Source organism: Anomaloglossus baeobatrachus, chromosome 9, assembly GCF_048569485.1.
Source record: "Anomaloglossus baeobatrachus isolate aAnoBae1 chromosome 9, aAnoBae1.hap1, whole genome shotgun sequence".
NCBI lineage: Eukaryota > Metazoa > Chordata > Amphibia > Anura > Aromobatidae > Anomaloglossus > Anomaloglossus baeobatrachus.
In genome coordinates, this window is record NC_134361.1 from 49827149 (window position 1) to 49899237 (window position 72089).

At 46.7% G+C, this 72089-nt stretch overlaps 1 protein-coding gene across 1 annotated transcript; it reads left to right on the forward strand.

Annotated features, from left to right (window-relative positions):
• The first annotated feature begins 14348 nt into the window (after positions 1-14348).
• LOC142251159 (endothelin receptor type B-like) lies at positions 14349-60086 on the forward strand. The gene is made up of 8 exons (XM_075323691.1): positions 14349-14466; positions 41312-41823; positions 45501-45613; positions 48084-48288; positions 49499-49648; positions 51654-51787; positions 52289-52397; positions 55539-60086. The coding sequence occupies exons 2-8, from the start codon at positions 41383-41385 to the stop codon at positions 55686-55688; spliced, it is 1302 nt and encodes a 433-aa protein (XP_075179806.1). The 5' UTR covers positions 14349-14466; positions 41312-41382; the 3' UTR covers positions 55689-60086.
• The last annotated feature ends 12003 nt before the right edge of the window (positions 60087-72089 follow it).

Here is a 72089-nt window from a genome sequence, read left to right on the forward strand (position 1 = left end):
CCGGCCTACGGCTCGAGCCACCACTAAGCAGCCGGACCCGAGCAGAAGGGGTGAGCGCGGTGTGCTGACACCCTCCTCCCCGCCCGCGACATGAACACTTGAGGTGTCTGGGTTGGAGCCCAGGCACTGACAGCAAGGTTGGCAGACGGTGATGGCCGTCTGCAGGAGTTGGTGGAACTCCGCCGAGCCGTAAGGACCGGGGTCGGGTGTTGGCCCGCCGGTACCGGACCGGGGAACGGAGTGAAGCTAAGCACACAGGCAGGGCCATCGGACCCCAACCAGGCTTGGAGCCACCGTCAATAGTCAAATCCGAATGTGACAGGAACCCCAGGGGTTTCCCAACTACTAAGTCCCGATTGAAGGCAACCGTCCACCCAGAGAGGATACACAGCCACCGCCACAGGCTAGAGATCCAAGGGCCAGCGCCTGCAGGCAAAACGGGCTCCTACAGCACCTATACGCCGGGGAGCGGACTACCGGTGGGCAACCACAGGAGTCAAGAATATTCTCGAAGTGCAGGGAAAGACAGCCACCATCAGCCGTCCGGGGAGAGCACAACAACACTGCAGCCAGCTGCGGGACCCGTCTATCCGGCCGTTTGGTTTACCAGAGACTCTGTCATTGACTGTCTGAGTGAGTACACCAGTTCCATCCGGCACCGCGCCACGCTGCCCCTGCAACCCTGCACCCCAGCCATCCAGCCTCCCCATTACACCATCGGGCCCCGGGATCACCAACCCCTACCCATGGAGGGGACAACATCCTAGCTGCTCCCTTCCATCTCTCCCGGGATCCCCGTCACCAGCAGCGGTGGTGCCAACATCACCACGTCCCGTGGGTGGCGTCACGAACTCTCTCTCCAAACAAACCATCCCTTTTCGCTCATGGGTGAGGAGCGCTGCTCGAGTCCCCGGGTCCGGCCCACCGCTCGAGCCACCGAGCAGCAGCAGCAGAAGCCTCGGACTCGAGTGTGGCGAGCGCGTCCCCTCCACCCACGACAACTTGGCGTCACGAACAGGATAGAACCGATCTACCTACCGGTAGAAGTGTGCCTTGCAGTCCCCGCCGGCGGCATCCGGCCGAAAAATTGGAAGTTCCGCCATGTATTGGTGCGAAGATTTCCCGCTCGAGCGTCTTCCCCGAGTTGGGAAGGTGCGAAAGTGAGGCCCCGCCCCCAAAGAGGAAGTGCTAGAAAGAACAAAGGGGGGACGGGAAAAAGATGTCTGCGTCCAACTGAGCCGTTGGAGGAGTGGCGGCGCAGCCGCAACGGCGCCTGCAGATGGAAACGGGGTAGCCCGTGCTCCGGCCGCAAGAGCGGGGGAGGCCACAGGCCCAGCGGTGGCCCAGGAAATGCCGTTCTCCCTGCCCTATGTGCCTGGTGCTACCTGGCTGCCGCAGTACGATGGGAAACCTGATGCTTTGCAGGTGTTCCGGAAAAAGATTAGCCTGGTCCTCGATTTATATCCCTTGACTGACAGGCAACGGGCAGCGGTAGTGGTAGGGCAGCTAACCGGCGCGGCTGAGCAGGAGACGGAGACCTGGACCGACGCGGACCGGGCCTCAGTGACTACCATTTTTGAGAAACTCCAAATCGCTATTGAGACCCGCACGGAGGCAGAATTGCGGATGCAGTTTTATCAGTGTCGACAGCGGCCTGCGGATAATATGAGACTATGCCCTGCGCCTGCAAACACCCGTACGCTGAAGCAGGTGGACACTATTAACGATGCGGACAGCAATAAGATGCTAGTGGAACAATCCTTGCGAGGGCTGGGGTCTGCGGAAAACCGCAAGCAGCTACGGCTGTGGGCCCTGGAACACCCCAATCTGGACTTTGCAATATTGAAGGAGCAGGCCATCAAGGCCCTGCAGGCCCCAACGCCAGACGCTCCTGAGGCGGCCCCATGGCCGGCAGAAACTGCTCCCATCTCGGTGGCACCTCCTCTCCCGGCTCTCCCGGCCCCTGCAGCGCCTGTCGGGATGATGGAGGAGCTAGCTGCCCAGGTCCGCCGCATGGATGGAGACCTAGCCAAGATCCTCGCCGCACTCCAGCTTCCGACGAGAGTCAAGCCCCCAGGGAGGATCTGTGATGCCCTGGGCAAGCCAGGGGTCACAGGTCATCACACCACCACACCCTACACCCCAATTAGGAACACCAAGGCTACCAAAATCTTTGTTGCCTTCCTCCAGGGGCTGATGTTCACACCAGGGAGTGGGCCAGGCGGTTGGCTCCGCCCACCGAGGAGTACACAGCCCTGGAGGCGGGAGGAACCAGGCAGTTGAAGTCTAGCTGAGGGCTAGAGTGGAGTTAAGCAAGGGAAGTGAAAGTAGAAGGAAATGGTAGAGGAGCTAAGTGAAGTGGAAGTGAAGTAGTAGAGGAGCAGAAGAAAAGAGTAAAAGTGTCAGTAAGAAAGCCTGAAGTTGGTCCGGCTGTGTGCCTGGACAGTGTCAGCAAGGTCAGCAAACGGCGGTGACAGTCTGGAGGGGGACTGCTCGGAGGTTGCTGGAAGGACCGCAGACGGGTAGTGGCCCGGCGGTCTGGAGCAGTATACGAAGAACAGTCAGCACCAGGGCAGGGGCCTCTCGGACCCCGGCAAGGCTAGGAGTCGCCGTAAATTTGCCAAATCCGTCAGTGAAGGGGACGTCTGTCTCCAAACAACCAAGTATCGATTGAAGGCAACAGTCCAACCACTGAGGAGAGACACCGCCACCGCCAGGGCACCAGTTTCTCAGGGCCAGCGCCTGCGGGAAAAGTAGGGCTCCTCCGGCCCATATCCAAGCCGGGGAGCGGGTTACCGGTGGGAACCCATCGCAACCATTGTCAACTTAGGTGCAGGACATAGGGACCGTCACCTACTGGGGAAAGCAAGTGCAGCCGTCCGTGGGAACCGTCTTTCCAGCCGTGTGTTTTACCGAGAACTGTGTCATCGTCTCAGGCTGAGTGAGTACCACAGTGCCGCAAGGCACAGCGCTGCCCCCGCGTCCCTGCGCCCACCAAGCCCTGCATCTCCCAACTCATCACTGGGCCCCGGGATCACCAACCCCTACCCACGGAGGGGCAACACAACAACTGGCTGCTCCATACCATCCTTCCCGGGATCCCCATACAGAGCAGCGGTGGTGCCAACAAATCACCACAACCGTGGGTGGCGTCACGGACAATAAACAATCCCCACACCCAAAACCCCCCTTTCACTCACGGGCGAGGAGCGCCGCTCGAGTCCCCGGGATCCGGCCCATCGCTCGAGCCACCGAGCAGCGGCAGCAGCAGGCCGCAGTGCCCGCCGGACCCGAGCAGAGGGAGAGCGCGGCATCCCCTCCTCCGGCCGCGACAGATCCAGCTTGCCGACAGCCCGGAGGACGTCCCCTGGATGCAGCAGAGAAGGACCAATGACTCACGGTATGGGCCTCCTATTTGTTACAGGTGCAGCAAGCCTGGCCACTACTGTAGGCGATGCCCGTTAAACGAGCAAACCTTTGGGCCAAGGGACGATCCTCAGGAGTAGCCACCAATGGCCCCCTCGACTGGCGAGACCGGTACGTCGGAGCTCGCCGCATCATCCCTCTGGCAGTGGATGGCATCCCGCTCATGGCCCTATTGGACACAGGATCACAGGTAACCACTATACCCTGTACCAGCAGTATTGGGGTACTGACGAACTTGCCCCCTCTGATGATAGCCTGACCCTTGTCGCGGCCAATGGACTCCCCCTAACCCAAGTGGGATACAAACAAGTGACCCTGACTGTGGGACGTGCGGAGTTAAAGCACCAAGAAATGATTGTGGTGATTAATGAACCCAGTGACCATAACCCAAAAGTAATTCTAGGGACCAATGTGATGGAGCATTGTATAAGTGAGGTGCTGAGTTTGTTGCAACAGTTGGCCGCCACAGCAGGAGGAGGCCGACAGAGTGCTGTGCAGCGTGAGATCCGGGCCCTCCTATATCGGCAACAAGTGAATTCATCGGGTGGAGAGATTGGTGGAGTAAGGGTGATGGATGTGGCCCCCTTGGTAGTGCCACCCAGAAGCGAGATGATGATTTAGTGCAGGGCAGCAGTAGGCCCCCAGGGGTGCGACTATCCGGCGATGGTGGAACCCATGCCTTCTGAACACTGGCCCACGGTGATGGCGGTCAGAGGGGTGGTTGACGTCAAAAAGGGGAGAGTGCCTGTGAGAGTGCTGAATTGCGGAGAGGAGGAAGTTAGGCTTCCCCGTTACGCTACCCTTGCCAAGTTGCTTACCCTAGACCCTCACACCATTCACGAAGCCGCCCCTCCTACCTCAGCACCCCCTGCCAGTAACCATATACCCCCCGAACGGTTAGAGGAGTGGTGCCAGGAACTACATGTAGGCACTGAAGCCACACCCACACATCACAAGGAGGGGGTACACAAGGTAGTGCAGGAGTATGAACAGGTTTTCAGCAAGCACCCATTAGATTTCGGGAGGATTAAAGGGGTTCAACACCATATCCCTACAGGCACACATCCACCCATCAAAGAAAGGTATAGGCCCATCCCGCCATCACATTATTAATGCGCCAAAGACATGTTGAGGAACATGAAGGAGGCAGGGGTCATTCGGGATAGTTGTAGTCCCTGGGCAGCCCCATTAGTGCTGGTGAAGAAGAAGGACGGCACTATGAGAATGTGTGTGGACTACCGGAAGATCAACCAAATAACGCATAAAGATGCCTACCCTCTCCCCCGTATAGAAGAGTCACTGGCTGCGTTGAGAACTGCTAACTTCTTCTCTACCCTTGACCTTACCAGCGGATACTGGCAGGTGGCGGTCGCACCAGAAGACCGTGAGAAGACTGCATTCGCCACTCCTATGGGACTCTGCGAGTTCAACAGCATGCCGTTTGGGCTGTGAAATGCCCCTGGAACCTTCCAACGGCTCATGGAGTGTTGCCTGGGAGATCTCAATTTCGAAACTGTCCTGCTGTATCTAGATGATGTGATCGTGTACTCCCAGATGTACGAGGCCCATGGAGCACCTAGCTGAAGTGTTCGCGTCCCTAGCCAAGTATGGGATGAAGCTGAAGCCCTCCAAGTGCCATCTACTGAAGCCTAGGGTACAGTTCCTCGGACACGTGGTGAGCGCGAAGGTGTTGCCCCAGATCCCGAGAAGATCACTGGTATCCAGGACTGGCCGAGACCGACCACAGTGAGAGAGGTGAGACAGTTCCTGGGCCTAATGGGCTATTATTGCCGCTTCATCAAGGGGTATACGAAGATGGCTGCACCTATGCATGACCTCCTCGTGGGACAGACCAAGGGTGGCAGGGCCCCTGGGCCCCCGTTTGTGTGGGTGGAGAAGCATGAAGAGTCCTTTCACCAGCTAAAGACGGCCTTGACAGGAGAAGAAGTCCTGGCGTACCCCGACTACAGCCTCCCGTTCGTCCTCTACACTGACGCCAGGAATGTGGGCTTGGGAGCAGTTCTGTCCCAGGTCCAGGACGGGAGGGAAAAGGTGATCGCCTATGCCAGCAGAAAACTCTGGCCCACGGAAAGGAAACCCGAAAATTACAGCTCCTTCAAGCTTGAGTTACTGGCCCTGGTGTGGGCAATCACCGAGAGGTTTCGACATTACCTCGCGGTGGCAAAGTTCACTGCCTATACGGACAACAATCTGTTGACCCATCTGAACACGGCCAAGCTGGGCACTCTGAAACAACGGTGGGTAGCCAGGCTGTCTAACTACGAATTCACTATCAAATACAGAGCTGGCTGTAAGAACACCAACGCGGACGCATTATCTCGGATGCCCCACCTGCCGGATGAGGGGCCGGAAGACGATGACCTCGAAGAAATCGAGTTGCCCGCGTTCCATCGGCCACCGGTCGAAAAACTATATGTCAAACAGCAACAGGCGAACCTGGATCCGTTACCCAACCAGGGATGGCAGGAATCCCAAGAACAAGTGCCTGCCGTCCAGCTAGTCAAGACCATGATTGAGCAGGGCTCTTCCGGAATGGATCCTGCAGCTCCCTCTGAGGCCCAGCGGCTGTGGAAAGAACGAGCCCGGCTATACCTGCACGAAGGGAAGCTGTATCGAGGGCTGATCAACCCGAAGACTCACGAGAAGGTTCGTCAGCTGGTAGTCCCTCAGGCCAGCATGCCCAAAGTCCTACGGGCATATCACGATGGCGCCGGGCATTTCGGCTGGAAGAAGCTGGAGATGTTGTTGAGAGAGCGGTTCTATTGGAGTGGGATGTGAGAATCTGTGGAGGCCTGGTGCCGGGAGTGCGGCCCCTGTGCGCTGAGAAGGAAGGATGAAGTCAGCCAAAGAGCTCCTCTACAGCCGATCGTCACCCATCAACCACTGGAGTTGGTTGCCTTGGACCACTTCAAGCTCGCACCCAGCCGGAATGGATATACCTATGCCTTGACCATCGTGGACCACTACTCCAGATTCATGGTGGTTGTTCCAGTCAAAGATTTGACCGGCCGTACTGCAGCTAGGGCATTCCAGGCCTACTTCTGTCGACCGCACGGATACCCGGAGAGGGTGCTTACAGACCAAGGTTCAGCCTTTGAAGCAGAGGTGTTTCAAGAGTTCTGCCAATTGTACGGTTGTAAGAAGATCAGGACCACGCCATACCATTCCCAGACTATTGGGATGTATGAGAAGATGAACCACCTGGTCCTGGATCTCCTCAAGGTGATACCGTTGGAAGAGCGGAACCTGTGGCCAGAAAAGCTTCCTGACCTGGTAGACATGTACAATAACATCCCCTGTAGTTCTATCAAATGCATCCCGACGTATCTGATGAGAGCCCGACCGGGCTCAGACTATTGGGATGTATGAGAAGATGAACCACCTGGTCCTGGATCTCCTCAAGGTGATACCGTTGGAAGAGCGGAACCTGTGGCCAGAAAAGCTTCCTGACCTGGTAGACATGTACAATAACATCCCCTGTAGTTCTATCAAATGCATCCCGACGTATCTGATGAGAGCCCGACCGGGCCGGCTGCTGGTGGACCTAGAAATGGACTTGGAGGCTCCAGAGGCCCTTCCTTCGACTGCCGGCTGGGATACCTGGCGGCAAATCCAATACCGACAGGTCCAGGAGTATGTGGAGAAGAATCTCGGTCAGAGCCGAGAGAAACAAGCACAACGCTTCAACAAACGAGCGTCAGCCGTCCCCTTTGAGCCGGGAGATGTAGTGCTGAAGTGGAAGAGAAGGACCCATAAGCTTGATGACTAGTGGGAAAGGACCCCGTATGTCATCCAGCCAACTGAATGGGAGAATGAGAAGGCTTATCTGATCAGTCGCGACCAGGGAGGACTGCCATTACAGTTTCCAGGGACCACCTGAAGAAATGCCCTCACCCCTTGAGAGTGACAAATGAGGTTCCGGTTCCCACGTCGAGCGGGGAAAAGGAGAAGGAGGTGATCCACACAGTGATGGGTGACTGGCCTATGCAAAACGGTGCAGTGATTGTTCCGGTGATAATGTTAGCACAACACATGGAAGGAATGGAGACGGAAACACCCGCCAGTGAGCCACTCGAACAAGCGCCCAGGGATGCACCTATACCCCCTCCCCCTGGGTCTTCACTTGCCATATCTGACAGACGGGAAGAGGAAACGGTCATCTCCTCTATCCCCTTGCCCGCTACTAGCGACATTGTCCTCCGAAAGTCCACACGCCCAACCTAGGAAGGCCCCCTCTTAGGTAAAGGGAAACTACCATCTAGGGGTGCAGTATGGTGATTGTGTAAATATTGAATGAATGAACACCAATCAATCCGAAGTCTCACCTGATCATCAACCAGTTGATTACCGTCCGTTTTAAGACGAGTTGTCCCCATTGGGACCATCAGTGTGTTTACCCTAAACAGCCGACATGAGAAACTGCTCATGAACATGGCCGAGAACTTGCAGGCCACCCACGAACTTGTGGGCTTGTAAATAGTTTGTGAGCCGTTTTCCGTTCCGTGCCGCCACCGGAGAGGCAGATTGGAGGAGGGACCCGCAGCGGAGCAGGCTGGGGTCCGGTCACCACCGGGACCGGTGGCCATCCTCAGGGGGAGTCAGGGGTCCCCCTGGACGTGGGGTCCCCTGAAGTGACAGCCGGGTGCGAGATACCGTACCCATTCCCGCTCGGGTAACCTGGACCAGGACTGGGGAAGAGGGGTGCTGCCCATTTCTTAGGGGCAGCATCAAGGGTTAGGTTGCTTGGGTGGGGGAGCGGATGACCATGAACCCGTCCGTCAGTAATAAAAATGTTTTATATGTTTGAAACGTTAAAGTACCGAGCCTCCCGTAAGGGAAGAACTACAAGTATGCTTATGTTGAATGCTTACATGTTAATTTATCTTTTACAGAAAAATAAAACCGGTGATGGACGGGCAGCCCGCGGACGGTCTACATTTTACCAAGAGGGAGTGTGACGCTCTGGACTAGCCAGGTAGTCACAGACATAACAACATACACACCCCTTCCCTAGACAGTTACACCAGTCAGACAAAAACCCTTGTTGCCTCCCTCCAGGGTCTGATGTTCACACCAGGTGGGCGGAGCCAGGCGGTTGGCCCCACCCACCGAGGAGTTCAGAGGCCTGGAGGCGGGAAAAAGTAGTGAGTTGAGTGCAGAAGAGTTAGAGTTTGGAGGTGAAAGCGAGAGGACAGAAACTGCAGTGTCTGGGTCGGAGCCCAGGCACTGACAGCAAGGTTGGCAGACGGTGGTGGCCGTCTGCAGGAGGTAGTAAAGCTCTGCAGAACCGTAGGACCGGGGTCGGGTGGTGGCAATTCCTCTATGTCCCTCCTCCCTGCTGAGATCTCACACTGCTCAGTACAATCTGTCAGTCAGGCTGGGGTCTTCTTTCTCCAGTAGAGTGTAAGCTTTTATGGTCCGTGGGGTCCTCACTCTCTCTATTTCTCTCCTGTAGAGTGTAAGTTATTATAGACAGTTAGTCCTATCTCCCACTCCTGTAGATTATAAGCTCTTATGGTCAGTTAGCCCTCTCTCCCTCTTCTATAGATTGTAAGCTCTTATGGTCAGTTGGGTCCTCTCTCTCCTTTAGAGAGTAAGCTCTTATAGTCAGTTGGGTCCACTCTCTCTCCTGTAGAGTGTAAGCTCTTATGATCAACAGGGTCCTCTCTCTGCCATAGAGTGTGAGCTCTTATGCTCAGTTGGATTCTCTCTCTTCTATAGAGTGTAAGCTCTTATAGTCAGTTGGGTCCTCTCTCTTCCACAGAGTGTAAGCTCTTATGATCAGCAGTGACCTCTTTCTTCTATAGAGTGTAAAGCGGGCTTCACACGCAGTGACATCGCTAACGAGATGTCATTGGGGTCACGGAATTCGTGACGCATATCCGGCCTTGTTATCGACGTCATTGCGTGTGAAACGCAGGAACGACCGGTAACGATCAATATTACTCACCTAATCGTTGATCGTTGACACGTCGTTCCTTTCCCGATTATCGTTGCTGCTGCAGGTACGATGTTGTTCGTCGTTCCTGCGGCAGCACACATCGCTACATGTGACACTGCAGGAACGAGGAACCTCACCTTATCTGTGTGGCGCCCTGGACTAGCCAGGGGCCACAGGTAACAACACACACACACCCCCACCCCCAGCAGATCACAGCAGTCATCCCCAGTGAGGCCTGATTTCTTCCCTCGGGTTCAGACAGACACACCAGGTGGGCGGAGTTAAGCAGATAGGCATGCCCACCGAAGAGTCTAGCTGGCCTGAGGCAGGAAACTAGTTCAGACAAGTCCAGGCAGAGGAAGGGAGAGGAGGTGTGCAGAGTGGCAGAAGCAGACGGGGGCCTAGGTTGGAGCCTAGGGCCCTCGTGTAGCAGTCAGGCAGACGGCAGTAGCCGTCTGCGGGAGCCGGGAAGACAGGCTTGGTGGAACCGTAGGTAGCCGGGGCTGGGCGGTGGCCCACCGGTACCGAACCGGGGAGCCAGCTGGAAACCGGAGCACAGGAGGAGCGTACAAGAAGGTGCAGGAAAGGACTTACACTACCAACCAGGAGTCAGGGGAAGGACACCGCAGCCGTCTGTGGGACTCGTCCATCCAGCCGTTTGTTTTACCAGAGACTCCGTGTGCGTTACTGGCTGAGTAAGTACCACCGTGCCGTCTGGCACTGCGCTGCCCCGCGACCCTGCACCTGGCCAGGCCCCGCAATCCACCAAACAGATAAGAACTCCGGGCCCCGGGACTACCAAAATCCCCCTACCCACGGAGGGGAGAGAAACATCTCAGCTGCTCCCTGCCATCGCTCCCGGGATCCCCGTACAGAGCAGCGGTGGTGCCCCAACCTCACCACACACCTTGGGTGGTGTCACAAACCGACATCCCCAAACACCAACAAACCACCCCTTTCACTCACGGGCGAGGAGCGCCGCTCGAGTCCCCGGATCCGGCCCACCGCTCGAGCCACCGAGCAGCAGCAGCAGCAGTGCCGGACCCGAGCGGGGTGAGCACAGCGCCCCACCGCCCGCGACAACTTGGCGTCACGAACAGGATCTTACCGCTCTACCATCTGGTAGAGGTGCGCCTTGTGTCCCGCCGGAGGTGTCCGGCCGAAAATTTTCAGAAGCCGCCATCTTGGGCGCGAAAAGTTCCCCGCTCGAGCGTCTTCCCGAGCAGTGGAGGTGCGAAAACCGAAGCTCCGCCCCTGAAGAGGAGGTGCCGGAAAGAAACTAAGGGGGGACGGATGGCGTCCGGCCGCATGTGAACCGCGGCTGTGGAAGCAGGGACGCCAGGACTCTGCAAGTATTTGGTTCCTGGAGGACCACTGCACGAGATGTCCTGTCCATCCGGCACCGCTGAAACCTCAGTGCCCATGCCCACGGACAACGCTCCGACCGACCCGTTACCCATGTCATCGGTAGCGGAGCTCGCAGCGTCTGTGAGGGAGGGCCCAGACCTGGGGTCCCCAGGCTTTACCTTTGTCACCGCCCTGCCACCGGCCCCGGCTTCCATCCCGGCCGCACCGCTGATGACAACGGCCCCGGCAGTCTGCCCGGCCGCAATGGAGTTGACGACGGCTTCGGCAGTCCGCCCGGCCGCAACGGCAGCGGAGTACCCGTCCCGTTAACAAATCAGGGCCCGTTCCTGGACTGGGGTCAAGGGGTGCTGCCCACTTCTTAGGGGCAGCATCAGGGCCAGGTTGTTTGGGTGGATGACTGAAGGACCCGTTCCGTTGTTATTATTAAAAGTGTTTTATTGTTGTTGCAACGGTTGAAGTGATATGCCTCCCGTAAGGGAAGATTTCTGAACATGCTTGTTTATTTTCTTTTTCAGTTGTGAAAATAAAACCGGTGATGGACGGGCAGCCCGCGGACGGTCTGCATTTAACCAAGGGGGAATGTGGCGCCCTGGACTAGCCAGGGGCCACAGGTAACAACACACACACACACCCACCACCAGCAGTTCACAGCAGTCATCCCCAGTGAGACCTGATTTCTTCCCTCGGGTTCAGACAGACACACCAGGTGGTCGGAGTTAAGCAGATAGGCACGCCCACCGAAGAGTCTAGCTGGCCTGAGGCAGGAAACTAGTTCAGACAAGTCCAGGCAAAGGAAGGGAGAGGAGGTGTGCAGAGTGGCAGAAGCAGACGGGGGCCTAGGTTAGAGCCTAGGGTCCTCGTGTAGCAGTCAGGCAGACGGTAGTGGCCGTCTGCGGGAGCCGGGAAGACAAGCTTGGTGGAACCGTAGGTAGCCGGGGCTGGGCGGTGGCCCACCTGTACCGAACCGGGGAGCCAGCTGGAAACCGGAGCACAGGAGGAGCGTACAAGAAGGCGCAGGAAATGACTTACACTACCAACCAGGGGTCAGGGGAAGGACACCGCAGCCGTCTGTGGGACTCGTCCATCCAGCCGTTTGTTTTACCAGAGACTCCGTGTGCGTTACTGGCTGAGTAAGTACCACCGTGCCATCTGGCACTGCGCTGCCCCGCGACCCTGCACCTGGCCAGGCCCCGCAATCCACCAAACAGATAAGAACTCCGGGCCCCGGGACTATCAAAATCCCCCTACCCACGGAGGGGAGAGAAACATCTCAGCTGCTCCCTGCCATCACTCCCGGGATCCCCGTACAGAGCAGCGGTGGTGCCCCAACCTCACCACACACCGTGGGTGGCGTCACAAACCGACATCCCCAAACACCAACAAACCACCCCTTTCACTCACGGGCGAGGAGCGCCGCTTGAGTCCCCGGATCCGGCCCACCGCTCGAGCCACCGAGCAGCAGCAGCAGCAGCGCGCGGACCCGAGCGTGGTGAGCACAGCGCCCCGCCGCCCGCGACACCTGCGGCCGCCGGCAATGAGGAAGGAAGGAGGTGGGCGGGATGTTCGGTCCGCTCATCTCTGCCCCTCCGCTTCTATTGGGCGGCCACTTAGGGATGCCGCTGTGACACCGAACGAACCACCCCCTTAGAAAGCAGGCGGTTCGCCGGCCACAGCGATGTTGCTAGGCAGGTAAGTACGTGTGACGGGTGTACGTGATGTTGTGCGGCGCAGCGATTTGCCTGTGACGCACAACCGACAGGGGTGGGAGCTTTCACCAGCGACATCGCTAGCAATGTCCCTGCGTGTAAAACCTGCTTAAGCTCTTATGGTCAGCTGGGTCCTCTCTCACGCTCTCCTATAGAGTGTAAGCTCTTATGACTGAATGCCCCTGGACTCATGAACTCTCTCACTCTTTCGCTGGGCTCATAAAATGCTCATATTAATATAAGGCCCATCCCGCCATTTTTATATGATTTTTCAAAGTAAGTACACCAGCCTCATAAGGTCTAAACCATCTATTTAATAATGTACTCAGTTTGTATTGTTAAATCTGGTAACAGATTCATTTTAAAGTTAGCTATACACTATGGGTGGCTTTACATGCTACGATATAGGTACTGATATCGCTAGCATGAAACCCGCCCCCATCGTTTGTGCGAAACGGGCATATCGCTGCCCTGCGCACACAAAATCCGGCACCCCCGTCACACATACTTACCTGCATAGCGACATCGCTTTGACCGGCATACCGCGTCTTTGCTAAGGGGGCGGTTCGGCGTCACAGCGACGTCACTAAGCAGCCGCCCAATGAAAGCGGAGGGGCGAAGATGAGCGGGACGAACATCCCGCCCATCTCCTTCCTTTCGCATTGTGGCCGTCGGCAGGTAAGGAGATGTTCCTTGTTCCTACAGGGGTCACATACAGCGATGTGCACTGCCGCAGGAACGAGAAACAACTTTGGCGAAGCGATAGCATCGATACTTGAGAGCGGACCCCCATGTCAACGAGGAGCGATTTTGGATGTTTTTGCAATGATCCAAAATCGCTCCTAGTCGTCACACACAACGAGATCGCTACAGCGGCCAGATGTGCGTCACAAATTCCGTGACCCCAATGAGATCGCTGTAGCGAAATCGTAGTGTGTAAAGCCCGCTTAAGTCTTTATGATAATGGTCAATGGCTTTCCATCAGGATCTCATTCCATTTCCTTTTCTGTATTAATTGGGACGTTTCATATAATTTCAATTGGATTGTTCAACATGTTGGAAAATCTGATTGTGTAACATTAAGAATTTTGGCTTGACCCCAGAGCTGGTAATTTACAATGCATGGTCCAAATTGGGTCAATTAATGACAAGTTTAAGAGTTTCTCACATGTGCTACATTGTGGGAGGCTATGGAGTACTGTACAAGGCAACTGGGGTCATCCTGGAGAAAAACACCACAAGGTCCACAGCACAAAAGTCTCACAACGTTAGTAGGGATGATCGAATACCTCAAATATTCGGCTTTGTGAATATTTTCCGAATAGGTCACCGCTATTCGATGTAAGTCTATGGGAAACCCGAATAACAACTATTCAGAACTATTCGGGCTTCCCATAGACTTACATTGTGCATCGAATATTCGCATAGCGGCGACCTATTTGTTGGATATTCGCGAAGCCGAATATTTGAGGTATTCGATAATCCCTAGTAACGTTGTGAGACTTTTGTGCTGTGGACCTTGTGATGTCAGATGCCGAGACCTGGTGTAATGGATGAAAAATGATTATCTCGATAATTAGTCACATACTTGGGCGCACACAGGTATCCTTATGAGTTGTTATGCAAAAAAAATAGTTAGGATCAATCCCTATAGAAACTTGAAACACTGACTCCTGCCGACAGTTCTCACTACACTGAGCACTTCATTTCCCTTGTGACAGGCAATTTGTTTTTTCTTTCAAAGCCCTGTGTCCTTATCACAGTTTTGGGACTGTCCTGCCCCCCTGGTTATACCCCATTGGCTGCGGTCGCACACATCAGACAGAGCCTGGAGATCAGTATATAGTCACAGCTCATGGTCACTGCCTCCTATAGAGCAGCACTCATCATCACACAGACACTGATGAAGGGGATTTCTAACTTTGTGGATCTGTTTTCCTAACTTTTGGCTCATCTATGCAAGGCACAGATACAGGAGCCCTGAGGACACTATTGCGCTGTCAGGTACAAGCCTTACCGGCCTTCATTTCATTTTTTTCTATTTATTTGTTAATTTTAAGTTGCAAATTATTAATTAGAAAAAAAAACTTTTTGAAATAAAAAAAAATTGTGTATGGAAAAAATTAGGAAATATTCAATTCTGCTTATTCAGATATATGTGAAATGGGTTCTCCTTCAAACTTTAGAAATTTCTGCACCAAATCTGCATCTAATGTTTTACGCTTTTTTGGAGCGTTTTTGATGCTTTTTTTTTCCTTGCATTCTGGGGTGGAAAAACGCAGAAAGAATTAAAATGCTGCAGTTTTATTTCTGAACCAAATCTGCAAGGGGAAATAAAAAAAAAAGCAACATGGACAAAAACTTTAGGATTCTCATTGACTTTGAATGACAGTGAAAAAAAACTGAACTCAAAAACACATCAAAAAACATTGCAAAAAAATTGCAAAAAAAAAAAGTGCAATGACTTTCAGTACACGGAATACTCAGCTCTGCTGCATGTATCTAATAGGGTTGCTCGATTTTCTTTGCAGAATCACAGAGAACATTATGGAAAGTTTTATTGGTTAAAGGCCTCAGTTATTTTCACGTACGAGAAAAACAATCCAAGTTTTATAAGTGTTTTTGATAAGTTTCCGTTTTTCTCTAATGGGAAAAATAAAAAAAAAGTTCCTCCATCTTCTCTTAAAAAGTCAATGAAAAACAAATAGGGATGATCGAATACCTCAAATATTCGGCTTCGCAAATATCCGACGAATAGGTCGCCGCTATGCGAATATTCGATGTGCAATGTAAGTCTATGGGAAGCCCGAATAGTTATTTGGGTTTCCCATAGACTTACATTGCACATCGAATATTCGCAAATAGTCGAATAGCAGCGACCTATTCGGCAAATATTCGCGAAGTCGAATATTTGAGGTATTCAATCATCCCTAAAAACAAACAGTAGAGTGATGTCTGATTTTTTTTTCATGGACCCATAGACATACGACGTAAAAATACTTGGAAATGTAATCAGTTCCATTGACTTTTAGGGACGAGTGCTATCAGTGGAAAAAATGGATAACACTTGTACGCGAAAAACGGACGTTTGAATGAGCCGTTAGTCGTATGTGAAATATGAGTTTACTAGGAACATAGAAAGTATTAAAAATCTTAACAGAATGTCAACAATCTGGATTTTCTAAAAGATTTTTTTAAAACAGAATTTTTTCTCCTTTTAGACATTTTTTTTTATTTAAGCAGGTGAGCAGCCGCCTGACATTCTAGGTTCCTCTATATGTAGGATAGAAACAGAAAAGAACAAATCCAATCCAACCTCTTCTACCTCTGTTTTCCTAATAAGAGACCGTGGATGACTGTTCCGCTGCCACCTATGGTGGAACGAGTGCTATCAGTGGAAAATATGGATAATACTCATACACGAAATATGGACATTTGAATGAGCCCTTAGTCGTATGTTAAATATGAGTTTACTAGAAACATGGAAAGTATTCAAAATCTTAATAGAAAGCCTATAATCTGGATTTTCTAAAAAAAATTTTTTTAGTACAGAATTTTTTCTCCTTTTAGACATTTTTTCTTATTTAAGCAGGTGAGCAGCCGCCTGACATTCTAGGTTCTTCTTTCTCGAGGATAGGAACAGGAAAGAACAAAGCCAATCCATCCTCTCCTACCTCTGTTTTCCTGATAGGAGACCGTGGAGGACTGTGCCACTGCCACCTATGGGCGATCTGCTGGCACAATAGTGCCTCCCTCTAGTTTGCCACCCAGTTATAAAAGATATGGATTGCACCAGGGACTAGTAAGATGCAACATTGACCTATCAATCCATATGTAAAATTAGTATCAAATCGTAAAGTCTTTCTGTTTGATCTTTACCTGTTCTCCAAATTCACACGTATGTAATGTGGGAGCATTTCTGTGCCTCTATAAAACCCCTGTGAAATTAATTTTGGCTATTACCATGCGAATGCTGTTTTGTTTTCGGCTCCATATTATATCTTATTTGTTCCATCTTGTGTTCTGACTTGTCTATTTTTCATACATGTTTGTATTAATAGTATTAGTTTTTGCAAAGTTGGAGAAATACAGACGGTAAAACAATACAGAAAAAATAGGCATGTCCGTGTGTACTATGTAAAAGCAAAACATGCAACCCATTGATTTCTATGGGGAAAACAGTATTCCTAAAAATCTGATGGAATATTCTGCATAGTATGCACACAAAAAATGTAAATGTGAATCAAACCTGCTATAGTTATTTACGGATGTTTCATTTTAATGAAAATAACATGAATAATGATTAGTGATGAGCGAATAGTAAAATATTCGGGTTCGGATTATTTGTACCAAATACGGAGTACTATTCCACTATTCTTCACGAATAATGACCTTAATACAAGTCAATGGGGAACACAAGCATTTTTCTAGGAAATCTTCAAGAAAATTGCTTTGGTTCCCCATTGACTTGCATTAGGTGAGTTATTTATGACGAATACTGGAATAGTACTAGGTATTCGGTACAATTAATCCGAACCTGAATATGTTACTATTCGCTCATCACTAATAAAGGTCCATGAAATTCAAATGTGACTCAGGTAATATTATAACAGAGGTAGCTGATGAGAGAACACACTGGTTTGTGCAGAGTTCTTCCAAAGGGTCATACGTACACATAAATATCTGCTGTGTATGGGGAATTAACAGTACAAAACAGACTGGTATAGGAGGAGAGAGGTCCCTGCCCGCGAGGGCTCACAGTCTACAGGGAATGGGTGATGGTACAATAGGTGAGGACAGAGCTGGTTGCGCAGTGGTCTACTGGGCTGAGGGCTATTGTAGGTTGTAGGCTTGTTGGAAGAGATGAGTCTTCAGGTTCCTCTTGAAGCTTTCCACGGTAGGTGAGAGTCTGATATGCTGGGGTAGAGCGTTCCAGAGTATGGGGGAGGCACGGGAGAAATCTTGTATGCGATTGTGGGAAGAGGAGATAAGAGAGGAGTAGAGAAGAAGATCTTGTGAAGATCTGAGTTTGCGTGCAGGCAGGTACCAGGAGACTAGGTCACAGATGTAGGGAGGAGACAGGTTGTGGATGGCTTTGTAGGTCATGGTTAATGTTTTGAATTGGAGTTTTTAGGCAATGGGAAGCTAATGAAGAGATTGACAGAGTGGTGAGGCTGGGGAGTAGCGAGGGGAGAGGTGGATTAAGCAGGCTGCAGAGTTCAGGATGGATTGAAGGGGTGCAAGAGTGTTGGAAGGGAGGCCAAAGAGCAGGAGGTTGCAGTAATTGAGGCGGCAGAGGATGAGGGCATGTACTAATGTTTTTGCTGATTCTTGGTTAAGAAAGTCACGGATCCGGGAGATATTTTTGAGTTGTAGTCGGCATGAAGTGAAGAGGGCTTGGATGTGTGGCTTGAAGGATAGAGAAGAGTCGAGGGTTACTCCAAGGCAACAAGCTTGTGAGACTGGGGAGAGTGAGCAGCCATCAACTTTGATGGATAGGCTTGGTGGAGTAGTTGAATGAGGAGGAGGAAAGACAATGAATTCTGTATAGAAGTTATCCTAAAGCACCACTCCAGCGGAGGTTGAGTTCAGTGCTGGAGTGGTGCTTTAAATCTAAGACCCCTGTTCCCGGGCTTATTCTCACCCTCTGGCGTCTTCACCTTTTTTAGTCGTCCCTCCAGTCCCAAGTCGACATCTTATGACAGTAACTTCTGACTGGCTAGAAGTCAGATGTGATGTCACTAGCTCCCAGTGCAAGTCTATGGAAGCTAGAACAAGGCCAGAATGAGACTTTCATAGACTTGTATTGAGTTGTGACCTCCGGCCACTCCATGAAGCACTGGAGCTGCTAGCAGGTCACAAACTGCTGAAGACTGATGAGAGTTGCGGCAATAACAAATGAAGATGGCGGAGGGTGAGTATAAGACAGGGGTAGGGGTCTTAGATTTAAAGCACCACTCCTAGTTAACACCCACTGCTCCACCTTAATGAATAGGCGACCACAAAGATGTGTCCATATTTCTTAAATGAGCAAAGGGACAGGGGTTGTCAAAAATCGCCCTGTTACTGATGATAATTAATCAGCCTTTCTTCAATATTGTTTAGAAATTAAAAGCTATGGATCCATTGGTTGCAATTTTAGCCATTTTATTTTATTTCCAAAATGGCGGTGCTTGTTGACTAAAGGGTGCTTTACACGCTGCGACATCGCCCCCGTCGTTTGTGCGTCACGGGCAAATCGCTGTCCGTGGCGAACGATATCGCTAGGACCCGTCACACATACTTACCTTCCTAGCGACGTCGCTGTGGCCGCCGAACAACCTCTTTTTTAAGGGGGCGGTTCGTGCAGTGTCACAGCGACGTCAATCAGCAGGCCACCAATAGAAGCGGAGGGGCAGAGAGCAGCCGCATTCACGTCACTCCCACCTCGTTGCCGGCAGGACGCAGGAACACTGTTGTTCGTCGTTCCCAGGGTGTCACACGTAGCGATGTGTGCTGCCTCAGGAACGACGAACAACCTGTGTCCAGCTCGAGTAACGATATTTTGAAAATGAACGACTTGTCAACGATCAACGATTTGGTGAGTATTTCTGATCGTTAGTGGTCGCTCGTACGTGTCACACACAACAACGTCGCTAACGATGCCGGATGTGCGTCACGAATTCCGTGACCCCGACGACATACAGTTAGATACGTCGTTGCGTGTAAAGCGGCCTTAAGGCTACTACTTTAATAGGGGTTTGTCCATAAAAAGGGGTTGTTGACATCCAGTTATAACCAGTTTATCAACCTGGCATTTTTCAGTAGCATGCACCATTTTTATTTATACAGTACTTTGCTCAAGTCAAGTATTGGTAAGTTTGCCCCAATGGGCCCCAATAAGAAGATGCCCTTGTGACCTGAGGCCTAAATTGAAGCTTCTGGGCCCTAATGCAAAATCTGTAACTCACCATATGCCATTTATAATATTGGTGTCTTTGTTGTGAAGGAAGGGTCTTTTTGACCGTTAAGACCCTAAGGCCCCAGAGTCTTTCATCTCTATCACAACACTCCTACTTGTTGCTCATGGTAACAAAAGTTGAGCTAATTGGTGCTGTGGAAGTGATCACTGGTTGCTATTGGTAATAACACTTGTTTTCTGAGACAGTTTTAATACTTAAAAGCCACTGTGGTATAAAAATCTGAAGGGAGCAGCCATAGCCTCCATTTTCTTTCTTGCGCTATGGTATACTTGTTGCTATGGGCAACGCCATTACTTTTATACAAAACTCAAGATACCTAGATTCTGAAGCCAAGAAAAGACAAAAGTGTTATTAATGGGGTTGTCTATTACTTTGACATTGATGGGCTATCCTTAGGGGGGCTTTACATGTTGCGACATCGCTTCCACAATATCGTCGGGGTCACATCGTTAGTGACGCACATCCGGCGCTGGTAGCGACATCGCAACGTGTAAATCCTAGGTGCGACGATAAACGATCGCAAAAGCGTTGAAAATTGTTGATCTGTGTAGCGTCATTCATTTCCATAATGTCGGATCGACCGAAGGTACGATGTTGTTTGTCGTTCCTGCAGCTCCACACATCGCTGTGTGTAAACCCGCAGGAGCGACAAACATCTCCTTACCTGCGTCCCAACGGCAATGCGGAAGGGAGAAGGTGGGCGGGATGTTATGTCCCGCTCATCTCCGCCCCTCCTCATCTATTGGCCGGCCGATTAGTGACGTTGCGGTGACGTCGCTGTGACGCTGAACGCACCTTCCCCTTGAAGGACGGATATTTCGGCAGTCACAGCGACGTCGCCGAGCATGTATGTGCGTGTGAAGCTGCCGTAGCGATAATTTTCGCTACGGCAGCAATCACCACATATCGCATGTGCGGCGGGGGCGGGTGCTATCGTGCTGGACATCGCTAGCAATTGCTAGCGATGTCGCAACGTGTAAAGCCCGCCTTAGAGCAGGTCATCAATGTCTGATGGGCAGGGTCTGACACGCCGCACCCTCGCCGATCAGTTGACCTCGGTCCCAGTGGCGGCAGCTGTAAATTCTCAGTTCCGGAGTTGCTCTATCTTCTGATAGTGGCGGGGTACTGCACATCCATCTCCTATTGATTTAAATAGGAGGCAGATGTGCAGTACCTGGCCGTAGCCACTATCAGGAGACAGGACAGCTCTGAAACTAAGCATTTCCAGCTGCCTGCTGCCGCTACCAGGACCGAGAGCAGCTGATCGGTGGGCATGCGGCATGTCGGACCCTGACCAATCATTCATTAATGGCCTATCGTAAGGATACGACATCAATGTCAAAGTAGTGGACAACCCCTTTAAGAAAAGTATTATTTAAAAAGTATTTTTAAAGTTTCATTGATAAGACTAAGCTTACGCACATGGCCCTCTCACAGTTCCCGAGTTGTAGAAACCTACTATAAAGTCTGTAGAGCAATGTTGTACCTCCATATTCTTCCATTTTTATATGGTTTCTGTGTGGAGATGTCTCGTCATTTCTGAGGACATTGAAATGAATGAACTGTGGAAACCTGTGCTCTCCACAATCTCCTTCTTGTCCTAAACCCTCTGACCTTTTTTGATCTCTGTCCTGGATCTGAAAATAACCATGTAACCTCCAAGAAATTTAATCCATGGACCATGACATACTGCAGCATAAGGGATCAATGCTAGACAAAAAGCCATTTTGGCGTTGAACAAAGACCATTATATTATTTTTCCTCCTTGCTGTTTATAATGGTCATTAATGACCTAAAAGTTGTTGACACCAATGAATATATGACGTCTGTTTATCATTGATCACCAAATAGTGAAGCCCCTCTTTTTATTTTGAAGGGTGATAGAAAATAGAGGGTTTTCAGTATGGGCAGTAGAGGCATACACACCTATCCCACCAGTATGGAGACATAGGGTCAAAGTTATAGGTACTAACCTGTAACTATATCCATATTTCTCCATCCTAAATGCCAGCATTTGATCAACTGAACTTTTAGGGTATGTGACCACAATCAGGACCCGCTACGTCCTGGACATGGTGGGTCGTGACCTGCGGGGCCACGAGTCTCCTCCACAGGAGAACGCAGGAGACTGCAGCTGCTCGTGTCCACGATCCGGGCTCAGGCAGTTGCGGTTTCTCTCTTGTGTTCTCCCTACGGAGAACGCTTACGACTCTGCAGCAAAAAATTGACATGCTGCGGCTCGGAAAGGTCAGTTTTCGCTGCGGGCCGTACACGTACAGTGGGCACGGGATTACTAGAAATCCCATCCACTGTGCTTGTACTTACAACGCAGCACTTTGGATGCAGTGAAAACACTCTGCATCCAAAACGCTGCAAACACTGATCATGGTCACATAGCCTAAGGGGGTTTTCTGGTTTCGGAAAACTCATATCTTCCGCCTGCAGTTTGTCTACAAAACCCCAAAAAACTAAGCTTTCCATTTTTCCATGTTTCAAAAACGCTGAACGTGCCGCTAACTCGGGCAGAGCCACTGAGCTTAGTGTTTGGCTGCAGCACTGTCAGTATATTGCCAGTGCTGCAGACAATAACAGACACCAGCAACAACATCGGAACTCAGTGCTGGACCCAAGGAGGGTGAGTGAAGCACAGTTTTCCTAAAACTGAAGACCATTTGGAAAATACTTTGGGAATGTGTATCAGCTACATGCAGTAGATCTAATAGGAGTTGCATTTATCAGGGTAGGTACCGGTTAAAGTGTATGGGCGAATAGTAACTATTTGTGTTCAGATAACGAATCCCAAAGTGCTATTCCGGTATTCATCACGAATAATGAACCTAATGCAAGTTAATGGGGAAATGGAGCATTTTTCTTGCCGTGATTAATACTGGAATAGTTTTTGGTAAAGATTATCCGAACACGAATAGTTACTATTCGCCCATCATAAGAAGAGAAGGAGGGTCAGAGTTAGATTTTGTAGATAAAATTTTGCTCTATAGCTCGTCCATGACAGACCGAACCCAAAATTGAACTTTCCAATGAGCTATTCAATCCCAAAAGTGCTAAAACTACTTATTTCATGACTTTGTTGACTTATGTATTATTTTTATATTAAAACTAAGATGTGCAGTTAAAATAAGTAATTACAATTCGCAAGATAAGTTATAATTTATTAATAAGTGACCATGCGAATCAGCTCCAATCGGCAGGATGGGGCACTTTTATCCCATTTACTACACAGATGGCAGGTTAGATGCCCAATTGTTGTTTCATTTATTTTCTATCGGGCGCCGGAAGAAGCCAAAGACAGCAGTCAACAGTCAATTAGGGAATGAATGGAGGGCAGGTCGAGCATGGGCACTGCCATTCCATTCTATCGAGGATCAAAGTGCCCCATTCTGCCAATTGGTACAAGTCCAAGCATTCAGACCCCACCAATCAACAAGGTATTACCATTTAATTACCTTGGACTTAAGAATTCTCACTATTTACTTCAGTTTTTATTTTATTGTTTACTTTAGGATATGGGGGCGGGGGGTCGGATGTGGCGCCAGCATCAAAGTGTGTTTATAAAATCACTATCATAATAATAAGACAACTTTAGGAATTGATTTTTGCACAAAATAAAATGGATAAAACCTAAGGGTTCACCCGGACCCTTAAGTAGGGTAGGAACTTGGGATTATTATACACCAGGTTCCCAACCTTTTTGACCTTGAGAGCCACATTCAGCTCTGAGAGAGGGTCGTGAGGCACAATCAGCTCTGAGAGAGAGTCGTGAGCCACATTCAGCTCTGAGAGAGTCGTGAGCCAATTTCAGCTCTGAGAGAGAGTCGTGAGCCACTTTTAGCTCTGAGAGAGGGTCACAAGCTACATTCAGCTCTGAGAGAGGGTCGTGAGCCAAATTCAGCTCTGATAGAGGGTCACAAGCTACATTCAGCTCTGAGAGAGGGTCATGAGCCAAATTTAGCTCTGAAAGAGGATCGTGAGCCGAAATCAGCTCTGAGAGAGGGTCATGAGCCACATTCAGCTCTGAGAGAGGGTCTCGAGCCGCAATCAGCTGCGAGAGAGGTACATGAGCCACAACCAGCTCTGAGAGAGGGTTGTGAGCCACATTCAGCTCTGAGAGAGGGTCGTGAGCCCCATTTAGCTCTCGCCCCTCACAGTAGCGACATCCAGAGCCCCCATTACCAGTATAATGACAGCCAGAGGCTTTCCACTGAAATCACCACACCGAGGCAGTATACCAAGATCCAAGGGTTCCTATCTACATTCAGATCTGCTCTAGTGATCTTTTCTCTGAGGCTAGTCACAATAGTTAACATCTGGAGACCTTCTCATTATAGCTGTTTGCAAAACCTGGTGCAAATGCACCTAACTGGCAAACAGCCGTGACAAATATATCATGGACCCACGAGCCACATGTAGTTCCCAAGCTAAACGCTGGGACCCTTGCTATTCACCATGATCTTTCAGCCTACTAAAAGGAATAATAGTGGGAGAAATGTCCCACCATTTTCTTTCTTTTGTGCTGTGGTGGTTTTGCCCAAAGACAATTTCTTTTGGTTCATAGTTCAAAAAGTTAGTTTCGCTGGCACAGGGGAAGAAGAAACTTCTGCCTCAACCACAGCCTGGAATTGGTAGAACTGTTAGAAAAAAAGCCTCTGACGGTGCACCTGGATGTTGCTGCTATGGTCCATCACTGAAGATGAATGCCCTGCTTGAAGTATTGAAGAAGCGGCTGGGAGAAGGTGGTGCTGTGAATTTTATAAGTCAGTTTAATAGTAGGGCTTCATGGTGGGATGAGTTTGTGGAAGAGTTTCATTTGATACAGTAGGGTCAGAGGGTTTTGGTGCATTTTTGAACCGTAGGTGGTTTGTGGTCGGATGGTATCATTCCTGAGTGACAAACCGGGTTTCCAAGAACTTATTTTTATTAGAACTATTTCCGGTAGTAATTGCTTTGCTATAATAGGGTCAGAGATTTGCTAACAATGGAATTTTGCCGAGGATCGGTAACAATGGAGTGATGGTTGGCAATAATTGCTTTAAATCAAAATACGATTTAGTGGTAAAATTGGTGAAGAATTTAATTTTGTTATCTTTGAGACTAAATATATAGATCAAAGCCATGCACATCTCTGGAAAAAAAAAACAAATTTATTGATCCATGGGAAGACCCAGTTGACGATGATTGACCGGAATTTTTACGAGGATTAATATTGTGTTGATCTACAATCTTTTGAAGCCTTCAAGAGCTTCAGCAACCTGGACTGGTTATTTGTTAGCCTGGGACGAAATATCAAGATATTTAGTTAGTATTAAGTTTACATGTTTAAAAGTTTGTAGCATGTAGTTTTGTTATTCTGTTCACATCCTTTCGAAAAAAAAGCTTGTTCCCTCTACTTTTGGTGAACTATTTATTTTTCTTCTTTCTTAAGATGTTTGGTCAACAACGATTGTATGGTTTTTTTTATTAAGTAATTATTAAAGGATTATAAAAAGCAACTTTGTTTACGAGATGGTAGATGTTTTCGCATTTTAAGAGAATTATGCAATCATCTCATGTATGTTGTTTTAATGCTTCTGAATCTGTTCTATTATCCGCCTCGTTTTCCATCATGTTTTTTGTACTTTAGCATGTAGGTTAACTTTTAACTACACTGGTATGAAAGATTGTTTTTGAAAGATGTGGCAATAGAGATGGATTCTATCACAATGTGTATTGCAAAAGTCAAAAGTTTTTATTTTTTATAAAGGATAATAAGAAAACAATGGAAGATACAGTTTGTGTAATTGTTCCAGAATGAGTAATCGGGAACTACTTTTGAGGTACTGTGCAAAACTAAGAAGGGAAAGAGCTCCACATTGGACTTCAGATTTTGCTGGAATGGTTTGCAGGTGCCATGTCACATTGGCTGAGCCCCTGAGCTTCCAAGTCCCCCACAAGTGACCCCATTTTACAAACTGCAACCCTCAATGAATTCATCTAGGGGTGCTGTAAGCATATTGACACTACAGGTGTGTTACAAAATGTTATACTATTGGGCAGTGAAGAAATAATAATTAGAATTTTATCACTAAAATGTTGTTTTAGCCCAAGATTTTCAATATTCATAAGGGGAGTAGATAAAACAGGCCCCTAACATGTTACACAATTTCTCCTGAACCATACATATGATTTTACAATATGTTTGGCTCCACAGCAGGGCTTGGGAGTGAAGGAGCACCATTTGACTTTCAGAGTTTGCAGACTCCATTTCCAGAGCCCCTAAGTACCAATATAGCAGAAACCCCCTCAATTGACCACATTTTGAAAATTGCAACTCTCTGGGAAATCATTTACAGGTGTAGTGATGATTTTGTCTCTGGAAAACACCCATGGAGTCAAATCGCAGTGACTGTTGCAGAATTAAAAATTGCAAATAAGCCCTTGTAGTGCCCAGTACATTGTAGTGCCCATACATTGTGTCCAGCTTATATTTCTGGAGACACACACCCATAATATTAAGCGGGCTTCCCTCACTACAACAATGCCAAACATGTGGACGTTAATTGTGGTTTAGGCACATTGTGGGGCTCAGAAGGGAGGAGGGCATTTGAATTGGGAGAACAGAATTTGCTGGATTTCTTTTTGGAGTGAAACAATAGGGCTTTTCCAGAGCCTTTGTGCTACTAGTAACATGGAGGCCCTAAATATTACCATTAGTGGATGACAGACTGGAGTGGAGACTTGTTTTTTGTGGGTTGATTGTTGGTAGTAACTTGTGGTACAGAACATTATGGATCAGTCCACATTTATTCTGTCCTCTATGCTGAGCACTTATATGGGAATTTCCATCTACATCTCTGAAATACGTGATTCAGAAGAAACCCTTGACCGATCTATTGACTAAAATGAGGTAGCAGAGTTATTCCGGACTCCATTTGGCCTCTGTTGAGAGGTGTCCTTCTTTTCAAAGGTGGACAAAATTGTTGTTGACCGCACTTTTGTGCACTTCTAAAGAGCTCTTTCTCTAAATTCTGCAATTGCTATTGATTGCAACATTTACTGGGTTAAATAGCCAGGGGCAGTGAGTGCACCATCCCTGGCTGTGACAGCCGGAGCTTGGCTATAAGGTATGTCGAGTTCTCAGTAGTGATCATGCAGACACAGTCACTGTGCCTGCGCGATCGCCATGATGTAAATTTACGTCATTTTGTGGGAACCTCTTCCTAACCATGGCTTAAGGGTGCTTTACACGCTGCGATGTCGGTAACAATATATCGTTGGGGTCACGTCGGTAGTGATGCACATCCAGCACCGTTACCGACATCACAGCGTGTGACACCAATGACCGACGATCAACGAGCACAAAAACGTGAAAAATCGTTGCTCGTTGACACATCGCTCATTTCCTTAATATCGTTGCTGCTGCCGTTACGATGTTGTTCATCGTTCCTGCGGCATCACACATCGCTATGTGTGACACCGCAGGAAAGACGAACATCTCCTTAGCTGCGTCCACCGGCAATGCGGAAGGAAAGAGGTGGACGGAATGTTACGTCCCGCTCATCTCTGCTCCTCCGCTTCTATTGGACGCCTGCCGTGTGACGTCGCTGTGACGCCGTATGAACCGCCCCCTTAAAAAGGAGGCAGTTCGCCGGCCAGAGCGATGTCACAGGGCAGGTAAGTCCGTGTGACGGGGACTAACGAGGTTGTGCACCACGGGCAGCGATTTGCCTGTGTCGCACAACCGAGGGGGGGTACACTTGCTTGAGATCTCGCTAGCGAGATCGCAGCGTGTAAAGTACCCTTTAAACAAATGGCAGATGTTGTGAAGGGGTTCATTTGTTTCTTATGGTATTCATAGGTTATTAGGCATGGATTTTAGACCACTCGCTCCTTGATTGGGCCCAAAGTAATGCACGCCATCACTGCTCTGGTAAGAACCTATCCTTGTTACCTGTCTGCTAGCTTGGGATCAGGGGATTAAGATAGACTGATCTGATTAGTCAAGCTCTTATGATGAGCAATACATTTCCAAATCCTGACATTTGCATCATACACCCAGGAGGAAATTACATTAGGAATATGGGGATAGCTGATTTACTTGTCCAGATTAAATAAACATTTGCTATAGATCAAGAAACTGTTCCCAGGTGTTGAGTTTGTGTTTTTAGAGATAATTGCAACACCCTTATGTGTAAAGTTGGCAGATAGGGATCATCGAATACTACAAATATTCGGCTTCGCTAATATCTGACGAATAGATCGCCGCTATGCGAATATTTGATGCGCAATGTAAGTCTATAGGAAGCCCAAATAGTTCCAAATAGTTGTTATTCGAGTTTCCCATAGACTTACATTGCGCATCGAATATTCGCGAATAGTCGAATAGCGGCGACCTATTCGGCGAATATTTGCGAAGCCAAATATTTGTGGTATTCGATCATTCATATTGGCAGACCTGAAAGTTTGTGGTAAGATCAGGAAAACGAATCAAGCTATGTTTAAAGGGGTTGTCCACTACTTTTACATTGTTGGCCTGTCCTCATCAATGTCTCATTGACCAAAGTCGACACCCAGCACCCCCTGTTGATCAGCTGTCCTTGGTGCCAGCAGCAGGCGGATAGAAATGCTCAATTCTGGAGATGGTCCATCAACTGATAGTGGCCGGGTACTGCATATCTGCCTACTGTTGATTTGAATGTGAAGTACCAGACCGCAATGATTATAAGTTGACTGGGCAGCTCCGGAACTGGTCATTTCCGGCCACCTGCTGCTGCCATTCGCACTGATAACAACTGATCAGTGGGGGCTGCGGGGAAGAGTGGCAGAGACTCAGTGCTGGACCAGGGGAGGGTGACTATATCTCTGTCTTTTTTTTTTTTTTTTTTAAAACAATCTGCAGTTGGGAACAGCTGTTTTCTGAAACCAGAATATTCCTTTAAGGCAGTATTTCTCAACTCCAGTCCTCAGGACCCACCAACAGATCATGTTTTCAGGTTTTCCTCAATCAGGTTTTCAGGATTTTCTTAATGTTGCACAGGTGATTGAATTATTCCCTGTCTAATATTGAGGAAAACCTGAAAACATGATCTGTTGGTGGGTCTTGAGGACTGGAGATGAGAAATGCTGCTTTAAGGCAAGATAGCCTAGTGGAGATCGTCACTCGGAAAACTCAGTGGACAGCTTTAATTGCTTAATTGTGACGCCCTGGAGAATCTAGGTAGTCACAATTAGACCCCCGCACTACACCGTTCCCACACTTAGGAACAGCAGCCAACCATTTAAAGCCTAGTCACCCCCTTATGACAGATAGACACAACAGTGGGTGTGGCCAGGAAGTTGGTGCACACCCACCCAGGGGTTTAGACAGCCCGGGGCGGAAAAGTAAACAGTTTTGTGTTGAAGTTCAAGTTGAGAGGAGCTGGGGCTAGGTGTAGTCCCAGCAGGAGGAGAGAAATTTCAATTTGAAGGTGCCAGGGTTGGAGACCTGGTACTGCTGGCTAGGAGGCAGACGGTGGTCACCGTCAGCAGGAGACGGGAAGATGGCTCGGTGGAACCGAGGCGTGTCGGGCCAGGGTTGTAGCCCCCTAGTACCGACACGGGGAACCGACCCGGAAACCATAGCACAAATGGGGTACTCGGACCCTGAAGCCAGAAACCAGAATCAACTGGAGCTGGTTAATTCACCGATTGAGGCCAGGACTAGAGGTTCTGTCCCACCCAAAGTCCCCCATAGAAGACAACAGCCCACCGATTGGGGATAAGCGGTCACCGCCAAGGCCCATAGATCCCACGGGCCAGCGTCTACGGGCACGGCAACATTGGCCACATCCAGCCGGGAGCGGACTCCTACGTTACACACGGGGAAGTCATACACTAAGAAAACAGTGCAGGAGAAGGATAGAGACCACCAGCCGGGTGGGGGACCCTGAGTACATCCGGCTGCGGCACCGGCCACCACCACCTTGGTTTATCAGAGACTCGTGTGTTATTTGCCAAAAGTGAGTACACCAACACCCCCCCTGCGATCGTCATTCCCCCTGCATTGGAGCCATCGGGTCCCGGGGCCACCATCCCTGCCCACGGAGGGGTTAACAGCTTGCTGCACAACATCTCCCCCGGGTGTCCCGTAACAGCAGCGGTGGTGTCCCACTTCACCACACACCGTGGGTGGCGTCACGAACTCACAACGTACATATACGTCCAACCCCCTTTTCACTCGGCGTGTCCATGAGGCCCCCGGGTCCGGAGTCCCTCGAGCCACCACCCCTGAAGGTCTGGACTTGAGCAGCGCCGGCTGCTGGCATGGGGCGGCACATAATGGACTTGAGCTTTTGGCTGATTGACTATATTGCTTGAATATAGACAAAGTTATTTTTACACATTTAATTTAATACAATTTTTTAATCCACTACAGTTTGCCGTTCTTTATGTGTGTAATTTTCATCTGTGCCTCTTCCATCCCTCGCTAACTCGCAATATTTACTGTCTTTGGTCACAAAAAAAATGTCCTTCAAAAATAAGTTACTGCTAATTTCGCTTATTAAAATTAAATTATTTATTTAGATAAAGTTAAAAAAAAAACTTTCTAGCGTGATCCCTTTGAAGGAACCTTTTTTTTCTTATTTAATTAGAGTAAAGTATAAAATTTAAAACCAAACTTTAATAACCAAAAGTCTGGGAAGGCCAAAGAATAAAAGTGACACAATTGCTGCTTTGTAGTGTGGGAGAGAAGGCCATTATTCATGGACAAAGTGGACTGATCCCTTGTGTGATGTAGACACAGCGAGATGCCACCGCCTGCAGCCATGAAGGGTTATGTGCCGCCGCCACCGCCGTCAAATAAAATATAAACGGTCTAATTTACAAAGCTATAAATGATTCCAGCAAACAATTCCGCCTTTAGTTGGGTAGAGCCAAAATAAACCCGAGTCCTCTCCTTTTTTAATCCTCTTATGAGATGACGCTGGATTACAGATTTCTAATTGTGGATCTGCTATTTATAACGGCATTGAAAAGTAATAAAGTCTGTAGCTAAAAAGTTGAATATGTTTTCGCAGTGAATACAAATTTTCGAACAAAGAAGTCTTTTTACTGTATTTTAGTACGAAGCAACTCAACCATGGATAGTAGGGGACTAACAGGAAGAAATTATAAGCCTAAAATCAATTATGGAAATCAATTAAAAAGGTTTCCGGCTTTGGAAAACCCCTCTCCCTCAATTGCAGTTGCACTTTCCATATGGTGGCCGGTAAGAATTGCAATTACGGATGATCGGACCCTTGGAAGATCAGGTCCAACAGGTTTAGCCGGGTTTTAGTTAAAAGTTCGGTTTGGCATCCTGGACCCCAAACTCCATATAAGTCAATAATGACCCCAACTTCTGTGCTGTAACATTGTCATAGTAAGGGCTAAGGGGCTGAAAAAAGGAAGCAAAATGGAGCAAATTGCCCTGAAAATAAATGTGGATAGGGAAGAAATATTAAAAAAAAGGTGTGGGATCCCCTTTATTTTTGATAATCAGCGCAGGTAAAGCAGAGAGCCGGAGGCTGCAGCCCTTACCTATCTGTTTTACCTTGGCTGGTTATCAAAACTAGAAGGGATCCCAAGTTATTTTAAAAAAAATGGTGAGGGAATCCCCTATTATTGATAACCAGCCTAGGTAAAGCAGACAGCAGGGGGCTGGTATTATCAGGGTGGAATAGCCATGAATATTTGACCCCCTCCCAGCCTAAAAATAGCAGCCCACAGCAGCCCCAGAAGTGGTGCATCCATTAGCTGCACCAATTCTGGCACTTTCCAGACTCTTCCCAATTGCCCTGATGCAGTGGCAATCAAGGTAATAAGTTTGGGTTTGATGTCAGCTGTGAATTGACAACCAGGAGTTAGTAATTGAGAGGTGTCTATCAGCCACCCCAATTACCAATCCACTAGGTATTACTCCGGATTGCCACTGCACAAGAGCTATCGGGAAGAGCAGGGCAAAGCACCAGATGGATATGCCACTTCTGGAACAGCTGTGGGTTGCTATTTTTAGGCTGGGAAGTTCCAAATAACCGTGGGTCTTCCCAGTCTGATAATGCCAGCCCCAAGTCTGCTTTACCTAAGCTGGTTATCAAAAATAGGCGTGAGCCCACATTTTTTTTTTCTTTATTGTTCCCAGCAGTGTACAGGCATCTATTGCATGCAATAAAGCTTGTTGATTAGTTACGCAGTAACCCCTTTCAACAAACTTTATTAGCATATGAACAGCACCCGAACCTGGACATGGATTTTTTTATTTATTTATTTTTTTTTTAAATTTCGAGTTCGAAACCCAGACACCCAATGTCTGGTATGAACCTCAATCTTTTCCGTTCAGGTTCTCTATTCCCTAATTATAATGCTATTTACCTGCAGATTGACCCTATATATGCAAACAATTGCAATTTCCACAGTGACAGTTTACCTTTAAAGGCAACTATCACTCGATTTGCCCGTGGTTTGGGTAGGAGGAATCATACTTTGGTTGCCCACACATTTCACACAAAACATAGTTTGAAGAGCAGCCAAGGACCATAGGGAAAGTGATGACTAGTCCAGCTGTACCACCGGGCAGTTTCTTCCTGCACCACTCCAGATGATTGACATCTTTCTACCTATGTACACATGGTAGAGACCAGACAATTACCTATAGTGGTGCTGGGAAAAGTTGGCTGAGGGTGGCACTGCATGAGTCTTGACTCTCCCTACAGCTCACGGCTGCTCTTCAAACTATGAGCGTTTGATAGAAGAACATACCTAGTTGCAATAGTGCAGCCAGACTCTGATTCATGCTACCTGTGGTTTGGGCAGCATTAATCAAATGATAGGTTCCCATTAACATGATAAATTAGTGATATTTTAGGGTGCTTATTTTTTCTTATTTTTGGTCTTGACTATCCACATGTTAAGGAGTTGGGTACTCAGCAAAGCCCTGCACCTCTACGTTATGAAAACTCCTAGGCGTTGTGATGGCTGTCTCACGGTGATGCTAGACACCACTTGTATGCAGTAAATGTAGAGGTAGTAAGACAGGCCGAGATAATAAATCAGGAGGGCACGACAGTACATGGGGGGGCAGACAGAGACGAGGTCAATCTACAAGCTGAAGGTCAGGGCTCCAGGAGAGTACATGCAAAAGATGGAGTAGACAGGGACATAGTCAGGAGGAAGTCCGAGGTCAGAAGTCGGGAAGTCACAGCAGAAACAGGGGAGGACAGGTAGAGACTGGTAAACAGCAGTCCGGAGTCAAGAGGCCAAGACCAGAACACTGAGCACCACAGGAGCCAAGAGCACTACTGTAAACAGTAAGTACAACTGGCCGCGTCCTGAGCTAACACGCTCCCTAATGAAGCAGAGCAATTACTGAGAACAAGAAGCATCTGCGAGAGAAACTCCCAGGACCAGCGTGAAACCAGTGCTGTGAAACAACCAGCAGAGCATTCATCCTGCAAAAAAGCTCTGAACCATAAGCAACATATACCGCCTCTGCAGGAGAACATGGCAGAACGGTACAGAATGTTGTGCACATCGGAATCGTGAGATTTCTGCCTTCTCCTTTAAATAAGTGGCCAAAATACAAAAGCAAAATACCAATCCTCGTCACCAAAAGCGAAAATGAAGCTCCAGATAGTAACTAATAATGTTTATATAATAGCAAAGACAGAATTGTTTGTATGTGTAGATAAGGTTAGTAATGTAATTAGAGCCGAACACAGCTATGTATTATATAAACGTAAATGTCCACAATGTCCGCAGGGACCTTTGCTGGGAATGTAAAGTTATTAAAACAGAATGTCTAATTATATCTGATACATCATTTGGAATATGTTTTTTTCTATGCTCCAAAACTAGTGGAGATAAGCTAGCCGTAAACGGAGAAAAAACGTCAGTAGAAAGGTGTCATAAGATCATGGCTTGTGGATAAAGGGGGATAAATAAGACAAAATTAGGAAACGTAGTCATAGTCTACCCATGTTTTCAGATCTACAGGGCCATGATTTGTCACTTGATCTGCAGGACAACTGGTGGGCACAGTAGGCAACTGTCTAGGGTGCAAATTTGGAAATAGGCTAAGGAGGCAAAATGGATGGATTTGGTCCCACGAAACTTTGATTTATAGTGATATCTATCTTTACTATGCCTAAAATGTTACATTAAACTATTACTAAGTAATGACTTAAGTGATGCCGAACCCTGAAGGGCTTGTGTTGGCTGATTATCATGTGTTTATAGCTGGTAGAAAGGACCGGCGGTCTTTGCTTCCAACCGCAACCCTTGTCAAATGATTTCTTCTCAGCTGGTATAACACGTTGTGTAATCTGTGACTGATTTTTTTCAGTCTAATTCCTCTTTTATTTTACTACCAGAAAATGTTTTATGATCATCATGAGACTTCAGTTAGATGGGGCCCAGTGCAGAACCTTCTATCGATGCCTCCTTCCCAAGGGCGGACATATTATTGATACAACCTGTGTAGACTAAAGGCCGCTTTACACGCTACGATATCGCTAATGCGAACTCGTTGGGGTCACGGAATTGGTGACGCACATCCGGCCGCATTAGCGATGCCGTTGCGTGTGACACCCATGAGCGATTTTGCATCGTCACAAAAACGTGCAAAATCGCTCATCGGTGACATGGGGGTCCATTCTCGATTATCGGTACTGCAGCAGTAACGAAGTTGTTCCTCGTTCCTGCGGCAGCACACATCGCTCCGTGTGACACAGCAGGAACGAGGAAGCTCATCTTACCTGCCTCCCGGCCGCAACGCGGAAGGAAGGGGGTGGGCGGGATATTATGTCCCGCTCATCTCCGCCCCTCCGCTTCTATTGGGCGGCGGTTCAGTGACGCTGCTGTGACGTCGCTGTGATGCTGAACATACTGCCCCCTTAGAAAGGAGGCGGTTCGCCAGTCACAGCGACGTCGCCGGGCAGGTAAGTAGTGTGACGGGTCCGCTTGATGTTGTGCGGCACGGGCAGCGATTTGCCCGTGTCGCACAATAGATGGGGGCGGGTACCCATGCTAGCGATATCAGTACCGATATCGCAGTGTGTAAAGCGGCCTTTACCGGTGCCCCAGGAGGTCAGGAGGCCCTTTTCTACCTTCAAAGTAGGTGGAATTGTGTATTCTGATGAGTTATTGGACTAAAAAAGACCCATATACTGTTTTTGCACAGGGGCCCGCTTCTGTCTGTCTCCGCCATTGCTCCTTCCCATGTATCATACGAGAAAAAATGACTGAAGCAATGTATATAAGAGATGCACATGAACCAAGTAGATATTTTACAGAGGGTTGGAATTAGGGTTTGATCTCTAAGTCCCCACTTGTCACCCAGGATATAAAGATAGACATTGCCCTAAAAAAGTTGAGCAATGTTTCAAATTTTGGACTCCTTTTGTCAATGGCTTGGTCTGGGGAACATTCAGGGGCGGACATATCAATGGTGCAGCCTGTGCAGTCGCACAGAGGCCCAAGTGGTAAATGGGGCCATTTCTACCTCCAAAGCAGGTAAAATTGTGCAATAGAATAAGCTATTGGACTACAAAGGGCCCATTTACTGTTCTTACACAGAGGCCTTTTTCCGTCTATGTCCACCAGTGGGAACATTATATACCAGAGTTAAGCAAAAAGACTTGAACCTCGCTGGTCCAGCATCCTGGTTCTTGATGGCAGCTGGTATCCACAGCCCAACCTTCTGGATGCTTCTTACTAGTCTCTGTAATGTCATGATATCGAGTCCAAGTGAGGCCAAGTCACTCGTCACGTGCTGTGAATTCTTAGTATCACGGGGTCTAGTAAGTGCGAGAGGTGCCAAAGATGGCCGGCTGAGGTTGACGGCTACAGAAATGAGATTGCCCTCGAGGACCAGACTCTAGTCAACTCTACTATAAACCATATGTTGGGTTGACAGGTGACAGCCCCATACTGAGTGCTGTAGTTCCCGGGTTCTGTATATCTTTTTTTACACCCTTTAGATGGCTTCTTTTATCCCTCTCACCCTTGATTCCCATTTGGCATATTTGATTAATAGTTTTCAGTAATGACCAAGCGTAAAAACTCATTTATCTGAAAATCAAAGTAAGTTGCAAATTAGGGGTCAAGCAAATCCAAAGGGGTCAACAAGTCAATTTATCTAGATCAGGGTACTGGTGAAATACTAAAAATTGCATCCAATGTATTTTTGAATAAGTCATAACATCATGTAAGGAGATAAAACTGGAATTTTCCTTTTACTAAAGGGTTTTGCAATCATTTTACTTTTAGATGATTGCTGTCTGTCATCATGGTGATGTATTGTCTAGATAGGATCTGTACAAACACAACAATACATGGATTTTAAAGACTTCCGAGCTGCTATACTACACCATCCCCACTGCTAAATGTCTGTATAGTTGAATCCCACAGGTTGTCCTAGCAGACCAAAAAGTGAATGTTCACCTTTCAGCATGTTTTTTTGTCACTATTCAGTATTTTTCTAAATTTCTCAATATATATATATATATATATATATATATATAGCCATCAGAGCTCAGAGTTTGATGCAAAGCTTCGACTTCCATTCGTGTTGTCTGCACCTTCCACAAGGGGGAGTATAGGAGCTTATTCTCATCACTGTATACACAATATGCAGTGAGCTCCCTCTAGTGGTGCTTTAACGCCTTCCCTCCCCAAGACACAAAAGCACATTTGTCTGTTCCCCTTGTCCCCCATTCGATGCAATAAGCACAAGGCCTGCTGAAGACCCCAACAGCGGCAATCTTTAAGCTCCTGTGAAGCGCAGTCACAATTTTGGGCTTCATAGAAGAAGACCATGAAGTATTGCTGTATATTGTACAAGCAATTTGTAGCCTCCTATGGAAAGTAAAAGCATTAAAGAGGTCGTACACTACTTTTCATTGATGGCCTTTCCTTAAGATAGGTCATCAATGTCAATGTCTGATTGGCCAGGGTCCAACACCCAGCACCCCTGTGGATCAGCTGTTCTCAGTGTCGTTGGCGGCCTGTGGCTGGAAATGTTCACTTCCAGAACTGCTCCGTCTTTTGATAGCGGCTGCACGATGATTCCTTGATCGCTCCTTCTCAGACGAGCCTCAGTCCATGTGCACAGCGTAGACCAGCATTATGGAAATGAGGCCTAGTTAGTAGTTAGTTTTTTGTTTTTATATTTTCAGCCACTTCTTGTAAGGTGGAGCCCATCATATTTTGGAGGTAGGGGAAGTATGGGGGCCTCATTCTGAGTGGGCGCACATGCTTTGGGGGGAAACTGTTGGGGTATCATACTGTTTGGTCTGTCTGTAGATGCTGTGGGGGGTCATCATATTGTATAAGGTGAGCATACTAAGTTGGAGGCTATGAGGGGTCATAGTGTTTTGAAGGGGTTGCATAGTCATCATACTGTGTGTAGGTAACTGTGAGGGCATCATACTGTGTGTGGGGGATTTCTGTGTTTGTGCCATAAAACATCTGTAAAAGTTGGGAGGCAATGGCGTAGCTTTGAGCTTGTGGGCCCCAATACAAAATTTCGAACAGGGCCCCTATCACAGGTCATAGTAGTAGTTTTTTCCTAAGGGTCAAATGGACCTTTTTGCCCCCCCCCTCTAGTCTCCAGGGCCATGTACAATAGCAACCCTTGCTTCTATTATAGTTACTCCCCTGTTGGTTGAGGGCAATTAGGTCTTTTTCTCAAGGACCCAATGACTTCTATGTAAGCTCCTGATTGGAACGGACAGTATATAAGGCCTATGTCTCACAACGTAACATTAAATACTTGTTTGGTATAACTGTCAACCACCACATGAGGATTTTCTGAAGAATAGAGCTTCAGATTACCATGAAAAGTGTATCTAATTGCACATCAACAGCTCTGAACATCTGCAGGCAGTAGGGTCTTTTGGTTTTTCCTTACGTGCACCCTTGTACTAAGCGTCATGATCATTTATTGTCAGACCTACACCCATGTTTTGTCTTTTCATTACTTCCCAGAAACAATGAGCGGTCTACTAAATGCAATCCATTCTGCTGCCCAAATCTGATTTACACTTGGTAATAAAGTGCCGCCACCTTAGGGCATGTTGTGCTGATGTCTGAAATCTTAACGGCACTGAATGCTCTTCTTGTGCTGCCGTTCAGAAAGGCCTATTCATATCATGGTGAGCTGGCTCCTTACCGTAGGTCATCAAAGCTTGGATTCACCAGTCACTTACATGAGAAAAGCCTCAGGAGGAGCAGGACACTCATGACCTTGGATGATAAAACAATACGCACTCAAGGACAAAAGTTTTCTTGTATGCGGATTGTCAAAAACACTGCATGACCAGTGGAGGAGGGAGCTGTGCTTCATGTGATTATGGATGGTTTGTTTCTGGAAATTACACTTTAGAGGACTACAAAGATATGGGAACTGTGTAAGAGACCAGTAGGAGGACAAGATGCCGGTGGCTTCTCTCTTTTCCACCGCAGCCAATTTTGTAATTTTGATATCTTCCTCTATTTCTTCCTAGAGCCACAACTTTTTTTATTTTCAGTGAATGAAGGTTTGTTTTTGTGCGGGCCAAGTTGTAGTTTGAAGGACACTCTTCATGTTACAATATAATGTACTGAAAAATGGAAAAAAAACTCCGAGTGGGGTGAAATAGCGTAAAAAAGACTAACGATTCCGCCATAATTTTTAGGTTACATTTTTATAAAACTTAGTGGGTGGTGACAATGAACAGACAACAGAACGTGTCAGGGTTAATATGATTTATGCGATACCCAACTTGTATAGTTTTTAATTCTAATGGGGGCGTTACACGCAGCGATATCGCTAGCGAGCGTACCCGCCCCCATCGTTTGTGCGTAACGGGCAAATTACTGCCCGTGGCGCACAATATCGTTAGGAGCTGTCACACGGACTTACCTTCCTAGCGACGTAGCTGTGGCCGGCGAACCGCCTCCTTTCTAAGGGGGCGGTTCGTGCGGCGTCGCAGCGGTGTCACTAAGCGGCCGCCCAATAGAAGCGGAGGGGCGGAGATGAGCGGCTGTAACATCCCACCCACCTCTTTTCTTCCTCATTGCCGGTGGCCGCAGGTAAGCTGTAGTTCGTCGTTCCCGAGGTGTCACACACAGCGATGTGTGCCGCCTCGGGAATGACGAATAACCTGTGTCCTCTACAATCAACGATATTTTGAAAATGAAGGACGTGTCAACGATGGAAGATTTGGTGAGTATTTTCCATTGTTAACGGCCGCTCGATGGTGTCACACGCAACGACGTCACTAACGATGCCGGATGTGCGTCACGGAATCCGTGACCCCGGCGATATATCGTTAGATACGTCATTGCGTGTAACGGGGCCTTTAGTGGTAAAAAAAAATCTGAACTTTGGAAAGAATAATAAAAAAAATAAATAAAATATATTTAGGGTTTCCATTTTTGAAGACCAATAACTTTTGTATTCTTCTATTGATATTGCTGTGTAAGGGCTTGTTTTTTTTGCGTAACGAGGTATAGTTTTCATTGGTATCATTTTGAGATACATCTTTGGATTCTTTTTATTTTTGGGTAAGATGTGGTAACTGAAAAATAGGAAGTCTGTGGTTGATTCTATCTTTTACTGGTATTTTGTGAAACTTTACTTTCTTAAATCTCTTTTGGGGACTTAAACCTGTAATAGTTTATCCCTTGTGCTATTGCGAGCAAAATACACTCCTTCTCTGCTTTCTGACCTCCAAATTAATAAGATTTGTTTTATGACCGCTTGGTAAATCAATACAGCACACACTTAAGCTGGGTTCACACATAGCGACAGCGACAACGACGTCGCTGTTACGTCACCATTTTCTGTGATGCAACAGCGACCTTGTAAGTCGCTGTTATGATCGCTGCTTAGCTGTCAAACACAGTGACGCAGCAGCGATCATAACGTCGCTACATGTGCAGAGAGCAGGGAGCCGCGCACACTGCTTAGCGCTGGTTCCCTGCTCTCCTAGCTACAGTACACATCGGGTTAATTACCCGATGTGTACTGCAGCTACAAGTGCAGGGAGCAGCGCACACTGCTTAAGGCTACTTTACACACTGCGATATCGGTCCCGATATCGCTAGTGTGGGTACCCGCCCCCATCTGTTGCGCGACACGGGCATATCGCTGCCCGTGCCGCACAACATCGCCCAGAGCCGTCACACATACTTACCTGTCCGGCGACGTCGCTGTGACCGGCGAACCGCCTCCTTTCTAAGGGGGCGGTCCGTGCGGCGTCACAGCGACATCACTGAAACGTCACTGAACCGCCGCCCAATAGCAGCGGAGGGGCGGAGATGAGCGGGACGTAACATCCCGCCCACCTCCTTCCTTCCTCATAGCGGCCGGCAGGCTGGTAGGGAGAGCTTCCTCGCTCCTGCGGCGTCACACGCAGCGATGTGTGCTGCCGCAGGAGCGACGAACAACCTCGTTACTGCTGCAGTAACGATAATTGGGAATGGACCCCCGTGTCGCCGATTAGCGATTTTGCACTGTTTTGCAACGATGCAAAATCGCTTATCGATGTCACACGCAACGGCATCGCTAATGCGGCCGGATGTGCGTCACAAAATCCGTGACCCCAACGACTCCACATTAGCGATGTCGTAGCGTGTAAAGCCCGCTTTAGTGCTGGCTCCCTGCACTCCTAGCTAGAGTATATATCGGGTTAATTAACCCGATGTGTACTGCAGCTACATGTGCAGAGAGCAGGGAGCCGGCACTGGCAGCGTGAGAGCGGCGGAGGCTGGTAACGAAGGTAAATATCGGGTAACCACCTTGGTTACCCGATGTTTACCCTGGTTACAGCTTACCGCAGCTGTCAGATGCCGGCTCCTGCTCTCTGCTCGCTTCATTTCGTCGCTCTCTCGCTGTCACACACAGCGATCTGTGCGTCACAGCGGGAGAGCAACAATAAAAAAACGAACCAGGGCTGTGTGTAACGAGCAGTGATCTCACAGCAGGGGCCAGGTCGCTGCTCAGTGTCACACACAGTGAGATTGCTAATGAGGTCACTGCTGCATCACAAAAAACGTGACTCAGCAGCGATCTCAGCAGCGATCTCGCTGTGTGTGAAGCACCCCTTAGTATGGTGTATTCAAAGAATTCTCCTTTATTAGTACATGTGACCAGTTTATATAGGGTCACAGACAAAGGACAACTCCCCTGTGAACTATGAAACAATAATTAATATTATGATGTTAACCCTTGTTGTCCTTTTGTTGCTGCCTTACTTCTCTTGCTTTTCTTCTTTAGTTATATTTTAACTATTTGCTCCTGTAATTTCGCAGTGTGTATGAGTTTTTGTTTTTCCCTGTCTGACTAAATCTATGTTGTCATCACACCCCTGCCTCTTTCTTGCCTGATCAGGAGTATAGCCAGGCACAAGACCCAGGCATCTCCACCATTAGGGGTAACCCTGAGGACAGGGATAGCCTAAGGTTCCCTAGTGTGAGGGACAGTATAGGAGCCCCCTGTTTCTCGTTATCCTGCAGTCACATCCTGACAGGACCCTTATCTATGCACCAGAGCAGACGGCAGCTATAGGACAACTGGTACACAGAAGCATTTTATGGATAGATGTTTGGTCCCAATAGGAACTGTGTAATGTTTCATTTCTCCTGTGGTAGCGCTATAGGGAAATTAAACACTTGCTGATGGGCTCATGCACAGGTTACTGCTGTTATTACTGGGGACCTAACAATCCTATGATCAGCCTACTGTCAGGGGATACTTCTAACTCTTTCAAAGCAGAAAAATCCTAAAGTTTGATCACTTTCGGTGAAAAATCATTTGATCTGATGGCTACATAAATATATATTTAGTTAATAATTGGATTATATTCATATCTTTGTTTCTCTCTTCTCAACAGATCCTTAATGTAAAAAAGACGTCCTTCAGATTCTCAAGACCTTTGTAATCCCACATTTGCCGGTATACATTATGCCACCTGGCATGTTTGCCGTTTTGGTCCTATGCCTACTTGTAGGAGTTTCCAGTCAATATTCCCCAACGCCTCTGTCTTTTGAAGAGACTTCAGAACTGTCGGAGACATTAGACCAAGAGCCAGCGGCCAACCTTGTGCAGATGGACACCAGCCTACAGAATGATGCCGGCAATGTCTCAAATGAAAACCAAGGAGGAATACCACCTCGCCAACCGCCTCCCTGTCTATCCCGCTTCAAAATCAAGCACGCTTTCAAATACGTCACAACAATACTGTCCTGTGTGATTTTCCTGGTGGGGATTGTAGGAAACTCAACACTTTTAAGAATTATATACAAGAACAAGTGCATGAGGAATGGACCCAACGTCCTTATTGCCAGCCTGGCACTTGGTGACTTGTTCTACATCCTAATCGCTATTCCCATCAATATATATAAGGTTTGTTAACATGGCTTCAAAATATTTATGTGTATTATGGACCGTACTGCCTGGACTTAAGCGGGCTTTACACGCTACGACATCGCTAATGCGGAGTCGTTGGGGTCACGGAATTTGTGACGCACATCCGGCCGCATTAGCGATGCCGTTGCGTGTGACACCGATAAGCGATTTTGCATCGTTGCAAAAACGTGCAAAATCGCTAATCGGCGACACGGGGGTCCATTCTCAAATCTCGTTACTGCAGCAGTAACGAGTTTGTTCCTCGTTCCTGCGGCAGCACACATCGCTGCGTGTGACGCCGCAGGAACGAGGAAGCTCCCCTTACCTGCCTCCCGGCTGCTATGCGGAAGGAAGGAGGTGGGCGGGATGTTACGTCCCGCTCATCTCCGCCCCTCCGCTGCTATTGGGCGGCGGTTCAGTGACGTTTCAGTGACGTCACTGTGACGCCGCACGGACCGCCCCCTTAGAAAGGAGGCGGTTCGCCGGTCACAGCGACGTCGCCGGACAGGTAAGTATGTGTGACGGCTGTGGGCGATGTTGTGCGGCACGGGCAGCGATATGCCCGTGTCGCGCAACAGATGGGGGCGGGTACCCACACTAGCGATATCGGGACCGATATCACAGTGTGTAAAGTAGCCTTTACCGTGGCTCTGACCATGAGGCTGTAAGTTCAAGTCAGAAGACTGGTACTGCGGTGCATACATGGTCCATGGAATACGGCTGTATCTATGGTATTAGGTTTGAGGTATTCAAGAAAAACTTGAATCAAAGAGGATAAGTAGGACTTTAGCAATTTTCTTTACCTTCTCAATCCAGTATCAAAGCAGTGTAATTTTTTCCTACCACCTCAGTTGCACCTATCCAACTTATCCCCCTTTATATAAGCAGCTGTATTATCTGATCTCCAGTTTGACAACCAGTATAAAGCTGGGTTCACACTAAGCGTCAGCGACAACGACGTCGCTGTTATGTCACCATTTTCGGTGACGTAACAGCGACCTTGTAAGTCGCTGTTATGATCGCTGCTTAGCTGTCAAACACAGCGACGCAGCAGCGATCATAACGTCGCTACATGTGCAGAGAGCAGGGAGCCGCGCTTAGCGCTGGCTCCTTGCTATCCTAGGTACAGTACACATCGGGTTAATTAACCCGATGTGTGCTGCAGCTACATGTCACAGTGCAGAGAGCAGGGAGCCGCGCGCACTGCTTAGCGCTGGCTCCTTGCTCTCCTTGCTACAGTACACATCGGGTTAATTACCCGATGTGTACTGCAGCCACATGTGCACAGAGCAGGAGCCGGCACTAGCAGCAAGGGCGGAGGCTGGTAACGAAGGTAAATATCGGGTAATCAGGGAAAGGTCTTCCCTTGGTTACCCGATGTTTACGCTGGTTACAGCTTACGCAGCTGCCAGACGCCGGCTCCTGCTCGCTTCATTTCGTCGCTCTCTCGCTGTCACACACAGCGATGTGTGTGTCACAGCGGGAGAGTGACGACCAAAAAATGAAGCTGGACATTCAGCAACGACCGGCGACCTCACAGCAGGGGCCAGGTCGTTGCTGGATGTCACACACAGCGACAGCGACGGGACGTCGCTGCAACGTCACAGAAAATGGTGACGTAGCAGCGACGTCGTTGTCGTTGTCGCTGTGTGTGACACCAGCTTTAGGGTTCTTTTCCACTTGCGAGAGACTCCAGCGTATCTCACATTGCATTACCCGGGACGGCCTGCCTCATTCCCGACAGGAGTGGGTCGGCTGCATGTATTTCTATGCAGCTGAGATGATCCCGTCTGGAAAGAGGCAGGCCGTGCCGGGTAATGCAATGCGAGATACATGCGAGTCTCTCTCAAGTGGAATCCTACCCTACTACATGTTCTCCTGTGTAGAGACAGTCAGTGTTTGGCTTTTTGTAAACTGCTCAATTCTGATTGAATCCTGTTCTCAGGATTGGTGGGGATTGCAGCAATTAATCCTCATCCGCTCAGAAAGTTAGATTGCTTTTCCAGTGGATAGGGGGTAACTATTCATGTTGAGAAAAAACCCTTAAAAGGGAACCTGTCACCACATTTTTGGACTACAAGCTGCGGTTACCACCACCGGGCTCTTATATACAGCATTCTAACATGCTGTATATAAGAGCCCAGGCCGCTGTGACAACATAAAAAACACTTTATAATACTTACTTAATGGTCGCTCTGTGGTGGAATAGGGCCTAATGGGCGTCTCCATTGTCTGGTGCCAGAGCCGCCTCTTTCGGACATCTTTGTTCTCCTTCTTCTCTAGCCGCGGTGCATGACAGGTCCGACGTCATCCACACTCACCGGCATTCAGGTCCTGAGCAGGCACACTTTGATCTGCCCTGAGCAGGGCAGATCAAAGTATTGTAGTGCGCCTGTTCAGGACCGGCGAGTGTGTATGACGTAGCCGCGTCATGCACACAGGCTTCAGAAAGAGGACAAAGATGGCCGAAAGTGGAGGCGCACGAACCGGACAACGGAGATGCCCATTAGGCCCTATTCCACCACAGAGCGACCGCTGGTAAGTATTGTAAAAGTGTTTTTTATGTTGTCACAGCGGCCTGGGCTCTTATATACAGCATGTTAGAGTACTCTATATAAGATCCCGGTGGTGGTGGCCGCAGCTTATAGTCCAAAAAAGTGGTGACAGGTTCCCTTTAAAAATATAAATTCTGCTTCACACATAAAAGAGAAGTGATATAATGATGAGTCTACAATGTTTAGCTGCAAAGCTATAAAGCTCCACTGACTCACACTGATTATCTGTATCATCTGCGTGTGCTGTGTGCAGAATCTCCAGTGCAGCCTATGAGATGCAGCAGCAGAGTGTTTCCTCTGCCTTCTGCTTGTAAAAACTGGCAGTCAGAAAGAAACCTATCACAAGCAGGAGGTGGAGGAGGTATGTTAAGGCTACAACACAAGGAATACCTTTAAGTATGAGACAGGAGACAGCAGTTCAGTCTAATTTATTTATCACTGCTGCACTAATATACCGTAGATCTCCAAGCTAAATAAGTGCAATGTGATTAGATTTTGCAACTTCTATAAAACTTTTAAGCAGCTTCATAATATTTTTTTATAGCAATTATACATGAAAATCATCTTCAGGCCTTAATTTAATTAGGATCACCTCTTAAAGGGGTGGTTCACTACTTTGCAATAGTGGCTACATCACGGTAAAACTGACAGGGAAGGCTTTTTTCAAATACCTTGTTCAGCTATTTCTCCCTCTGAGTGGCGCTATTGCAGTCCACTCATCACCATGAAGTGACCCCCGGGCTCTGAGACCTCTGAGATCCGGTGATGTCAGGTCAGCTTCCAGTTGACCTGACATCACCGAGGCGGCCTCAGTCTTCCTGAGTGACTGGACTGTTGGCGGAGTGTCACCGCTCATCATAGCCCAGCATAACTCCTGTTTGCGGCGCGCTGCAATGAAGGAGAGCAAGCGAGATGCTGCACCGTGGCACTGGGCTGTTATGAGCAGTGAAATGCCGCCCACAGTCAGTCACTCAGGAAGACTGGGGCCGCCTCAGTGATGTCAGCTCAACTGGAAGTTGACGTGACATCACCGGATCTCAGAGATGTAAGCATTGGTTAAGTTTTCATTATATTATGTCATTATTAGAAAATAAACTTATGATCCCTGTGTACTTGCAGCTGCTGGCGGAGAACTGGCCTTTCGGAGTTTATGTGTGCAAGTTGTTCCCGTTTATCCAGAAGGCATCTGTTGGGGTTACCGTACTCAGCCTTTGTGCTCTCAGCATAGACAGGTAAAACTAAAGACCTTCTGATTCCAACAAAGGATTTACATTTTAATATGTCAATGTAGTAATTCCTGACAACTTCTGTAAAGCCACAACCTACAGCTGTACAATATATACTATGTATTTTATTCTACCCATTACATTGTTCAAAATACAGAATACTATGATTTTCTTTTAAAGCTGGGAGAGACGTTCTACTTTAATTAAGCTGTGTGGTCAAAGAAAGTGAAAAACATATAAAGGCATAAGCCAAGCTCCATAAATCAGTACAGTCTATAGCTGATAACAATATATAGTGACTAGCTGTAGTACCTGGCGTTACCCGGGATAGTAGCTGTCTCTCTGTCTCTCTCCCAGTCTCTGTCTGTGTGTCACTGTCTGTCTGTCTCTCTGTCTGTCTCTTTCCTTGTCTGTCTGTTTCTATCTCTCTGTCTGTATTTGCATCAGTCTATCTGTCTCAATCTCTGTATATGTCTGTCTTGCTCTATCTCTGTGTCTGTCTCTATGTGTCTGTCTGTCTAGCTCTCTCTTTCCCCGTCTGTCTCTTTCCCCATCTGTCTTTGTCTGTCTCTTTCCCCGTCTGTCTCTTTCCAGGTCTGTCTCTTTCCAGGTCTGTCTCTTTCCAGGGATGTCTCTTTCCAGGGATGTCTCTTTCCAGGGCTGTCTCTTTCTAGGGCTGTCTCTTTGCCCGTCTGTCTCTTTGCCCATCTGTCTCTTTCCCCATCTCTCTCTTTCCCAGTCTCTCTATTTTCAGTGCTGTCTCTTTGCAGTGCTGTCTCTTTGCAGGGCTGTCTCTTTCCAGGTCTGTCTCTTTCCAGGTCTGTCTCTTTCCACTTCTGTCTCTTTCCAGGTCTGTCTCATTCCAGGTCTGTCTCATTCCAGGTCTGTCTCTTTCCAGGTCTGTCTCTTTCCAGGTCTGTCTCTGTCTGTGTCTCTGTCTGTCTCTCTCTCTCTATCCGTCTCTCCACTGACATCATATTACCTCACACATAAGCTTCTTATACTAACAGTTTATTTTGTTCCTATAGCAACCACTGACAGTTGCTATTAATAGCCTGTAGCTCCCACCTCCATTCAGTTTAATGGAGGCAGGATTTTGGAGAGTAACTGTAAAGCGCAGGGTTACATTTTCCCATCAAAACATAGTCTATGATGTTCCCTGGGTCACATGGGGCGTCTGTGCAAAATTTCGTGATTGTAAATGTGCGGATTCCTTTAGCGGACACACAGACACACAAAGAGACACAGACACACACACACACACACACACATACAATCAACTTTATATATTAGATTGTCAGGATGGGAGTCTTTGCCCTATGTTCTATCTTTGTCAAAAAATCACTGCTAGGAGGAGTTCAACCCAGTGTGGAGCAGCGAGGAACAAATGTGACCGGCAGCTCTATTCAACTTCTTCTGGACCCTTTTTTTGGGTCAGATAAGGATGGAGGGCACACAATGCACTGAATAACATACAGATTATGGATTACAGCCTCCAGATCTGTATTCACTATTCTACAGACTGCCTATGAAAACGAATAATACATTATTTCTTATTAAACACACCCCTAATGAAAGATAATCTATCCCCAGGTTTTTGCTCCCCTACATCATGCTGAGAATACATGATGTAGGGGAAGAGATCCTGATTCCAGTGCTGACTATGAAAGAAAAATAGGAGTTTTATGGCTAAAACAATTAATGTTTAATGAGAATAAATGTATATAAAAGCATAGACTAATGAAATATATATATATATATATATATATATATATTATATATATATATATATAAAAAAATGACACATACCAATACACTAATGTCATGCAATATAAAGAGGTAACCAGGGACCGGGGCTCCTAGACTGGCCCTTAGGCCCTCAGGCTAGGAGACCCTAGCTGTCCCTTATCCCAGAGGTACTTCTGATGGTGAAGAGGTCTGGACAGCTAAACTAGCCAGCCCTGCTCTAATACCCTTTCTCCCCCACCCCAGGGAAGGCCTGGACAGGAGTGGTTAGACCCACACAAATAGACAAATGGGGAAAACAAAATTCTAACTCACAGCAATCACACACAGAGGTTTTAGAAAATATGTGATCAGAAGGAAATAAAGAGAAGGGAGGGAATAAACAGATAACAAGAGGATTCCCACAACACACTAAACACCAATCAGTAGTTCACCAGCAACTGAATCACAACAGCACATGAACTGGTATAGCTTAAAGCTATAATCGGCACAGGAAGTCAGTTTCCACCATCTTAAAACGGTGGGGAGAAGTTGTGATAGGTTTCTCACAGCATGTGATTCTAGAAGTTACTAGCAGGCTAGTAGTGTGCACAGGTGTATATCGCGTTTCGATCTTAGATTTATGTCTGATTACATTTCGCCTTATCTTATATTGGTTGGAGATTATACAATTTAGATACATACAGTAGACCATTTTCTCTCTGTTCATTACTTATCTTTTTTTGTTCAGATATCGAGCCGTGGCCTCCTGGAATCGGATTCAGGGGATCGGGATTCCGGTGTGGAAGGCCATAGAGCTCACGCTGATCTGGGCGGTCGCCATCATTTTGGCAGTTCCAGAAGCCATTGCCTTCGACTTGATTCCACTGGACTTTAAGGAGCAAACCATCCTGGTGTGCATGCTACCGCTGGAGCAGTCGCCAGGGTTTATGACGGTAAATAGCCCACATACTACTCTTCCACTTTAAAATGGTATATAGGAACATTATATGCTCAGGCCTTCTACTGTGAGCCGAAACTGGGGGCCACTCAACTCCTTCAAACATCCAATATATATGCATCCTATGCATTGCAGGTGGGTATTCTCAACTCCCTTTTGGGACCTTTTTTTTTCTTGCTTGAATACTTGGGAGTTTTTTGGCTAAAAATCATTTTAAGGCCCTGTGCGCATACTGCGTTTTTTTTGTTGCGGATTTGCTGCGGTTTTGGGTGCAGAAATGGTACAGTTTGTGATCATAAGCTTCATGCAGTTGTAGCGCCCCTGAAGGCATCAGGGTGCTACAGGGAACTGCATCCTGTCACCCAGGATCTCTTTATCTATGCTAGTGTATACAGGGACAGTTAGGCAGGAATTAGCAATATGCACCCAGAAGTGCTTGTGGGTCTGGGTGCATATTGGACCTGACAGGTTCCCTTTAAGTCTTATCTATCTTGTGTTTTTGGTGAACGACTTTGGATCTTCATGGCTTTTTTTATATACAAATTGGTGAATCAGGGCAAGTGTAGGGGAATGTTTTTTTAAAAAATAAAATATTTTTGTGTGTTTTTATTATCTTTATACTTACTGGGTTAGTAATTGAGGTGCCTAATAGACACTTCTGCATTACTAACCCCTGGGCTTGATGCCAGCTGACATTATACATGGTATCAACTCCCAAAATTATTACCCCGATTTCCACCCCATCAGGACAATCAGTAAGAGCCAGGCAAAGCACCAGGATTGGAATTGGAGCATCTAATGGTTGGGCCACTTCTGGGGCAGCTGTGCGCTGCTATTTTTAGATTGGGAAAGGCTCAATATCCATGACATTTTCCCACCGGATAATATCAGCCCCCAGCTGTCTGCTTTACCTTGGATAAATATCAAAAATAGGGGTGACCTGATGTAATTTTTTTAAATGATTTATTTGTTTATTTATTTAGTTCTCAGCAGCGACCTGGGAGTCAGGAATGTATCTTCCCCATGCTGTATCCACCCATTTCAGTGATTTTCCTGCCTTCTCAACCCAAAATACCTGCATTTATGTAACAAAAAATGTCCATGAAGGTGTCTATATCCCTTTATTGCAATCTATGTGTAAAATGAAAGCGTGAGTGTATCATGTTATGAATCTACTGACGGTATGATATCTCTCTGTGCTCTAGTTCTATCAAGAAGTCAAGGTCTGGTGGCTTTTTGGTTTCTATTTTTGCTTGCCCCTGGCCTGCACCGGAGTCTTCTACACCCTGATGTCCTGTGAGATGCTGAGCATGAAGAATGGGATGAGGATTGCACTCAATGATCACATGAAACAGGTAAAGTATTATGCTTCAGAGGTAATAGATCATTTTACAACATCTTTAAGGGACAGATCTTTTTAAAAGGTAAAAGGGATTTTCCTGTTCTGGAAAAGCCCAGTCTCCCAGCTGCAGTTTGTTATAATAATTAAAAAAAAAATCAAAAAAAAAATCTGTGATGTTCTCACCCTCCCCAGGTCAAACACTAAGTGTACACTTCCACCTTCTCTGTCTATTATTGTCTGCAGCACTGTTGTCTCATCAGCAGCCTTGCAGCCAATAACTAAGCTCAGATTTGACAGCACGAGCCACTAAGCTCATTAATTGGACGTGCTATTAGCACTGTAGGTAATCACAGACATCGGGAGAATCAGTGTTGGACCCGAGGAGAGTGAGTAAAGCACATTTTGTTTTTTTTAATACAAATTACAACCAGTGGTCAGGTGTTTTCCAAAAGTTTGACTTTCAAAAGTTTGTCTCTTGAAGATTGGAGCTGACCCGGTGAACAGAAACCCCTAATCACCAATTGTCATTGCTACAGACAGCCATACTTATGATAATACGTTTCCCACATGATCACTACAAAGTCACTGACCTCAGCCATTTATGGTCACGTCACCTTTGAGACCATTAACTGCCTGCAGCGGTGATGCGGGTTGAACGCATGTGACCTATGCAGAGAAGCAAACAGAAGCCAGCAGGGAGCAGAATGGTGGTGCAGGGTTAAAGAGGTTCTCCAAAAATTAGATAAAATAGCGTCCCTAATATAATTCAAACTGCAGGCTGCCCTAGTTACATGTCAGTATAGGCTGCAGACTGAAGACATACGGCTCCTGCGACCTGTGTGTCAACTGTTAAAAGCTGTATCACACATACCTCAGTCAGAAGCTGGGAACACAGCTCTCAAATGTGAAGAAATGTTTTAACCCATATTGTGCTTAATGACGATATCTCTAGCGTCATCCTCCTCTGTCAGTCTAAGGCGGCTGTCCCACTCTCGATTGCCTCGCGTGTATCTCACGTGAGTTTCACGGTGCATCACCTATCACGGACTCACACTCTGCTAACAGGAGCGGGTCGGCTGCATAGAGATGCATGCAACCGACCTGCTCCTGTGATCAGAGCGTGAGTGCGTGACGGGTGATGCGCCGCGAAACTCATGCGAGATACACGCGAGGCAATCGCAAGTGGGTCACCGACCTTATAGCATTATAATAGTGCATAGGAGACTAACTGCGCCCAACTGGAAAACAAATAAACATTGAGAAAAATGAATCTAGAGATAACCCCCGTTGTGCTCTGCAAGAAAGAGATATATTTCTTCATATATGACAGCCTGTGCTTCCAGCCAGTGACTGAGGTATGTGTAATACAGCTCCTGTCAGTTTACACACAGGTCTTGGGAGCTGTATATCTTCAGTCTTCAGCCAGAACTGACACATGACTACGATGGGCAACAGTTTAAATTATACCAGGGATACTATTTTATCCCAATTTCTGAGAACCCCTTTAACTAAAAATGTTTAGTTTATTTTTTGCCTTTAGCCTATTTATTGACAATCCCCTCACAATCAACCACCCTCCCATTATTAAGACATAAGGAACAAAAATTGGAACAATTGTGACAATTCTTTTTATTGGTAGGGATTATAAAAAGGATTAACAAAATTATTGAAGTTAAGGGTTTCTACTTGTAACATCCCTGAATTTAGTTTATTTACTCCCTATAAGAAGGGTGAAATTACGTTTTGGGAAAATATTTTGAGGCACTTACATTTCATCACAGACTGCACTGCTCTCAATGGAGGATCATGTGACCAGACCTGTCTAACAGCCTGCTCCAATTGAAAAGCATTTCACAAGGGTAAGCTGCTTTATCAATTGGAGGAGGCCAATGGACAGGTCTGGTCACATGATCCTCCATGGATAGCAGTGCAGTCTGTGAGGTAGGCTGCACTAACCTGGGGGAGAACATATAAGGCCTGTCATACTTGGTTGACTAGAATATATTTATTGTTTTCAGAGGAGGGAAGTGGCTAAGACCGTGTTCTGTCTGGTGGTGATCTTCGCTCTGTGTTGGTTGCCGCTCCATGTAAGCAGCATATTGAAGAAAACGGTGTATGATGGGACTGATCCACATAGATGTGAGCTGCTCAGGTACAATACACAGTCTTCCTGCATTATTGTACAACAAATCTTCCAAAATTGCAACTGTGATGTGGTCTCTGGTCACAAATCAGCTGAGAAGAGCTCAGAAAGCGGCCAATAAAAGTTACAAACTCTCCTGTCAGAACAAGCTCACTGACAGATTCTCAGTTAGCTCATTCTGCAGATAGAAATAGATAGTGCAACAGAGAGACTGATAAAGTCTTATAGAAAATGATTATTTGGGGTTTCTGCTGTTAAAGGTGGTTCCACAAGTTATTGATTCATGGGGTGTACTTAATTTCTCACACTCTGCTTCTGCGTTTTGGCCTCGATTTTTGAAAACAAATAAGGACACGGTGTAATGTTGTTCATCTGAGGCTGTATTTCTAATGAGGGTCCAGGAGGCAACATAGGAGGAGTCAGGTCTTGGTCAGATTTTGTTTTTTTGCTACTGGAAATATTGGGAAAGTTAATAACATTTTCTTTACTTCTCTCATTTTCTTCATTCAGTTTTTTCTTGGTGGTGAATTACATCGGGATCAATATGGCCTCGCTGAATTCCTGCATCAACCCAGTGGCGCTCTACTTTGTCAGCAGAAAATTCAAAAACTGTTTCCGGGTAAGATGAGAATCAGTGCTATTACCGGGCTGCTCCGAAAATTAGACAGGGTGTAATATTACTGTTTGCTCCAAAAGATGGGCTAGGGCTTATTTTAAGGGGATGTCTTTTTTTCCATGGAGAAAAATCCACATTTATTCTTGAACACAAAAAAATTAACATTTATTCAAATATAATCATATCACATTCTGGAACAACAACATAACTCCCCTAACCCTGTGTCTGTCTATCCACCCATCCATCCATTTATTCTGCTATCCATCCATCCATCCATCCACCCATTTATTCTGCTATCCATCCATCCATCTGCTATCCATCCATCCATCCATTCTGCTATCCATCCATCCATTTATTCATTCTGCTATCCATCCATCCATCCATCTGCTATCCATCCATCCATCCATCCATCCATTCATTCAGCTATCCATCCATCCTGCTATCCATTCGTCCATCCATCTTTCCATCCATCTTTCCATCTATTCTGCTATCCATCCATCCATCTATCCATCCATCCATACTGCTATCCATCCATCCATCTATCCATCCATCCATACTGCTATCCATCCCTCCATCTATTCCGCTATCCATCCATCCATCTATTCTGCCATCCATCCATACTGCTATCCATGCATCAGTCCATCTATTCCGCTATCCATCCATCCATCTATTCTGCTATCCCTCCATCTATTCCGCTATCCATCCATCCATCTATTCTGCTATCCATCCATCCAGCCATCCATCCATACTGCTATCCATCCATCCCTCCATCTATTCCGCTATCCATCCATCCATCCATCCATCCATCCATCTATTCTGCCATCCATCCATACTGCTATCCATCCATCCCTCCATCTATTCCGCTATCCATCCATCCATCCATCCATCCATCTATTCTGCCATCCATCCATTCTGCTATACATCCATCCATCTATTCTGCTATCCATCCATCCATCTATTCTGCCATCCATCCATACTGCTATCCATCCCTCCATCTATTCTGCTATCCATCCATCACTCCATCTATTCCGCTATTCATCCATCTATTCTGCTATCCATCCATCCTGCTATCCATCCATCCCTCCATCTATTATGCTATCCATCCATCTATTCTGCTATCCATCTATCCATCCATCCATTCTGCTATGCATCTATCCCTCCATCCATCTATTCTGCTATCCATCCCTCCATCCATCTATTCTGCTATCCATCCATCCATCCATCCATTCTGATATCCATCCATCCATTCATTCTGCTATCCATCATCCATCCATCCATTTCTCCATCCATCTATTCTGCTATCCATCCCTCCATCCATCTATTCTGCTATCCATCCCTCCATCTATTCTGCTATCCATCCATCCATGCATCTATTCTGCTATCTCTCCATCCATTCTGCTATCCATCCATCCATCCATCTATTCTGCTATCCATCCATCCATCCATGCATTCTGCTATCCATCCATCTATTCTGCTATCCATCCCTCCATCCATCTATTCTGCTATCCATCCATCCCTCCATCTATTCTGCTATCCATCCATCCATCCATCCCTCCATCCATTCTGCTATCCATCCATTTATTCTGCTATCCATCCATCCATCCATCCATTTCTCCATCCATCTATTCTGCTATCCATCTATCTCTCCATCCATCTATTCTGCTATCCATCCCTCCATCCATCTATTCTGCTATCCATCCCTCCATCCATTCTGCTATCCATCCATCCATCCATCCATTCATTCTGCTATCCATCCATCTATTCTGCTATCCATCTATCTCTCCATCCATCTATTCTGCTATCCATCCCTCCATCTATTCTGCTATCCATCCATCCATGCATCTATTCTGCTATCCATCCATCCATGCATCTATTCTGCTATCCCTCCATCTATTCTGCTATCCATCCCTCCATCCATCTATTCTGCTATCCATCCCTCCATCCATCTATTCTGCTATCCATCCCTCCATCCATCTATTCTGCTATCCATCCATCTATTCTGCTATCCATCCATCCCTCCATCCATCTATTCTGCTATCCATCCATCTATTCTGCTATCCATCCCACCATCTATTCTGCTATCCATCCATCCCTCCATCCATCTATTCTGCTATCCATCCATCTATTCTGCCATCCATCCATCCCTCCATCTATTCTGCCATCCATCCCTCCATCTATTCTGCCATCCATCCATCCCTCCATCTATTCTGCCATCCATCCCTCCATCTATTCTGCCATCCACCCATCCATCCCTCCATCTGTTCTGCTACCCAGCCATCCCTCCATCCATCTGTTCTGCTATCCATCCATCCATCTGTTCTGCTATCCATCCATCCATTATTTATCTATTATCTATCCATCCATCTATCTCTTATCAATCTATGTATGTACAGTATCTATCACCACAGGTCCTTAAACAATCAACCTCAGAATACAAACTCTGGGATCCCTAAGTGAGTGGGGACCCTAACAACTGGCCCAGTCTGTAATTAGGGCTTATTTCTGGAGTAGGGCTTATATTTAAAGCATACTTCAAAAATTCTGTAAAATCATGCTAGAGCTTATTTTGGGGAAAACAGGTATCATGACCCCCCATCATTGGGAGGAGGGGGGTGGTCAATCTGGGTACTTGCCCAAGGCTCGTCTATCCATAAAGTGGTTTCCCTGTTACTGCTGTCCCCTCAGTCCATGAAATGAGCCCTTAGGCAGCTGCCTGTCAAGCTGTATCTTCAGTGCAGATTCAGTGGACCCTGAAGAGTGTGGCTGATGTGGCTCCGGTGCGGTGTGGCAGAGGTCAGGATGGAGACTCCTTGTGGGGACCCTACTTTGAATTTTGCTCATGGCCACAGTTTGTCTAAAACCAGTCCTGATTATTACTGAAAAAAGATGTGTAGATGCCCTATAATGAAGTAAATATTAATCATACATTTAATAATATGGCCACTTGGATAACACTCAATGAGCGTAAAAGCCATCCTACCATGGCAATGTGTGCCCATCGGGACGGTCCGGCTCTAGTATTAAAACCTCACCTTGTGTCAGGGACATCAGGACAGTGAGGACGAGACCACTACAAAATATACACACCCGCACAACCTATCCTGTGTATTAATATACTCCGCGCTTCTGTCTTCTGTTCCCTAGTCTTGCCTTTGCTGTTGGTGCCACAGACCCAGCCTAGCAATCACACCTATGGATGAGAAAGGTTCTGGAGGAAAGTGGAAAGCCAATGGCCACGACCTGGTCCTGGATCGAAGCAGCTCTCGTCTTACAAACAAATACAGCTCCTCCTGAAGACAAGACCGAACACCCTTATATCACGGACACGGATCCCCATTTTCTACCTTATTGCTCACTGAAAAGTCCAGCAGTGAGCGCTGTGTGTAAAGTTCCCATGTCTTTAGGACCATTACATGGTGGCCAAGTTCGTAGGAATCAAGCATAAATCGGGAGACTTGACAAAAAGTTGGAACTGAAAAAACACAATATTGGTGACTAGTGGGCTGCCAGGAGGCCTTAAAGATGACAATAGAACATTTTTGTACATAAGTATATTTTGAAGTTCCCCTTTAACAGCAAAGGTTTTTCTAAGCTTATTACTGTAACCCAAGATTGTTCAGGGTGGTGAGGAGACTTTTGTGCTTAGTGTTAGTGATGAGCGGGCACTACCATGCTCAGGGGCTCAGTACTCTTAATTAGTGAGGAGCATGCACTACCATGCTCAGGTGCTCTGTACTCATAACTAGTCATGAGCAGGCACTACCATGCTCGGGGGCTCTGTACTCTTAATTAGTGAGGAGCATGCACTACCATGCTCGGATGCTGAGTTCTCGTAACGAGCAGTTGATTCTCGAATGGGCGCGACTCATGTACCAAGTGAAATGGAGGTCAATGAGACACTTGAGCATTTTTCCAGAAAAATGCTCGAATTCCTCATTGACTTCCAATATACTGTGATAACACGCTCGGGGATCGCCTTTGCTGGGTTCAAAGGGCACGTATTCACCTCAGGCAGACACCCGAATTCCAGGTATAACTGACGCTTGGTCAGGTTTATTGCAGTGAAGCATAAACAAAAAAAACACCATCAAAATAAATCCTTGCCTGTCCGGCACTAACTATACAGGATGATATGCTAACTACAAACTGGAGGGCTTCCCCCTTCCAGCTAAACCTTACAAACAGCAAGCCCTGCTCCTACTCACAAGTGTCTCCTACACAGACAGGCTTTCTGTGTTCCCAGATGGAGCAGCCTCCCCCAACTTCCCAGACTCCTTTTACCTCCGTCCTTCACCTCCCATTAATCCATTAGTAGCCAGGTGATCCTGACCAAGCTAAGTCACATAGGACCGATACCGGGGTGAGATATACCTGCACTCATCCACTAATCCCCCATGAGTCTCACAATACTCAGATACTCGAGTTGCACCCACCCAAGCATCAACTGCTCGTTACGAGAACTGAGCTCATCACTAGTTACGAATACCAAGTGTGTCGCCCAGGGTTATGGGGTACTCAGTCCAGGGCGGTGTATAACTGGGGAATGTCACTTGGTGGCCGTTGCTCGGTCCCGTGCCCTAGGTGCTTTTTGAAAGGGGAATGTTTACAGGGGATTTGAATAATGTTCACACGTGACGCCACTTGCGGTGTTGCGGTTATGGAGATGATGGAGCCGCCGCTGCACACTTCACTACTGGGGCTGGTGTTAATGGCAGCCTGGATGTTAGGCCCTCCGCAAGCAGGGCCGGGCCCCAAAGGATAGGTGATGTAAACGGGTGTTGAAAGAAGGCAGGCCACACACTGGGTTGCAGTATAACTGGTTCTTTTACTCACTTTCAGTTGTAACTGGTCACCCGAGGCTGGCTGGTCTCAACCGCAGGTCCCCTTAGTCTCAGTGCCGGTTTAGTGACCTGGAGGCTTCTTTCCCCTGCACCTGTCTTTGGTTGGTGGGTCCCAGTGGCTTGAAGCGGCTAGGGGTCCCCTCCTGGTAGTCTCTTACAGCAGTCCGTATGACGATAGCGTGAACCCTGTGAGGTTGGAGTCTCTGGTCCTGTCCCCGGTTCTGCCGTTGCTACTGTGTTCCTAACTTCAAGGTCAGTGATATCCTTGAAGGTCCCCTCACTGAGCAGGTGTTATCAGGCCTGCCTGGAGCTTCTGCCTGACCTAGGATTCTGTACCCCGTTGGTGCGTAGTTCCGGGAGTACTTTACCTTACTCCACCGCCAACCAACTGCCTGGGCCCCCAGGTCACTGTCACACTCCTGTCAGTGCATCCGCTCACTTCCTCTCTCTGTCACCGACCCTTGCAGACTGACTATTGTCTGACTGTCCACTGTTTGCCCCTCCCACCTGGTTGCCTAGTGGACTGGATTGGCTCCACTTCTGAGTGGCCATCCATAGGTCTGACCCTAGCCTGGTACCAGTCTATGGGGAATTTGGGGAAAAACAGGGATTAACTGGAATGTTTGGTTGTAACCGGCACTGGTGTTCTGGGTACCCTGAGGGTAGGCCCTGCATCCTGGTGGGGATGCAGTACCTTGTAGCTCCATGATGGTCTCAGGGGCGCTCCTCAAGCACCCGAGCATGGTAGTGCCCGCTCATCACTAGTTACGAGTACTGAGCACCCGAGCATGGTAGTGCCCGCTCATCACTAGTTACGAGTACAGAGCACCTGAGCATGGTAGTGCCCGCTCATCACTAGGTACGAGTACTGAGCACCTGAGCATGGTAGTGCCCGCTCATCACTAGTTATGAGTACTGAGCACCTGAGCATGGTAGTGACCGCTCATCACTAGCTACGAGTCCTGAGCACCCGAGCATGGTAGTGCCCGCACATCACTAGTTATGAGTACTGAGCACCTGAGCATGGTAGTGCTCGCTCATCACTAATTACTGTCCCTTTAAATGAAGGCCGCTGGGGTGGACTTTCCAAACACTGCCATTTATCATGTAATATAGTCTTATTTGTCTTGTAGGCTTGTGACTGGGTCACATAAAATCACCTATTGTTTGTATATTATTAGTGCCGGTAATTTTATGCTACATTTTCTCATCTTATTATGTGATGCAATATTGCTCCAATTTATCATCATTTGATGGGTGGGATGGAGGGGGATTAAACCTGTAAAACCGGGTGGCCAAACAGTCCGCAGTGGTGGGCTCCATTTATTCTATGGATGTGTTGATGTCCCAGAGTCTGGACCAACACTGATTATAAAGTGATGCAAATCTTAGCGATGTGCCGTCATAAGACATGAACATCCCTTTAAAGTAGTATACCTAGGTTCGCAAATAACCAATCGCAATCATGCAGAATGCAGTTTTTCGCTTTTTCAGAGTAATCTAACACAAACTTGTCGTATGATGTGAATATGTGAACTACTTCAGGTTTTGTTGGCTCAGGAACTGCATAGACGGCGGGTGCTGGCTGTGCTATACAGCTGTCACCGGCCTCAAACGGTTGCAGTCAGAGTGAGCTCCGGTTGCTGCCATTTATCCATGCTGTCACCCTCTGACAGCGGCATTTAAATGGTTAAATTGTGGGTGTACACGGTAAGATCTCAGGGTGCTGATGGGTTAATATTAGCAATCAGAATCCTACTAAATGTGTAGCAACTGGGGACACAAATAGCACAGGAACGGGGTCTAATCGATGATGGAAAAAGTGTAAAAAATCAAGAAACATGCTCACCTGAAAAAGTTGTGCAAGTCACAGCTACTGAAAAAGCATGAATTGGCTGCAGCAGCCCCATGGCGAAATAAATACTGAATAACTGGAGAGAAGGGGTTAATCCAAGCTTCTGTAGGAATGGAGACCAAGAAGAACAGATCCTATAGAGATTTGTCAACGCGTTTCAGAGTAAAAACAACTTCTTAAAGGACAGTCACACCAAGAACAGATCCTAGATAGTGACTTGTCAACACGTTTCGGAGTAAAAAACTCCTTAAAAGGACATTCACACCAAGAACAGCTCCTGGATAGTGATTTGTCAATGCGTTTCGGAGTAATAAAACTCCTTCTTAAAGGACGCTCACACCAAGAAGAACAGATGCCAGATAGTTGTCAACGCGTTTCAGAGTAAAAACAACTCCTTTTTCAGGAGAAAACACAACAAGAAGAATAGATCCTGGATAGTGATTTGTCTACGCGTTTCGAAGTAAAAACAACTCCTCCTTATAAGACAGTCACACCAAGAAGAACAGATCCTAGATAGTTGTCAACGCGTTTCAGAGTGAAAACACCTTTTTTCAGGAGAAAACACAAGAACAGATCCTGGATAGTGATTTATTGTAAACGTGTGTTGGAGTAAAAACAACGCCTTCAGAACAATCACAAGATTGTGATTGTCCTGAAGAAGGAGTTATTTTTACTCTTGAAACGTGCTGACAATAAATTCCTATCCAGGATCTGTTCTTTTTGGTCTCCATTCCTACAACAGCACGGATTAACCCCTTCTCTCCAGTTACTCAGAATCCTACTAAAGGCACCAACGATGTACGACCATGAAGCCCTGCCTTCGGTTTACCGGTATATCTCGTAGGAAATAGTTTTTTTTACTATATCCTTCAATACTGAGGTATACACTAAAAGTGATTGCAGGTTCCCGTTCCTCAAAGGGACTAAAAATTAAAGTGAAGGTTAGTGAAATTAGTTTTTATAATATATATATATATATATATATATATATATATATATATATATATATATATATATATATATATATATACATACATATATATATATATATATATATATATATATATATATATATACATACATACACACACACGAGTATATTATATATATAAAAAAAAAACATATAAAGTTTGAATTGACTCCACTTTCCCTAACTTAAATATAATTAACATGTTTTGTATCAAATATAACCTTTAAAAATTATTTTTTTAAATTTAACATATTTTAAATTAAAAGAATTGTAAATTAAAAGAAATGCAGAGATTTTTTCAGTAATTTGTCACGTCCCAATAAAAGGAATAAAAACGCTCATAACACCATATATTCCCCCAAAATGACAACTATGGTGTGTGTATATATATATATATATATATATATATATATATATATATATATAGTCCTCCATCTCGATACATTAATAGAAAAAGGTTGAAGGGGAAAAAGTAGAGGAAAAAAAAATTGCCTCATCAGGAAGGCCACATTTTCCATCATACAGTCCCGGTAAATGAGTACCGTATATTATTTGCTGAACCCAAAATACCTCTTTCCAAGCCGTTTTGTCAACCAATGGCCATAATCACCAGTTTGGCCCGTGGACATGTATAGTTAATCTACCTTTACCCTTTTTTTCACTAGTATGATGTAAAGAGCAGTAAGTAATAGGAGCCCATATATTATAGTATTATAATACTGTTTGACCCGTGATGGGTTTCTGTATGTCTTAATATTATTGAATTAAAAAATAAAAGATTTTTTTGTAAAAAAAAACAAAAAAAAAACACAGACTTCTGATTATGGAAGATTTTTTTTTCCCCAGATAATTATTACCTAGTTCAGCGACAGACAAGCTTGTCCTGGTAGGCAGTCTCCATTAAATGGGTACACTCGTCCCCAAGATCCTATCCCAATATGTAGTAGGTGTAATAATAATAATTATTAATATATATATATATATATATATATATATATATATAAAAGCAAATATCTCCAATTAGAAAGGTAGTATAGTCCTGATATAGCCATGTCTCTTACCTCATGTGCAGGGCATTGCGGTAGCTTGGGTATCCATTTCTAGGACCACAAACAACTACCTGTCAATATATCAGTGGTTATAACCATGGATGCCTAAGCTACTGCAATACCCTGTATATGAGGTAAGTAACATATAGTTCTCCAGATTAGCTATGTGTCTTACCTCATGTGCAGGGCATTGCAGTGGCTTAGGTATCCGTTGTTATGACCACAAACAACTACCTGTCAATATATCAGTGGTTGTAACCATGGATACCTAAGCTACTGCAGTGCCCTACACATGAGGTAAGAGACATAGCTAATCAGGAGAACTATACTACATTTCTAATTGGAGGTATTTGCTAATAATATTATTATTATTACACATACTACATATTGGGATAGGATCTTGGAGATGGGAATACCCCATTCAAGTTAAGCAAAACTTTGCCCTGGCCTAATCCGGCATCCGATCGTTTGTAGTAGTTTACACTTCTATGCCAGTCATAGATGTATTGATGTCATTGAGACTAGTGCAACAGGATCTCGAGGTGCTAGGATGAGGAGGGGGCTCACAGAAGTGAAGATTGCCCATGTCCAGCTGCCACGGAGGACCGGGCTGCACGCAAGGACCAGGACAATGCAAATTTATTTCTTATCCTTAGCTTTAATATATCCTATCATTAAAATCCTCCTATGCCAAGAGATCACTCACCCAGGTAAGGCATCACTCACCCAGGTAAGGCATCACTCACCCAGGTAAGGCATCACTCACCCAGGTAAGGCATCACTCACACAGGTAAGGCATCACTCACCCAGGTAAGGCATCACTCACACAGGTAAGGCATCACTCACCCAGGTAAAGCATCACTCACCCAGGTAAGGCATCACTCACCCAGGTAAGGCATCACTCACCCAGGTAAGGCATCACTCACCCAGGTAAAGCATCACTCACCCAGGTAAGGCATCACTCACCCAGGTAAAGCATCACTCACCCAGGTAAAGCATCACTCACCCAGGTAATGCATCACTCACCCAGGTAAGGCATCACTCACCCAGGTAAGGCATCACTCACCCAGGTAAAGCATCACTCACCCAGGTAAGGCATCACTCACCCAGGTAAAGCATCACTCACCCAGGTAAGGCATCACTCACCCAGGTAAGGCATCACTCACCCAGGTAAGGCATCACTCACCCAGGTAAGGCATCACTCACCCAGGTAAGGCATCACTCACCCAGGTAAAGCATCACTCACACAGGTAAAGCATCACTCACCCAGGTAAAGCATCACTCACCCAGGTAAAGCATCACTCACCCAGGTAAAGCATCACTCACACAGGTAAAGCATCACTCACACAGGTAAAGCATCACTCACCCAGGTAAAGCATCACTCACCCAGGTAATGCATCACTCACCCAGGTAAGGCATCACTCACCCAGGTAAGGCATCACTCACCCAGGTAAAGCATCACTCACCCAGGTAAGGCATCACTCACCCAGGTAAGGCATCACTCACCCAGGTAAGGCATCACTCACCCAGGTAAAGCATCACTCACCCAGGTAAGGCATCACTCACCCAGGTAAGGCATCACTCACCCAGGTAAGGCATCACTCACCCAGGTAAAGCATCACTCATCCAGGTAAAGCATCACTCACCCAGGTAAGGCTTCACTCACACAGGTAAAGCATCACTCACACAGGTAAAGCATCACTCACCCAGGTAAAGCATCACTCACACAGGTAAAGCATCACTCACCCAGGTAAAGCATCACTCACCCAGGTAAAGCATCACTCACACAGGTAAAGCATCACTCACACAGGTAAGGCTTTGTGCACAGTGCAACAGAATCCTCCAACTGAACATCTCCAGAGGGCGCTATACACTAAATACAACAGAACAGGGTTCAGCAGTTCAGCAATAGTGATGAGCGGGCACTACCATGCTCGGATGCTCGTAACCAGCAGTTGGACACGGAGATGGGCGCGACTCCTGTACCAAGTATAATGGAAGTCATTGACTTATTATACTCGATACACAAGTCTCACCCGTCCAAGCATCCAACTACTTGTTAGTAGTACCGAGCCCCTGAGCATAGTAGTGTCCGCTCATCACTATTCAGCACCTTCAGCTCTCGAGCTGTTGTGAAACTACAACTCCCAGCATTCCCTGAAAGCCTCAAGCTGTCTGATATCCGTTAGGTCTGTTTCACATGTCAATGAAAAACACAGAAGTTTTTCACTGACATGTTAAAAACACATATGTCCCTCTGTATGCCGTGATTCATGTTCTATCCATGATCAGTGATCCGTAATAGCATATGGAGATAAACTCACCTGTCCCCGCTCCTGCTGTCCGTGGTGCTGATCTCTCCCAGATGCTGTTTCCGGCTGCTGTGTCTCTCACCGGTGCAGCTACTTCCGGGTCAGCTGTACAGTGCATAAATGCATATGCATGAGAATAATTAGTCGGCTAGGAAGTAGCAGAGAGCAGCGGCCGGAGACAGCATCGTTGGAGACAGCATCGCTGGAGATGGGTGAGTTTAAAAAGCTTTTTACTTTCAACGTACGTGGTTTTCTGGTACATGTTTCATGGATCACACCATAGTATGGTGCGTGGGACATCAGTGATGCCAGAAAAAAAAAGGACTTGTGTCCACGCATGTACGCCGCACGGGGACACGGTCAGTGAAAAATCACTGATGTGTGTGCAGACCAATTGATTATAATGTGTCTACGTATGTCCGTGATTTTGGTGTGTATAAAAACTGTTACATACGTACCAGAATCACTGACGTGTGAAGGGGGCCTTAGGGTGCACATATCCATTTATCCTTCAGAGATCTGATGTGATAGTGATGAGGAATTTAACATAAAAATTATATGCAAATCAGGCTGATTGTGCACTGGGGGCGTGTCACTGCACTTGGAAGAAGTCGATCAAGTGCATTGACACGCCTCCTGAGCACTTCCTGCCTTATTTGCATATGGCTTCTACAGTGGATTTCTCATGAGCACATTGGATCTCTGCAAAATAATATTGGGGGGAACGACAAGAGCCTATATAGCCATACCACTATTTCCATATTCTATATATATATCTATATCTCTATATCTATATCTATCTATATAGATAGAAAGATATATAGATAGATATAGATAGAAAGATATATTATATATATATATATATATATATATATATATATATATATATATATATACACACACGGGGTGGTCCAAAAGTAGGTGGACAGAAAATAATAATTTGCTTTAACGGTTTCAGCATTTTGAGATTTCCAATACGCTTTTAAAATCCATTGTCTTTGATCTGTATTTCAATGATTTGCCATTATGGGTTATCTGAATTACCTGAAAAGAACACAGATTTGGGGACATTTATCTGTGAAAACTGGATCTATGAAACTGACTCAGTTGCCCTTAGCAACCAATCAGATTCCACCTTTCATTTTCCAAAGGGTCCGTGAAGAATGAAAAGTGGAATCTGATTGGTTGCTAAGGGCAACTGAGTCATCTCCACTTTTCACTGTCCACCTACTTTTGGACCACCCTGTATATAAAAATGCCATTGGGTTCCCCTTTCAATGGATTAACTACTTGTCTCTTTGTTAGAAATGTCTCCCAATGAGAAGTCAGGCACAGGGTGTCCAGCTGCTGGGAATCAACAACAACAACGTTCCTACAGCGCCCCCACAGGTTAAAGGATGCATTACAGTTTCCAATAAAACCAGGCTGTATGTGTCATTTATGGATATGATTGGCAAGAAATGTTGTTTTCAGTGGCTCCATGTTGTAGTTAATAGAAGGTCTGAACAGTGTTAAGTGCCGGGTTTTCTAATTGATCAGATGCTTATTTTACAGACCCCATGTAAGAGGGGAATGGCCGCGGTTCACAGCCGTCTGCTATCGGATTGCTTCACATCTGATCAGACACGAGCTGCTGACTCACCACCGCCATGTGCGCAACTCTTTAATCTATTACCTGGGAGGAAATGCTCTCCGAACTGAAAGCGTAAGCATCTTCACAGCGTCTGGAAAACTTTTCAAAAGCATCTTTGTGGCTCGGACACTCGCAAGAATCTAAGGTTATTGGATCTTCAGACTGCGTCCTAATTGAACAAAGAGCTTCGCTGCGGGGAGAAAACGATGCAAAGGCAGAAGCCGGCTTCTAAATGAGAATTAAAGAGACCAGTGCTGAAACTGATATATTATCTACTGATTAAATCAGGTTTTTGTGTTACGTGTATTTTGTTTTTTTTATTTGATCAATGATTTTTTTTTCCCCATAATATAAAAATATATAAATCTTGCAATATTCACTCATACATCCTTTTGTTTCAGAAAAGAACACACGCACATTAGCCACAATGGTCAGGCTCCGCCCCTGAAGCGTCTAATGAGCGTGTGCAAAGGTCATTGTGAATAGAGGGAAAGCAGGGCCAGAGCTGTGACATTGCCTATTGTGAATGTTGGATCCTGTGTTATTATATCAGCGGTGTATAGAAATGTGACCCATCGTCGTCATCCTGTCTGTGCTGATAATAGCCTGCTGAAAACTCTTTCTGAAATACAGGAAGAAACAGTCTAAAAAAAAAAAAAGCCCCATTGGCCAGTGTGAAAGTTGCAAGATTACTAATTTTTATATGGGGAAAAAACATTGCCAACATTTTTTCAAAGACAATTTTATTATTTATATAGGGTTAACATATTCTGCAGCACTTTACAATTGAGGGGGACATGTACAGACAATAAAGACATTAAAAAGTAACACATAGGCCAACAGTTACAGGAGGAGTGAGGGCCCTGTACACAAGCTAACAATCTATATGTAAATGGGGGGGGGAAGGGGTGACAATAGATAAAAAATGCTCGTCAGGTATGGTCTAACCTCCAGTACAAATAAAAGGTTCCACAGTATTCCTTAACTTGTGAGGGGCCCCCCTCCCCTCGGGGCCACTGGGTCACAGAGTGATAACCTCATCATGCTGCTGCGCTCTGGGCCGGATAATGTGGCGGCGCTCTACTCACCTTGCCTGCAGCACATGGCTAATTTGCATGTGATGTCTCTAAAGCACTTCGAAGCGACATTGCTGGGCCCCCCTGCTGCGGCTGTGATTGGGGCCGGTGAAGAGGGGGGCCAGGGGCTTAACAAAGCTAAGTAATTACCCCGGGTCCCCCTATTCACCGGGCCCCCTACTCCAGTCATGGTTGTAATGCACTGATTGCGGCCCTGGAGACAGGTGAATAAGAGGGAGAAGATTCTGAGGGAAATTGGGAAAGGGGGAACAGAGAAGAGTTAAGTCTAAAAAGATGTGTTTTTAGAGTACGCTTAAAAATGCAGGGGTAGGTATTGATCAGATTATCTGGAGTGGTGCATTCCAAAAAACTGGCGCAGCTCAAGAGAAGTCTTGGAGACAGAAGTGGGATTTTTTGGTAATGGAGGATGTTAGTCTTAGATCAGTTGTAGTACAGAGAACATAAGTAGGTGATAGACAAAGATGAGGCAGGAGATGAAGGGGTGGTGCAGAACTGAGGGGAGCTTTTTGGTGAGATCAATAAGTTTATATTGTACTATGTAGTTGATGGGTAACCAGTGCAATGACTGGCACAGGGTGGAGGCATCGGTGTAGCAGCTGGACAGAAATACAATCCTTGTTGCCACATTCAGGATGGATTGGAGAAGAGAAAGTTTAAAAAGAGGGAGATGGATCAGAAGAGAATCCCAGTAGACCAGACGAGAATGAATAGAAGCAACACTAAGAGGTTTTACAGTTTCAAAGGTGAAAAAAGGTAGGATTTTGGAGATGTTTTTGAATGTAAGTTCCATGAACTAGTGAATGATCGGATATAGGGAGTGGAGGAGACATCAAGTATGACTCCAAGACAGCGAGCGTGCTGCTGAGGAGTTATGGTTGAACTACCCAAGGAAATTTTAATATTGGGTATAGATAGGTTAGTAGAGGAATGAAACACAAAAAGTTCAGTTTCAGAGAGATTTTTTTTCTAATAGAGGGAGGACATGATATTAGGCTGGTTTCAGACGTCCGTGTTTCAGGTACGTTTGACATCCGTTTTCAACACAGATGCCACACGTACCCATGTTATTCTATTCTGGTACTCACCCAGCTTTGTTTTCACACCGATCGTGTGGCCCTGCACGCACACACGCAGGCATGTCCGTTTTTATCTCCAGCAGCACAGGTGGCACACTGATGTTATCCGTGTGACATCAGTGTGCCACGTACCGGAGAAAACATAGGTCTTTTAAATAAAAAGATTTTTTATATTCACCTGTATCCAGTGGTGTTTTCTTTCACTCTGCTGCCTCCCGCTCCTGACCGCCGCTCATTATACTCACTGAATATTCAGTGCCCTGAGGAGCTGGAAGCCGGAGCAGCGATGGGGACTTCAGTGCCGGGGACCGCATCCCTGGGGACAGGTGAGTATCCAGGTAGGGGTGTGTGTTTAGTGAGGACCTGGAAGCCAGAACACCGCGGGGACAGCATCAGGGATATATCACAGTTCCCACTGAACTCTGATGAACCCGTGAAGCTGTAGTGCGGGTGTTGCGGGGATGTCATCAGGATGTTAAAAGAGTTCATTGGAAACTCCAATGACCTTCTGGATGTCACTGCACACACACTGCTTTGTGAATACTCATGTCCTCGAGGTGCTTGTCCTGAGCGCTGTCCCTGCAATGCTCCGGCTTCCAGCTCCGAGGTGCAGTGAATAATCAATGAATAGAATGAGCCACAATCAGGAGCGGGAGGCAGCAGAGCGAGAGAAAACAGCGCTGGATACAGGTAAATTTATTCACAGACACGTGTTTACTCCAGTACCTGTCACACGTGTGACACATGTATCACACATGTATGACCATAACCATGCATGTGACTTTTACCTGATTAAACACAGATGTCTGAAACCGGCTTTAGAGACAGCAGACAGGCAATCCCTGGTATTTTGTATTAAAGGGGTGGTCCACTACTGAGCATTAGTGGCCACATCGAGGTAAAGCTCATAGAGAAGACTTTTCTCATATACATTGTGTAGTACATTCTGCCTCTGAGCGGCACTATTGCGGTCCGCTCATCCACATCACGTGACTCCCGGGCTCTGTGACCTCTGAGATTCAGTGATGTCATGTCAGCTTCCAGTTGACCCAACATCACCGAGATGGCCCCAGTCTTTCTGAGTAACTGGGCTATGGGCAGCGTTTCACAGCTCAGCGCCACAGCCCAGCATCTCGCGCTCTCCTTCACTGCAGAGCACCGCAAGCAGGAGTGATGCTGGGCTGTGATGAGCGGTGAATCTCCCCTCAGTCACTCAGGAAGACTTGGGCTGGCCTCAGTAAAGTTAGGTCAACTGGAAGTTGACGTGACATCACCGGATCTCAGAGGTCAGGATGCGGTTTGTTTGAGCCGAATAGAGGGGAGCATAGAGAGGAGGAGCTGGTGATCGACAGTATCAAATGCTGCAGAATCAGATTATATGTACCATAAAATCCCGATTTTAACAGGAGATCTTCTGATGATCGCTTCCCTTTAAATGGCTTGTCTTCTCACGACCATGCATATAGATAGCAGTTAGTTAATAGTGGGCTTAATCATGGATACCTAAGGTCCTACAATGCCCTGCACATGAGGTAAAAGACATAGTGAAGCAGGAGAACTGTACTACATTTCTAATTGGAGGTATTTGCTAATACAGTATTATTATTACTACACCTACTACATATTGGGATAGGATCTTGGAGATGGAAAACCCCTTTAAGTGAATTGTTGTTCAAAAAGGAAAGATTAATTTTAAGTAACAAATCTCTAATATGGAGGTTACCAGAATCATATACTATATGGAGAACAGTATTGGAAAATAACTCAATCACTGGATTCAGGTGTCTCATTCAGTCCCTTGGCCCCCCGTGTGTAACCACCAGCCCCCCGCCATATTGTCTGCCTTTACTAACATGTGACAGTACAGCCGGGGGTGCAGATCTCACGGATATCAGCGCGGTCCGGTGATAGGAGGCATTGGTGTACCAAGTCCATTCATAACAATTCTTCCCTCCTAAATCTTCCACCATCACCTATGAGTGATATTATTGAGAAGTGGAAGGAAGCGCAGCAACTCCACGAAGTGGAGACCCTGTAATGTTACACATCGGGGGGACCGAGTGCTGAGGAGCAGAGGGCAGAAAAGTCACCATCGCTGTGCTGACCCCATAACTGAAGAGTCCAGCCTCCTCTGGTAACATCAGCACAAACACTGCGCCAGCCGGGAGCGTCATGGCCAAGCAGCTGCCGGACATCACCAAGCACAATGCCGAGCCGGACATCACCAAGCACAATGCCGAGCATCACCAAGCACAATGTAGAGCCGTGCATCACCAAGCACAATGCCGAACAGTGCATCACCAAGCCCAATGCCGAGCCGTACATCACCAAGCCCAATGCCGAGCCGTACATCACCAAGCCCAATGCCGAGCCGTACATCACCAAGCACAATGCCGAGCCGTACATCACCAAGCCCAATGCCGAGCCGTACATCACCAAGCCCAATGCCGAGCCGTACATCACCAAGCCCAATGCCGAGCCGTACATCACCAAGCCCAATGCCGAGCCGTACATCACCAAGCCCAATGCCGAGCCGTACATCACCAAGCCCAATGCCGAGCCGTACATCACCAAGCACAATGCCAAGTGGAGTGGTGTAGAGCCGCCGCCATTGGAGGAGACGTGTTCTGTGCAGTGAAGGATCACACTTCTCTATCTGCATCTGATGGACGAGCTGTTTTGGTGAATGCAGGAGAACGTTACCCCCCTGACTGAATTGTGCCCACTGTAAAGTTTGGTGGAGGAGGGATACTTCTTCAGAGCTGCGTATCAGGGGTCAGTTTCTTAGTTCTAGTTAAGGGAAATGTTAATACTTCAGCACAATACATTCTGGGCAATTGCAGCTTCCAGCGGAAGACCCTTTTTTGTTCCCCATGAATGTGTGCTTCATTGCACAAATTCCATAAAGGAATGGTTGGGGGAGTTTGCAGTGGAAGAACATGACCGGCCACACAAAGCCTGGACGCCATCAATCTATAATAGAGATTGCGAGCCCAGCCTCTCCTCCTACATCAATGTCTAATCTCACAAATGTTCTTCTGGAGGAATTGATAAAAAAAAATCCCACAGACAGCTCCAAAATCTTGAAGAACCTTTCCAGAGGAGCAGAAGCTGCAAAGGGACCAACTCCATTATTTAGGTCTATGCATGTAGATTGGAAGGTCAAAAAAGCTCCTATAGGTGAAAAGTAGAAGTGTCCTAGGACTTTTGTGCTCATAATGTTCTTAAAGGGACTCTGTCAGCAGGTTTCTGCAATGTAATCTAAAGACAGCATGCTATATGGGTTAAAATAGAGAATTCAGCCCTGCATCTCTTATCTCAAAGTCTGCTCTTCTTTACCTGCAAAGCTAGTTTAAGCGTCTTATCTTTATCATTAGTGGGTCTCAGCAGTGCTAGTTGTAGTTCACTCCACCAACCTTCTGTGATTAGCAGCATCTGTCTATGGAAATGTTTACTGAGCCTGGTGTGGGTGAGGGCAGCTCTCCAAGCTCTGCTACATGCAAAATCTCAAATCTTGTCAAAACAGCTGCACGCAGTAATCTAAGTGACACATCTATGGATCCAGGATCTCTTTGCCTACATCATGCTGCTCTCAGATGAGGTAGCAAGAATCTGCTGACAGATTCCCTTTAACACGCCAGAAATTGTAGTATGCAGTAGTGAAGGGGGATTGAGAGAAAAATGCCTGGGGTGTTCCATAAAGGAAACAGAAAAAAAAAAATAACATTTCTAATGCAGAGGTGAATAGAATTTCAGAACCTAGAAACAAGAAATCTACTCATGCTGGGGATGGATTCATGACATATTGAGCACAATAGGGGAAAACTATTGAATATAATGGTTACGTCAGGCTACATTTAGACTATGTGCCACGTTGCTCGTTTGTGCTTTCCTTTTCTGCACACAAAAAAGCATGTTTTGGCAAGAAAAAAATTGCACATTTTTTATTGCGTATGCACGTTTTTTTTCACTTGCATTTTTTTTCCAATTTTTTTGTGCTTTTTTTTTGTAATGGAGATCGCAGGGGTTCCTATGCTGTACCCCTGCAATCACCACCGACTGGTCTCTGGCTGATGTTACACCTGGGACCTGGCTATCACTGCCCGGGATGGTGCCCGCGCTGCTCCCGGCAGTTAAATCCCCTGAATGCTGCGATCAGTGCGATCGCAGTATTCAGGAGGTAGGGGGAGGAATCACTTACCTCTCCCTGGCGATCGGGTCTCTGTAATGCGGGTCTCAGGGACCCGATCGCTGCCATAGTGACCCTGGGTCTTCACCATTACGATTCCGGGTTACTGAGCTACAGAGAGCCTCACACACCATGCTGTATGCTGTATGCACGGTGTGCGAGGCACAGTGCTGCGATATAATCCACTGTAGTGATGAAGCATTGTAGGGAATTATAGAAACACAGAAAAGAGCTCAAACAATTGACACGCTCCTTCCTTTTTTAGCAAAAAAAAAAAAAACTGCAAGGAAAAAAAGAAGCAGCGTGTGCACAGCAAGTCAGGATTTTCATAGACTTTGCTGGGGACTTTTTCCTTGCTTTTATTGAATAAAATAAGCAAAGAAAAAACGGCATTTAACAAAAAAAAAATAAAAACAACATGCCGCCACGTGGGCACAAGGCCTTAAGGTATCCATCATTTTATTGGAAAAATATATATGTAGTCCTTAATGTTTAGTGGCTTAGTCCAGTAAATCTGCCTCAGAGCCTCCATAGCAGAGGTGACAGCGACTCAGACTGGGTTCAGACATGCTATTACCAATATTTTGCCAAAACAAACAAAAAAAAACAAGCGCTGTGGTGTTTCATATGAGCCCACTGTACAGATCCACATGTTCGGCACAGGAATCTGCGC

Coding starts and splice junctions, on each gene's coding strand:
- LOC142251159 (XM_075323691.1), top strand. CDS start 41,383: ATGCCACCTGGCATGTTTGCCGTTTTGGTCCTATGCCTACTTGTAGGA. Junction 41,824..45,500: donor TTCCCATCAATATATATAAG/GTTTGTTAACAT, acceptor GTGTACTTGCAG/CTGCTGGCGGAGAACTGGCC. Junction 48,289..49,498: donor AGTCGCCAGGGTTTATGACG/GTAAATAGCCCA, acceptor TCTGTGCTCTAG/TTCTATCAAGAAGTCAAGGT.